This window comes from Malus sylvestris, chromosome 7 (genome assembly GCF_916048215.2).
Source record: "Malus sylvestris chromosome 7, drMalSylv7.2, whole genome shotgun sequence".
NCBI lineage: Eukaryota > Viridiplantae > Streptophyta > Magnoliopsida > Rosales > Rosaceae > Malus > Malus sylvestris.
Genome location: NC_062266.1, coordinates 23,413,839 through 23,485,288, shown reverse-complemented (window position 1 = coordinate 23,485,288; position 71,450 = coordinate 23,413,839). Strand labels below are relative to the sequence as shown.

The 71,450-nt window shown below is 37.3% G+C and overlaps 5 protein-coding genes and 1 long non-coding RNA gene across 7 annotated transcripts in view; 5 read left to right on the top strand and 1 right to left on the bottom strand.

Moving 5' to 3' along the window:
* LOC126629830 (serine/threonine-protein kinase ATG1a-like) overlaps window positions 1-657 on the top strand; it is a 5,136-nt gene extending 4,479 nt beyond the window's left edge. Inside the window, exon 13 of the mRNA XM_050299968.1 lies at window positions 1-657. This exon is cut by the window's left edge and continues 65 nt beyond it. Within this exon, the coding sequence (XP_050155925.1) occupies window positions 1-172 (172 nt within the window). The 3' untranslated portion in view covers window positions 173-657.
* A 13,016-nt stretch (window positions 658-13,673) lies between these two features.
* On the bottom strand, window positions 13,674-15,104 carry LOC126630194 (uncharacterized). The gene has a single exon (XM_050300310.1). It carries the CDS (start codon window positions 15,102-15,104, stop codon window positions 13,674-13,676), a length of 1,431 nt encoding a protein of 476 aa, XP_050156267.1.
* Window positions 15,105-28,297: 13,193 nt separating this feature from the next.
* On the top strand, window positions 28,298-30,635 carry LOC126629826 (caffeic acid 3-O-methyltransferase-like). The gene is made up of 4 exons (XM_050299965.1): window positions 28,298-28,769; window positions 29,480-29,790; window positions 29,879-29,943; window positions 30,110-30,635. The coding sequence occupies exons 1-4, from the start codon at window positions 28,330-28,332 to the stop codon at window positions 30,404-30,406; spliced, it is 1,113 nt and encodes a 370-aa protein (XP_050155922.1). The 5' UTR covers window positions 28,298-28,329; the 3' UTR covers window positions 30,407-30,635.
* Window positions 30,636-38,106: 7,471 nt separating this feature from the next.
* Window positions 38,107-38,920, top strand: LOC126629828 (uncharacterized). Of its 2 annotated transcripts, XR_007625871.1 has the most exons (4): window positions 38,107-38,189; window positions 38,259-38,351; window positions 38,474-38,575; window positions 38,664-38,918. It is a non-coding gene; the product is annotated as an uncharacterized LOC126629828 (long non-coding RNA). The 2 variants fall into 2 exon arrangements; XR_007625872.1 differs by lacking the exon at window positions 38,107-38,189 and having other exon boundaries at window positions 38,224-38,351; window positions 38,664-38,920.
* A 1,190-nt stretch (window positions 38,921-40,110) lies between these two features.
* Window positions 40,111-44,529, top strand: LOC126630193 (caffeic acid 3-O-methyltransferase 1-like). Its single transcript, XM_050300309.1, has 6 exons — window positions 40,111-40,131; window positions 40,236-40,600; window positions 43,011-43,068; window positions 43,315-43,567; window positions 43,697-43,761; window positions 43,977-44,529. The coding sequence occupies exons 1-6, from the start codon at window positions 40,111-40,113 to the stop codon at window positions 44,271-44,273; spliced, it is 1,059 nt and encodes a 352-aa protein (XP_050156266.1). The 3' UTR covers window positions 44,274-44,529.
* Window positions 44,530-58,580: 14,051 nt separating this feature from the next.
* Window positions 58,581-60,375, top strand: LOC126629827 (protein CURVATURE THYLAKOID 1B, chloroplastic-like). The gene is made up of 6 exons (XM_050299966.1): window positions 58,581-58,999; window positions 59,264-59,367; window positions 59,466-59,552; window positions 59,672-59,734; window positions 59,912-59,949; window positions 60,069-60,375. Exons 1-6 carry the CDS (start codon window positions 58,834-58,836, stop codon window positions 60,124-60,126), a joined length of 516 nt encoding a protein of 171 aa, XP_050155923.1. The 5' UTR covers window positions 58,581-58,833; the 3' UTR covers window positions 60,127-60,375.
* Window positions 60,376-71,450: the final 11,075 nt, after the last annotated feature.

The following is a 71,450-nucleotide window of genomic DNA, read 5'->3' as shown; positions in this document are numbered from 1 at the left end:
TTCTTTTATTACAGGAGAAGCCACGTCTCTGCCACTAAACCCTCCGTTTTCCCTAACTCCTGCCAACAAGAAGCGAATTCAACAATACATTCTGCACTTGGAGTCCCATCGGATCAATTTTCTCAAATCACAGCCTGCTCCTGTGCAAACCCCCGGTTCCTTGGCTAAGTAAATATGACTGCCTCTGTACAGCCATTACTGACAAACCGGCTTTTTCTGTGCATATTACTGGTATGCGGGTAAATCGTGGTCAAATCGGCGGGAAGTTTTGAACTCTGGGGGATGATAGTGAGACCTCTATCACATGACTGGATAGGGGACGGCATATAATAGCCTCTGCAGGGAAGGCAAATGTGGAAGGAACCAGATGGCCTTGATTGCTTGAGTATATATGGAAACAAAACAACTGTAAATATGAATGGTGGTAACTTCTCCCTTGTAAAGGGTGGCTATCACGGTAAATGCCAAATTTCACGATGTTTAGTTTTTACCACTATTTCTTCCTACTCTTTCCTCTTTACTAAAAATATAAGGATTAATTACGTTCTACACCTTTTAAGTTTGGAGAGACTTCGAAAATAGGGTACGAAGTTTTTTAACTTTTTCATATTACATGATAAGGTATTGAAATTATATCAATGCATGCTTTTGGTCTAATGTATTATTTGATCTTTATTAAATTGATGTTAAGGTGATGATTGAACTCTTAATTGGGCTGACATGTAAGTTACATTTGTACATTGACAAAAGAAACTCGTCGATCTAAAGAAAGATTGAACGTTCAAACAGACAAAATGTATAAATTAATACAATTTTAAAACCTTGTGCAATGTAAGAAAATTGGAACTGCATAACTCATTGTGAAAACCACGTCAAAATGTATTAAGCTTTAAAATAACAATAGTATAAAATATATTGTACTTTTACTTACAAAGGGATTGAACTTAACATGTAAACCCATAACCCATTTGATATAAACAGGCTCTATAAAATAAGCTGAAGAAACACATAAGGGGCAAAGCGATCTGAAGTTAGGGTTAGGGGATTAGCATAGAGACTTGAAAAGGTTATAGTTACTATTGGCTCCATAGTCCATCGAACAAAAGGAAAATATTTATGCTATGAAAACATGTTTATGTGCAAAAGCTTCTCATCGCATCACATTGTCTCCTGTAAAACTCGCAAAAACACAAGGGTTTCTGGGCAATTCTGCAGGCTGTATTGAATAGCTACGATGAGTAAAAATCGTCAAAACAAGCATATATAAACTCTTCGGGCCTTTCTCTTCCCAGCGGCTGCTGGCATTGGCCACTCGGTTCTCGTTGGCCTCTACAGAGCACCTCGTGTAAGGCTTGAATCCCGTTTGATGAGCCTTGAGTTTCCCTTGGCCAAGTCCTAGTGTCAGCAGCCCCTATGTGTTGCTGTCTCGTGCTGGTGATACATTTTTCTCCGTTTCTGGAGGACATCCATGTCTTTCTATTCAGGTCAAGCTGTGATGTTGATGCATCTCTCATCTTTCTCATCAGCATTTTGATTTGCTTCTTCTGTAGCACCTTGAGGCGTATGAAGGTGGTGAAAAACTCAGCGGCAATACCTCTCGCAAATAACGGTTGAAAGGCCATCCACCCCCAACAAAGGTAGTTAACATGATAAGAGACTAATTGATTCAAATGACAGATTGATCAAAATCAATCGATGCGCATATATGTTCAACTACCTCTTCAGAAACCTCTTTCCACGGATCATTGATGTTGCCGATACTTCTACTTCGATGATAACTAGAATCAGAAGCTAGGAGATTTAGATCAGGTTCTTTTGGTTCTTCTGATCGTTCTGTCCCTTTCTCATGCCTCTCTAATGCATCTGTCTCTACTTCGCCGCTTGAAGGTATGTTGGAACCACATGAAGAACAATCAACGTGACATTTACTTATTATTTAATAAGAAAGACATGTTTTATTGAAGGTAATGCTAGGAAGACTAAATTTGTAGACAAAATCTTGCAAATTAAATGACATGGAACACTATTAGAAATGATGATGCTCCAAAAACCCTGGCTACCAATCGTCTAACACCAGAGGAAATTCAATATTATGGGAAGAATGGCTTGTGCTTTCATTGTGCAGATAAATATATTCTTGGTCATTATTGTGAGAAAAAAACAACTTATGTTGATTGATGTGTATGATTCTATGAATCAAGTTGCTAATCATGGCAAAGACAATTCTGAACTTGAAGTTACAGCTTGTGCAGTTTATGGGACTCCTGCACTTCTGATTTTATCAGGGCTAGCAATAGTCCCTTCTCTTCTCTAGTCCTCCATATGAAGGAAAAAGAAGGCACTTGGAGATTATGCATCGAGCACAGAGAACTGAATCAGCTTACAATTAAAGATAAATATCCAATACATGTCATTGATGAATTGTTGGATGATTTATATTATGCTCAATGTTTTTTTTTAATTTGGATTTTAGGGTTGGTTATCACCAAATTAGTATACATGAAGATGATATTGAAAAAAAAATCTTTAGAACCCATGATGGCCTTTATGAATTTTAGTTATACTATTTGGTTTAATCAATGCTCAGGCCTCTTTCCATAGTCTCATAAATGAAAATTTTTGACTGTTTTTGGGAAAATTTATATTGGTCTTCTTTGATGATATATTGATCTATAATCCAACTTGTAACCTACATGTGGAGCATTTGAGGCATTACACCTAATTTCAAAGCTCTCAGAAAATTTCTGGGATTGATAGAAAAAATTTCCCCTACTTTGGCAAGATTTGACCCTTTAATTATTCTCACTAAGAAAGACTGCTTCAAATAGACTGAGGATGCTACAACTGCCTTATCCTTGCGTAAAAAGGCCACTCCGTCACCTAAGGTGCTCGCCTTATCTAATTTCTCCAGACCTTTTACCATCGAAACAGATGCTTCAAGGATCGGTATTGGTGCAGTTGTTCAACAAGATGGGAGACCAATTCCATTCACGAGTAAAGCTTTGGGGCCTAGAAACCAAGCCTTATCAGCTTATGAAAGGGAAATGATGGATGTTTTATGTGCTGTGAAGAAATGGCAATCATATTTGGCTAGAAACCATTTTATCATCAAGACAGATCATCACAGTTTGAAGTATTTCTTCCAAAATAGAGCTCATATGCCTTTTCAACAAAAGTGGGTGTCTAAGTTGCTGGGTTTTAATCATGAGATTGTTTACAGAAAGAGGTCGAAAATCAAATGGCAGATGCTTTTTCAAGAATCCCTTCTACTACCCCGCCTATTTCCTTGGATTATCAAGAACATTACTCAATGGAAGGTGCAATTTGTAGTATCTCTTATCCTTACTTTTCTTGGTTGGATGAATTGCACAGACACATTGAAGATGATGAATGGATTGTTGAGGAAACTAAGGGGTGGTTTGGGAGTGAGGTGCTTAAAAAAAAGCACCCATGAAAAAAGTTGTTAGAGTTTTAGGTGTTTGGTAAACTGAAAAAAAAATGGCTTATTTTGAAAGCTGCTGTGAGAATAAGCTGAAATCAAAGGAAAAAGCTGAAGCTGCTATTTGTAGCTTTGGAAAACTGGTTTTTTTTTCAAAGCACACAGAGCTACATTGCTCCTTTAATGAAAAGACCCACTATCAGACTGTTTTTTTTTTTTCCAAAAGCACTTTTACAAAAAAGTTTACCAAACACTCTGTTGATTTATTTCACAACCGCTTATTCTCACAGCAGTTTTTTTTCAAAGCACAGTAATACCAAACCAGCCCTAAATGTGTTATCAGAATTGCGCGAAAGCTCAAAACTTTCTGCTGTTGCAGGAAAGTAAATGGATGGAAAATGATGGGTTTTTGCGAAAATTGGGATTGGGAATGTTGTTCCATGAGCTTTTCTAATTTGCGGGAAAGGTGAAGTTAGAGAGAGAACCTCCATGGATGAAGATTTTGGATCCTCTTTTGAGTATTTCGTTCATCGGTGGATGATCGTTGATACTATACTGTACATACGTCATTTACCAAGAAGAACGACATGTGACAATATGTCGTATGAACTAGAAACTTCAAAAGCTTTATAGCATTTTTTTGGGTAAACAATATGATGTTGCTTTGCATTTTATACGCTCTAGTCTACACATTAATATGCCATAATTGGAGAGTAGAACTAATTACACGTCAGCGGAATACAATTGTAGCGATATTTTAAGTTGTCCACTTACAATTATGTATTTATATGATTGGTTTGAAATATTGCTATAATGGCATTGTGTTGCATGTTAAAAAAATTTGTGAAATTTATGCATGTAGCTCTCACAATGCAAAAACGTTACATTTTCCTGTTCGCATGGCCATCACAAAATAGTTTAATTATTTTTAAAATTGTCTTACCATTTAGAATCTTAAGAATACAAAGTAAATATTTTCCTTGTATGGTAATTACATAACAATTCAACCATATATGGACCAACACCAAAAAACAAATAAAAAAATACCAATTTCTGTCATGATCACCATGGCCTCAACTCCTTCATTTTACTAATTTCTGTCATGATCAAGGAAGAAAATATCGGTAATATCAGAAATATCGGTAGTCCGAAAACACGGAAATATCGATGGAAATATCGGAATAATATCGATATCGATAAAAATTACATGGAAACCATGGAAATTGTAAGAAAAACTTGGAAATTTTTATTGAAACTTTGCAGGATGTTTATTTAGTCAATAATCTATTAGTTTATCACAAAAAATTGGAAGGAAATGCATTGCATGATGGATTTAACATTATCAAGTTGATTATATAACGAGCTGACAAACATTGTGAGTGTAGAAAATCTGTAGTAATTAATGAAAGAAGTCTAAACACACCATAATAATTTATATATAATGAATTAGTACAATATTTTACACTTTATACATTGCATTTTTGGTTCTTCTCTGACAGAATTTGGTCTTCACGTGGAGAAGAAGATAAAGTAAGCAGATTTTTTTGTTCTTCTCTGACAGAATATTTGGTTCTTCTGAGCAAAGTCACTTCCAATTCTTTCACACAAAACCGTGTGCCACACACACACACCCTCAAAGTTTTTTTCTTTTTCTCTCGGATAACACACACACACACACACACACACACACACACACACACACACACACACACACACACAAAACCATGGTTTCATACAAAACCGTGTGCCAAAACCGTGTGTCACACACACACACACGCACACGCACACACAATCTCTCGATCCTTCTCCCTCATTCCACACACACACACGCACACACACCCTCCCTCTCCTTGTTTCTTCTCCAGTTCTCCCCCCATCTCTTTTCTGCATATCTCCTTCCCAGAGTAGACAGACACACACACACCCCACTTCCCCGTGTTTCCCTCTTCCCCAATCCTTCGAACCTTCTCCCTCATTCCTCCTTGTTTCTTCTCCCCTCATTTCTGCAACTTTCCTTCCCGGAGCACAGCCACACCACACCCACACGAAGCGGAGGATCCATCAAACCCGAGCGGGTTTTGGGATCCGGAGAGAAGCGGAGGCAGCGGACACCGGACGATGGACCGGAACTCATCGTAGTCGTCGGTGAGGAGGACGACGTTGTCCCAGCCGTCTTGGATTCGTGAGGAAGACGACGTTCCCAGGCTCCTACTTCTCTTCTTCTCGGCATGTAATTTCATTTTTGTACATAATTCGAATTTTCTGCATGTAATTTCATTTTTGTACTGAATTGGAATTTAGGGATTTAGGAATTAGGGATTCAGTTAATTTGCTTTGAATTCAAATTTGGGGATTTAGGGATTTAGTTAATTTGCTTTGAATTCGAATTTGGGGATTTAGGGATTCGGTTAATTTGCTCCGGCGTTCTTCTCCGATTAGCACAGTGCCAAAATATCCCGATAGTTTCGAAAATATCCTGATAGTTTCGAAAATATCGCGATATTATCGATAATATCGCGATATTTTGACGAAAACCATTTGGATAGTTAAAAAAATATCGGACCCTAAAAAAAACGATAATATCGGCGAAATATCGCCGATATTATCGATTTTTTCTTCCTTGGTCATGATCAATGACCAAAATATCGATAATATTGGGGAAATATCGTTGATATTATTGTTTTTTTTTTAGATGACGATATTTCATGACTTATCCCCTTAATTATCGTTAATATATCGCGATATTATCGATAATGTCGCGAGATGAAACCCAAAAATAATGAAAATTTCTAAAAAGTCTCAGACTTGCGCATAGAGAGACTTGAACCCCTCCCAAAACCAAAACCAAAACCATCCCGAAGTTTGGGAATCCCATCCCGAAAAATAACGAAATTTTCAATATGGGATTGGTTTCCAAATCCCATTTGTTTGGTAATCCCAAAATCCCGTAAAATACTGAAGTATTCGGTTTCCTATTGACTTTTGGGTTTTGGTTCTTGAAAGTCATTGTCATGGTTGCTGACTACTCTTCACAATACACTTACTCTACACGTAGAGATGATGAAGATAGTGAAAATTTTGAACCTCATAGGAACTCTATGTGGTACTAAGTCACTCATGTATCTTACTATGCAATGCATAAAGTGTAAAATATTGTACTAATTCATTATATATAAATGATTATGATGTGTTTAAACTTCTTTCATTAATTACTACATATTTTCTACACTCACAATGTTTGCTAGCTCGCTATATAATCAACTTAAATCAGTTAAATCCATCATGCAATGCATTTCATTCCAATGTTTTGTGATAAACTAATAGATAATTGACTACACAAACATCCTGCAAAGTTCCAATAAAAATTTCTAAGTTTTTCTTACAATTTCTGTGGTTTTTATTCCATTTTTATCGATATCGATAATATCTTGATATTTCCATCAAAATTTCCGTGTTTTTGGACTACCAATATTTTCGATATCATCGATATTTTAGACCATGGTCATGATCACCATTCCTCCATCGGCAACTTTTTCTACGAAGGCCATCTCCAACTGAAAGGGCCATGTTTAGCCCCCGTCCAGATTATAGCCCTGCAAGAAATTATTTTTTAATGGACAATGTCAAGCCATATTTATATACTATCTCCAGCTGAGCGGGCCAAAGAGCTATAGGCCAAAACATAGCCCGTTTAACAAAAAACCATCTCCAACCAAAGGGGGCTATTTTTTAGCCCCTCAATAATTTATTATTTTAATTGTAATATGGTTAATTGAATTAAACTAACATATTAAAAAAAGATTTTCAGACATATTTTGAGTGTCACTTGTTGCTAAATGAATAAGCTTCCTGATTTCTTATCTTTATACAATCTCAATAATATTTTAGATAAGATTTTGAGTGACACGTGTCGCTAAAGTAAGTAACTTTCCATATTTCTTATTTTTATGTAATCTTAATAAATTTTCGGATAGGATTTTGAGTGCCACATGTCGAGATGTGATTGGTTATGCAAATTTTAGATAGGATTCTTATCTACATGGCACTTCTTATCCTCAACCTCCAATGTTAATAAATTGGCTAGATATTGGGGTAGGATTCACACACCCTCATCATTGCCCTCTCCAATATCTCTTTCAATGCAAGTTTGCAATGAATTCCAACTTTGGATCCTCTTTGCATTCCAACTAGGGTCATCCAAATATGAATTGGAAGATAAATGGGCAAAGCAGAGATGAGAAGATGAGGAGTCCGATGAAGAAGATGAAGCATGGCGTAACACAATATTTATGGCAACAATGACTGAGGCCATGACGTGTGATGAAACTCAAGAATAACCTCAATTGGGTGGCTCTGTTGTTGGTCACTCTTACAAGCCACGAAAAAGATAGATCGTACATGAGACTCTGATGAACAACTACTTCAACTCCAACATGGTGTATCCAGAAGAGAATTTCAGACATTGCTTCCGGATGAGGCGTCATGTCTTCGAGCGTTTGCTTCATGATGTCCAACATGTCAATCCATACTCTCGGCAGAAGATTGATAGAGCAGACCGCCCTACTTTCTCACCTCACCAAAAGGTTACTATTGCACTCTGAATGCTGGCCTATGCCTTCCCAACTGATGCGATGGATGATACATATGGTATGTCTAAGTCTACATTCCTTGATAATCTTGCCCAATTTTGTCACACAATTATTTAGATTTACAAAGAGGAGTACCTCCGTGAACCAAATCAAGCAGATCATGCTTGGCTCATTCGCAATTGAAAAATATGGCTTCCGGCATGACAGGGTTATTAGATTGCTTACATTGGCAATGGACAAACTGTCCTACTGGATGGCAAGGAGGATTTAGCAGAAGATCGAGAAAGCCAACTATTGTTCGTTTAATACATAAATCTGGCATGCTTTTTTCAGAGTCTCGAGATCCCAAAATGACATTACAGTACTCTAGCGTTCACTCCACTTTAATAACCTGACATAGGGTAAATCACCTCAACTTGACTACTACATCAACGGGCATCAATATAATATGGGGTATTACCTAGCAGATGACATCTAACCAAAATGGGCGACACTTGTCCAAGCAATTGCAAACCCTATGGATGAGTCCGAAAGGTCGTTTACCTTACACCAAGAGGTGTACTCGAGTTGAGAGAGCTTTCGGTATTCTACAAGGATAGTAGAAAATCATTAAAGAACTAACAAGAGGGTGGAGTCAAGATAAATTGAACTCCAACATGATGTCGTGCATCATATTACACAATATGATTGTGGAGAATGAGCGAGATAACTATATTGATGGAGAGTTTGATGACGACCAAGATGATCCATATAAGTTAATGAGGGTTCGTGCGAGACTATATGATGGGCCTAATTTGCTTCTGGATCCAAGAACTGATAACATCTCTTTAAATGAGTACATGAGGCGTCATAGGATGATATGTTCATGTACCACAAACAAGTACCTACAACAGGATCTTGTTGCACATCTTTGGGCCAAAAGAACAATGGAGTAGGTGTAATGGACCAAATGTTATTTAAGTTTCAATAACTCAGCCAGGTACTACTAGGGTGGAGATTGAGTGTTATTTGTTAAATATTGTTTAAGTTTCATGTTATTAAATATTGTTTAAGTTCAATTTAAAGACCACACCAACTTAAATATTAAAGAGTACAACAACTTAAATATTAAAACTACAACAACTTAAATTTAAAGATTACAACCACTTAAATATTAAAGAGTACAACTTAAATTTAAAGACTACAACAACTTAAATTTAAAGACTACAACTTAAATATTAAAGAGTACAACAACTTAAATTTAAAGACTCAACAACTTAAATTTAAAGACTATAATCATCATCTTCATCCCCCATTGTAAGAGTATAGTCGGACGTAAACAACTCCTGTCGAGACAAAATTTCCCCCTTTTTCCTATCAAAATATGCCTTACTCATTGGAGTGTAATTCATAGTGTTCATTTCCATGTTCCTATCATCCATCTCTTCTTATATTTGTTTTGCTTGTTCTTTGTGTCTATGTTTCCTTTCTTCCGCGGCAATGACATTTTGCTCCGCCATTAATCGCAATGAGGAGAACATTTTGTTATGCGTTTAACAACCTAAATATTAAGCTACTAATCACACGTTTTAAACTCACAAGTGCACAAGATCAAACACATAGTATAGAAAGCAAGTACGAGATCATTCCCACTAAGATTGCACTAATATATCTCTAGAGCATGATTTCTAACAATTTAAATTAATTAATTCACAAAAACTAGCAAATATGCACATAAAGGTTTAACAAATAGTTTGAGATGTCTTAAGTTAAGTAGTAAAACACAATATAAAGTACGTAGGCAAATAAAAGTAATTGGCAATATGGGTTTTGAAAATAATGTTTGAACGGTTAGGACTTTGGTATCCATCTCTAACCTTTTTCGCCTAAGCAACTGATACACACGATGATACAAAACAGATTTTTGATGCTTTACATTTGTCAACCTAAAGGCATGGTATCTACTCCTTAAGCTATTGATTTCCCTAAACAACGAATTAGGCATGGGTGTCTACACTAACTCTTTTTATTCTCGAAGTATTTAGCATGGTATCTACTAAGTTGCACTCCGAGAAAAAACATAATACAATGGAAATCGACAAACACACGAATCCTAGAACATGGTATCTATTCCGGTTATCCGTGATAATGAATTCCAAGAACCGTAACTAGTTCTCTTGTTACTCAGCATAGGTACAAGACTCGATCATCCAAATTTACCCATGTAACAAACTCAATTACAAGGCTATTCTATGGTGATCAATCATAAAATAACTCAATAAGATTGGAATTAAAACTAGAATTAATCGCTAAAGCATCATCAAATTGTCTTGTAACAAAAGTGTATCGAAAATACTCAAGGAAACATGATTAGGACTTCAACAAAGTCCCAACTATGAAATTTAGTTACTCATAATGTAAATGGACAGCAAAGACAAACAAAACAGAAAGTAAAAGGAGAAGAAAAAACTCTTCAATGATGAATTGCAGAATGGTGTCCCGGTCCTTCCTCTTTCTCTCTTCTGTCTGTTAAGAAACGTTGATATTTTTGTCTAGCTGAATGAATTCGAAGAAGAATGAGTGAAGAGGTACAGAGTGAAAAAGATTGATAAATGGCAGCTTCTCACTCTCTGCAAGTCAGAGAGGAGCGATTAGCATTCTATATTTCTTCTTCTGATATGCACTTACACACACAAAACGTGTGTAAGGGAAAATTATAGTTAAAAAACAATTGGATCATTTCTCTCACAGTACTTAGATCACAACCGCTCATCTAACATGTAATAACACAAGAAAAGTAAGACCAAATAACCACATGGCACTCATGGCCTTTTTTTACACATAAGAACTTCACACTTGGCATTCTTAGCACAAGTGAATACACATTTAATCTCATCTTATTTCTAATACTCAATCAGCTAGAGACTTATAATTCAACACTCCCCTTTAAGTCTTGAGCTGATTTCACTCCAAGCATGCTCCTGAGATAATTGAACCGATCTTTAGGCAGAGGTTTTGTGAAAATATTAGCTAGTTGCTCCTTAGTTGGACAGTACACCAGATCAATGATGCCATCCTTCAGTGCATCCTTGATGAAATGGTATCTTCTGTTAATGTGTTTGGTCTTTTGATAGAACACAGAGTTCTTGGTGATTGCAATTGCTGAGGTGTTGTCACAGTGCACTGGAGTGGCTTGGGTTTGAAATTCACCAAAGTCTTCAAGAACAAATCTCAACCAAATGGCTTGAGTAGTTGCTTCTGAAGCACTGATGTACTCTGCTTCTGCGGTGGAAAGGGCTACACAATTTTGCTTCACGGATGTCCATGAGAATACTCCACTGCCAAAGGAGAAGGCATAACCAGAAGTACTTTTACTGTCCTCAATTGATCCACTCCAGTCACTATCACAGAACCTAATTAACATTGAGTTCTTACCCTTCACATATTCCAGACCATAATTTAGGGTGCCCTTAATGTATCTTAGCACTCTTTTAGCAGTTCCAACATGCTTACTGGTAGGGCAGTGCATAAATCTGGCTAACAGACTGGATGCATACATAATATCAGGCCTGGTTGCAGTGAGATATAGGAGACTTCCCACCATACTTCTGTATAACTCTTCACTTGCTGCACCACTTCCATCATCCGTGGTTAACTTCTCAGTTGCAACAAGTGGAGTAAGCACAAGTTTGCACTCTTTCAGACCAAATTTGTCTAATAAGTAGCTTGCATATTTCTTTTGGTGGATGAAAATGCTTGAAGTTGTTTGAATTATTCCCATTCCAAGGAAATGATGGAGAAGACCCAAATCAGTCATCTCATACTTTCGTTTTATGTCTTCCTTGAATTCTTCAAACATTTGCTTGTTACTCCCAGTATAGATTATGTCATCCACATAGATTGACACAATCAAAATGTCTTTCTCTTCTGCCTTGATGTACAGTGTTGGTTCACTTAAACTTCTTGTAAAACCACACTGTGAGAAATAAGTATCAATCTCTCCATACCAGGCCTGTGGTGCTTGTTTTAGACCATACAAAGCTTTGTGAAGTTTATATACTCTGTCTTCCTCCCCTTTAGCTACAAAACCATCAGGCTGCTCTACATAAACCTCCTCTTCTAGAACACCATTTAAAAAAGCAAATTTGACATCAAGTTGATAGAGTTTCCAACTCTTTTGTGCAGCCAATGCTATAAGGGTTCTGATTGTATCTAACCGAGCAACAGGAGCAAAGGTCTCATTGTAGTCTATTCCTGGTTTCTGGGCATATCCCTTTGCAACAAGCCTTGCCTTGTTCTTTTGCACAGTTCCATCTAGGTTGAGTTTGGTTTTAAACACCCATTTTACTCCAATTATAGGCTTGTTACGTACTTGGCCTGTCCACTAACTCCCAGGTTGCATTCTTTTCAATCATGGAGAGCTCATCCTTCATAGCATTCATCCAGGACTCATCCTTAGCCGCATCTTCATATTTCTTTGGTTCTATAATGCACATATTACATTGAGCAAGTACATCATCCAGCTTTCTCCATTTTAATGGAGTATGATGAAATGAATGAGTGTCACTCACACCTGCACTTGACTGTGAATTGATCTGTGTATCATCAATACCACTTGCAGCTTCTTCCAATATGCCAGATGATAAACCACTTGAAACTTGAGTGTCATTTTCTGTATTCTCACTTCTTGGTGTATCAACAGAGTCAAACTCATAAATAGGCAGTGACATATGTCTTTCTGTGCTTCTTTGCCAATCCCAAGCTGAGTTTTCATCAAACACAACATCTCTTGACAGGATCAGTCTTTTAGAGATTGGATCAAATACTCTGTACCCTTTCTCACATTTTGCATATCCAACAAAGACTCCTTTTATACTTTTGGGTTCTAGCTTGTGTCTTAGCTCGGATGGAGTATGAACATAACAAACCGAGCCAAAAACCTTCAAATGGGCAATACCTGGTTTCCTTTTGCTGTAAGCTTCAAAAGGTGTTATGCTATCAAGTGATTTGGTAGGACACCTGTTTAATATGTAGACTGCAGTGTGCACAGCTTCTGCCCACATATGGTAAGGCATTCCTTTGTCATGAAGCATAGACTTGGCCATTTCAATCACAGTTCTGTTTTTTCTTTCAACCACTCCATTTTGCTGTGGAGTGTAAGAGAGAGACAGTTGTCTTTGGATTCCTTCTGTGTCACAGTATTGATTGAATTCATTTGATAAGAACTCCCCTCCTCTATCACTCCTTACACATTTTACTCTCATACCATTTTGCAACTCAGTCATGGCCTTGAATTTCTTAAAACAAGTAAGAGCTTCAGATTTGAATCTAAGAAAATACACCCATATCATCCTGGTTGCATCATCTACAAGCAACATGAAATACTTGTTTCCTCCTGTAGACTCATTTCTCATCGGTCCACACAAATCAACATGAACCAATTCAAGTGGAGCACCTGCTCTTTGTGCTTGACCACTAAGAAAGCTTTCTCTGTGTTGCTTACCATATTGACAGCCTTCACAAACTCTGTCATACTCATCTAGATATGGTAGACCATGAACCATGTCTTTATCCTTCAATTGCTTGATTCCACCAAAGTTTAGGTGACCTAATCTTCTGTGCCAAGTCAGAGAACAATGAGCAAAACTAGTCTTCAACACAAGTTGTTACTCAGGCCTTAGAGATAGAGGATAACACCTGTTTTCTTTCATTTTTACACGGATAATTTGACATTTCAGAGAAGGACCATAAAAAACAGTACACATATGTCCACCAAACACAAGATAATATTCGTGCTCATCCATTTGTCCTACACTTAATAGATTCTCTTTCAAACCAGGTAAGTACATGACTTCTCTGATGTATTTTCTTCCTCTGTTAGTCTCAATTTCCAGTGATCCCATTCCTGCCACATTAACTAACACTCTTGTTGGCATTTGAACTTTCCTTGCAACATTTGTATTCACATCAACAAGAAGATCAACATTCCCTGTCATATGATTACTGCAGCCACTATCTATGTACCAATCTCCATTAACCTTAGTCTCAGCAACTGCACAATTTGCATAAAATATGTTTCCTGTCACTTCCATTTGACTTGCATAGTTTGCCTTTTGAACAGACTTTCCAACAGTACACTCTCTGGCCCAATGTCCAAATCTATCACAGTTATGGCACTTGGATTTCCCCTTATATCTACATTCACCATAATGAAACTTTGAACACACTTTACATTGAGGTTTTACACTCTCTTGACCCATAACCTGTGAGGAAGTACTATTCTGTGCAACATTTGTGAATGATTTTTGCTGAAACTTTGGTTTTGAATCCCACTTCTTACCCTTTTGATTCCAATTTCTCTGTGGTTTAAAAGTACTAGACTGAGCATAACTTCGATTCTGCCCTTTTGAATTAACAGTAAGAGAAGAAAATGCTCTCTCAGTTGCATTAGAGGAATGCAAATCAAACCTCTGCTCTTGACTCTTCAATATAGCTAGTACCTTTTGCAGTTCAACAGATTTTAAACATTTGGTGTTTTCTATCACTAAGCATATATGATCATATATCTTAGTGAGACTGATTAACACCTTCTGAACTAATCTCTCATTTGACAGAGTTTCACCAAACGTCTTCATTTGATTAATCAGATCATTTAAACGAGTAAGATACCCAGTCAAAGATTCATCATCACGCATTCTAGTGTATTCAAATTCTCGTCTAAGATTTTGGAGTTTCACAGATCTTACCTGATCCCCACCGTGATATTCGCCATATAACAGATCCCATGCCATTTTTGCTGAGTCTGCGTTTGCGATTCGAGGGAAGATCTGATCGGAGACTGTGCTTTGAATGATTCCGAGAGCTTTTGCATCTTTCATGAATATTGCAGCCATTTTCTCATCATCGTCAGCATCAACATCTGTATCTTCATCAGTCTTAGCTTTCTTCTTCTTCGAATCGGAAACCGAAATCCCTTTTTCCACCAGATTCCATAGTCCATATGACTTGAAAATGGTAACCATTTTGATTCTCCAGAACTCATAGTTCTCACCGGAGAAGATCGAGGTCCTCACTTCAGCACTCCCAGATCCAGCCATCATGAGCTTGTGTGAATCCGGAAACACGTAGTTCTTAGATCACAGACAGACTCCGGCAAACTTCACCGAGTCCAGAAACGGTGATGTTTGAGTTCACAGAACACGCCCAGATCTAATCGAAATCAGGCTCTGAGGCCATGTTAAGAAACGTTGATATTTTTGTCTAGCTGAATGAATTCGAAGAAGAAGGAGTGAAGAGGTACAGAGTGAAAAAGATTGATAAATGGCAGCTTCTCACTCTCTGCAAGTCACAGATGAGCGATTGGCATTCTATATTTCTTCTTCTGATATGCACTTACACACACAAAACGTGTGTAAGGGAAAATTACAGTTAAAAAACAATTGGATCCTTTCTCTCACAGTACTTAGATCACAACCGCTCATCTAACATGTAATAACACAAGAAAAGTAAGACCAAATAACCACATGGCACTCATGGCCTTTTTTACACATAAGAACTTCACACTTGGCATTCTTAGCACAAGTGAATACACATTTAATCTCATCTTATTTCTAATACTCAATCAGCTAGAGACTTATAATTCAACACTGTCGTGGCTGCCTCCTCTTTGGTGGCTGCTCTTTTTTTAATTTTCTTCTAATTGTTTTTTCTGCACTGACCTGCTGCTGTGCTGAAGAGGGATAAAAACCCCCATTTTCATTTGTAACAGCCCAAGGCTTGAATAACCTTCTTTTCTTAATTCTAATTCAATGGGCTTTAAAGTCCCATCTTATTAGTCTTCTTATTTATTTCCTTATAGACTTTTTAGCTTTTTCCAACTGGTTAAAACTCCTAATAAATAGGAATTTTAATCTTCATTTAATCTGCCACATTGATACACGTTTGTAGAAAATTTCGTATTTGTGCGTAGCTTGACCTTCATGTACTAAAACTGCCATAACTCCCTTTAGAAAAATGATATTCAGGAACCGTAAAATTCTTTGGAAAATAGACATCCGTTGCTTTCCAAAGATATATGGCACATCTCCTGGTTCTTCCCGAGTCAATATAGTTTAATCCATGAACTCTAATGCTTTGCATAGGTTGTGCTGATGACATAGGATTGTAAAAGCCTTTTTTAGCTCCTTTTACACTCTTTGCTTGTTACAACCTACAAAAACACAAATATAATGTACAATCTATATAGAAGAGTAAAACAAAGGTGTAAACAAGGAGAATTATTAAATATATAATAGTGAATTTACGAGCATAACACATTTCCTCTCAAAAGGCTAACTCTTCCTTTACCTTGCCTTTTTCCTTCAATTTTCTAGCCTTGTTTCATCTCGTAGCCCAAGGTATGGAAGATTGACCTAGAGACGGATTTTCTAGCCTTGTTTCTTGAATGATAGGAGATACTTGTTCATCCCCAATTGTATTTGAGGAAACATTTCTAAACATCAGCGTAGGACCAAATCTTTCTTGAGGTGGATCTTGAAATAACACTAACCCTTTACAAATTTCTCAACAACCTTGATTAGTAAAGGGGTTTTTTCATGTCATCCATAAACAATTGCTCCGCTTGGCGTTCCTAGAAAATATAATTACAATAATTAAAGGAAATTAATTTATGAAATTAAATGTAATATAATTAAATATTTAAAAGAACTTGTGAAAACATTTACTTCGTCGTATAGATTAGCTCTGTTTTCATGTCTCCTTACAACCCTTATCACAGCTTGATGCCATTTATTCAAACTTGGATGAAGATGTTTTTTCCATTGTGAAGAACAACTCTCGTAGTTTCTAGGGTTCGGTGGAGTGGTGTCTTTGTAGTACTCATAGTACTTTTTGGACGTACGAGTCCAAATGCCTTCACTTGTTTGGGAATTAGCCTTGACACTATCTTTTGAGACCCATCTATAAGCCTTGCAAAAAGTTTCATCTTCTTTTCAGGTTCAAGCCTTTCCTTTGGTTGAAGATGTGGCCATTTGAAAATTATTGAAAAAATTAAAGGAAAGATTATTGGAAGAGGTAAGAAAATAAAATGTGAAGAATTGAAATAAAATAAGGTAAGATAGTATGTAATGGTGAGAAGGATGCAAGAAATGGTGTAGAAATGGCTTTGGTGTTTATTCAAAATCCAATGGCTACATGACGTCACGTTACCGTTGGCAATGGACTGGGCCTACCTAAATCGAGTTGGTTGGCTGGCTGGCTTCCTTTGGCTAGCCTGCAAGCCTTGTGGCTGTTTTATGGCCCAATGGGGCCCACAAGCCTTTTGGCCCAGCCTCGATTAGAGACCTTTTTGTGTCAAAATGAGTTATATTTTGACCTATGACCTTTGACCGGGTTGGTGGGAGATGACCTAAGACACCAGTTCAAGGTTTAGAGGGACGTATCATTCACCACGACTCTCCTCAATCTCAGTTCCACAACCCCAAGGCCACATGACACGCTCTAACCTGGAATGTCAATTAGGACTCTGAATCGAGCCGTGCTAGCCGACACCTGGAAGGTGACGGAGCTATAAAGTGTAATGATGTGAAAAAAGTGGATAAATTTAAACCTAAAAGTGTCTAAATGCAAGAGTGCGCTGTGAGCGGAAATGAACTCATTTCACACGTGACGTCAAAGCATAAGTAAAGTATAGTAAAGTGAATTGAAATTCATACCATCGAAGGTAATCTTCAATACCAAAACTTGCCACGAATCCTCGTCAATACGAAAGTTTTGCTACTAGACCTGGAGGGATAAAGACAAGAGTGAGTGAGCCAGAAAAATAAGGCTTTAATAAAAACCTTCTAAACAATATAATACCTCATCGTAACACCTGTTTAGCTTCCAGAAAATCATACTACGAATAAATATGAAATCAAAAGTATACTAAAATTAAATCCAAAAGTATACCACTACACAACATCTTATTAGCAATATAAATAATCAAGTACTTAATAACCCATACTAGCACGTCAGTCGGAGTCACCTATGGTGACATGTACGACTACAACTATATCTCATCGATCAATGCTAGCTCATAAGTTGGAGTCACCTAAAATGACTTGTACAACTTATCCATATCTCATCACATCTCCCTGTAATATGTCAGTCGGATCCACCTCTTGTGGCCTATACGGCTGAACCTATAGCTCATCATATATCCCTGCACACGAGTCGAAACTACCTATAGTGGTTTGTACGACAGGACTAGGTGTAAATAAGTAAGCTCAAGTGCTACGATCACGTGAAGACTATGCGAATAAATGCGGGTCACCTAGGAGTCGGAACCACTTATAGTGGTATGTATGACAAGATTGTGCACCTACCTTGGATCTAAGGTGAGCGTAAGGTGCGCGAGGTGAATATCATGTGAAGGACTGTACCCTGGCCAAGGGCGGGAGCACTAACATCGGGGTGCAAGTTTGTGAGCTCTAACTGCATCTATTGTAACATATACGACTCATGGTCAACCTGTACGACAGTGTCGGAGTTGCCTAAAACATACATGCAGTCATGCCATAACTCCATCATCTCAACTAATACAATAAACTCACCTGAACTTACCTGGGTGTTCTGCGTTCACCTTTACACTTCAAAGCGTTCACAATAATTATGTGCAAGTAGTATACATATAGATAAACCATGATGAACTCTAATACTCAACCATGTTATAGTATTTTCAAGTGTATACATATGTATAATAAGGCATAAAATGCATAAGCTGTGACGTCCTACTCCCAAACTATTATTTTCGGGAATAATTATCGATGATAAGCCCAACTAGACACTAGTTTAATTAAATATCTTTACTTACAATTCTTTACTTCAATTTCTCAATTCCTCACACATTGCTCAATTCCCCAAACAAGGCTTTTGTCTTGATTATTTAATCTCATTTATTGTATGGATGCATCTAACGTCTTGTTAGACTGCCTACATACCCTAAATAGGGATCAAGCCAATCGTAGTTCACAGTAATTATTTGTAGGTAACATGCATAAATTAATTTGGCAGGGGTCCACGCTATGACTCTTTAGTACGAATATCGAGACATCACGAACCATTGTCGCCTATGGCCAAGTCCAATTTGGCTGGAAAAAGCTCCAATCTTCCTCAAACCTGCTGGAACCTAGAAAATGGTATGCTTCAATTCGACCTCCATACTCACCATGACACCTCAACCATTGCTTGGGCTTTATTCCTGAGGTTGAGGGGAGTCTATGGGTGGTGGTAATTGGTTGGGTTAGCTTCAATTTTTACGGATTGTCGCCATACACCCACACGGACCACCGTCGGTTTTTCCTCCAAAATACCACCAAATTCTTCTAATTTTGGGATGAAAATGGAAGGGAGAGGGTTAGGGTAGTATTTCCAGGTAGTGATTCAACACAATTCACCGGAAATTGGTCGAAAAATGCACGGATTTGGCCTTGATACTCAGCCGGGTCGCACGGGTCAAGGAGGAGACCCGATTTCTCCCTCCTTCTCACCTTCCCTCATTTCCCTCCTTTCCCTTCTCTCTGGTTCGTCAGTCTTCTCTCTTCCTCTCCTCCGATTGGGCAGCAGCCCTTCTTTCTGCTCTCTCTTGTTCCCCCCTTCTTCTTTCTCTTCTTCTTCCACTTTTAAAAATCACTAAATGATAAATAAAATATAGGGAGTTTTAACGAAAAGCCCACGGTACTATTCACTTTAACAAAAAACCACATTTTTACACTAAAAAGTCAAACATGCTACTATTCACTTTACCCTTTATTTTGTCCTTATCATTAAAACTCAAAGTTTTCAAATCATTTTCATTAGTTTTCCTTAAAATATAATAATCATAAAAATAATAAAAATATATAAATAGTGACTAAACAAAAGTACTTCTCAGGTTTACAATTCTGTCAAACTTTAACCGTAACCCCAAATCCTCTTCTGCTTGTACCTACGAGTCCGCAACGTCGAGTACTTCAAGAAAACACTAAAAGATTAATTCATACACCTCGCTATACGTTGGTCAATGGGAGTCAAGACCCTTGCCTCTAAGGGCATTGTCGTAAAATCACACTTTTAAAATTAATAAAAATGTAAAATTTGGGACGGGATGTCACACCACACCTACTAATCTCTTCGGGTCAACTTGACGTAGAATTAGTGCCGCTAGCCCAAGGCAACCTCCCAGACCCTAAAGTTAGGGGGCACCAAAATATGTTTATAAGCCCATATACATGTATAATAATAAATATAAAAAAGAATTTTGTACGAGTACCACATGAACTTCTAAGCATGTGTGTCAATACAATCTGAATTTTCAATTTTCAGTTTGTACCACCTAAACTCTTTTAACTGTTGGAATCTACTACCTACATTAATTTTTGTCCCTTTTACCGTTAAAACATGTCATGCGCCCCTCATGTGGAGAAATATTTTTGTCAATTCACTTTCTAGGACTCGCTAAAGTCAAATAGTACGAAGGCAAAAGACATTTGTTCTGTAGCGGCGTTGGAGTCAGGTCATAAAGAGAAAGGGAGACGTTGCCTTCAGGTTTGATTTTTGACAAGGGTTGTTGAGGAATTAAAATAAAAATTATGCAAAAATCTAGTCTTTCATTTACAATGAGTTTTAAAGATTTTTTTTATAGGCTAGCAAGTAGGTATGGTTCATCTTAATTTAGTAAAATATTAAATTTTCAAACTCTTATAGAGGGAATTGCCGAACTGGGACGGTAGAAGTACCTAATGTTGGCGCCATATTGACTCAAGCAGAATTGTTTTTGAGCCAATTTGATCCTATGAAATTAATTAACGAAAATATCCCTATAGTTGAAATGCTTTAGCAATAAAATTGATGGAATGTAACGTAGGTGGTAGACTCCAACCCTTAAGAAAGTTAATGTAGTGAAAAATAAAAAATGAAAAGTTCGGATAATACTATTGCAGATACTTACAAATTCAGATGATACTTGCGAAAAGAACCGATTAAAAAAAAGGTGGTTAAACTCGCACGCTGCATCGTTGCTTTCCAAGGAGGCGAGCGGGAACAGAGAAAAACGTTCCCTTCCCCCAGTCAACTTCTCCTACTCTTCTTCCAATTTTCAATTTTCTCCACACCACAAAAGAAATATGAAGTAACACTATGAAATCATCAGTCTCCTCTTTCTTCTCTTTGAAAAATCAAATTAAACGGCAAAATCATCACAAGTCTTGTGCCTGCAATGCCACTGATTAATATTGAATTCGGATTTAGTTTATGCACTTTTGTTTTGATGGAGAAGGCAGGAGGCTTTTGATTAAACCACAAAGCAAACCCAGGTTCCATTATTGACTTTACATGTTACTGTGACATCTGTAGAAAGAATTTTTTTTTTTCAAATTGAAATTGTTAAAATTTTACTTGAACCACCAACCTAGACTCAAGATAAGTTAAATAGATTAGCAATATTATAGATTGAAAAGGATAGGTTGGAAAAATACATTGACTATAAAAATCTAATTGAAAAGGATAGGCACTATAGATTATATTTTTTGTTGGAGTTTTATTGCTATTTTTATTTCGTGGGTGCATGCATGTGGTATAGTATTGCTTGAAGCATCTTAAGGTTGGAGATGAAGCATGTAACGTTTTGTCGTCGGCGTACTCTTTTTCTTTTTTTAATATAAGCTTGTACTTGTGGTCTTTTGGTGATATATATTATTAGTGGAATAAAAATTAATTTGGTGGTCAAATTTTTTATTTTTTAACAAACGATATTATTTACATTAATGTAAGTTGACTTAGCCTTATAATGAGCGACTAATTATGTGGTTCAAATTCGCTTTTGGTAAAAATCGAACCTATGACTTTTCACATAAAAACAAAAAAGAATAAAACAAAACTATAGTACTAAGTGACTAAAAAGGTCAATTCTCATGACCACATCATTTTGAAATTTTGCCCTTGGCCCTAAATATCAGGACCGGCACTGTCTTTGTTATCAAATATTTAGAGAAAAAAAGATCTGGCGGTCAATTTCTAATATGGTCTTGACTTATCATGTAAGAAAATCGAAACCTTTTGTACCGCTTGAGTTAATCCACAAGGGACAATCATGCTATTGGCTTGATGCAAAATGTCCTAGAATCGGAGTTGAAATGATATAAATTGTTTACCAATTCACCTGAAACGGAATGAAAATTAATATGATTACTAAAATACCCTTAATCTTAATAATAGAAAAATTCATAATTTTTAATACAATTTCACACACACACACACACACACACACATAGAGTTTTATTAAAATCTTAACAATTCTCATATATTTATTTTTAATAAAACTTGAACTTTTTTTTTATTTCTTAAAGAGTAAAAACCTAATTCAACAAGGAAAAGAAGTAAAAAGCTCAACAACCAAAAAAAAAAAAAAAAAAGGTTTGGGAACCTCTACGATTCCACCACAACTCTCTCTACTCTCCCTGTCTGCATCCACATATTGTTTTTGGGATCATCCCCAAGCGCCAACTCTTGCCTGTCCTGACCTTGTCGAGTTCTATAGGCTTGAAGATCTCCTTTTGGCGGTAAATCATGAACTCCTTGCCTGCGACCATTCTCGGATTTCTCAAGCATTTGCCAGCCGCTCAATGCTTTATGTTATGCTCTTTGCAAAAACGTCTGCAATCGAAATTCGATTCGCAGTGGGTAAGTCACAAGGTTTTTCTTTTATCTATACTCATTTGCATCTCTCTTTCCCCATTCGAATTTGGATTTGGGGTGTCCGAAGTTTGTTTGTAGAACTGTTGGGGTGGGTTGGTGCTAGGTCTTGGAAGTCTGGGAGGTGGTGCGGTGCTTTGTGTGTGGGGATGGGTGTGCTTTAGGTGGTTGAATTGTGGGAGGCAGATGGGAAGGGCATGGCAATTTCGGTTGAGAAGTTTGATTCCTAATGTTGGCTTTCTTCCTGAATTCAATTATCATCTTCAAGTCAGTATTTGAATTCCGGTGATATCAGGAATACGATTACTGGTTTTGGGTGGAGCCCACTAATTTTTTCATTCCCAAAATTTGGTAAATGCCGAAATCATTTGGAGAGGAATTCAATTCCCTTTCTTTTATCTCCATTCCGGTTTGGTAAACAAGCCCTAACAGTTATGGGCTTAATTGATTCGAGGCTGCAAGCAAATGACTGAAAAGTTGCATGGCTGTTGTATAAATGGGGTGTCTTATCCACACACATTTTTTATTTCTCACACACTCCTTATTAAATTCTATTATTTGATATTCTTCAATTCATCTGATTCGACGGTTGAAAATTAAAAAAAAACGCGTGAGAAGTAAAAAAAGGTGTGTAGATATCGCATCCCTATCTTATATTACAAAAGGATTGCCACGTGTTAGCTGGTCATGGAGCAAGTGAGGCAAAAGGTTTTGCTACTCAACATTGAGAAAGAGTTTATTTTCAAGATACTTAGTGAATGATTCACATAACTTTGTAATTATGATTGAAACATTTCATATTATAAATTGTTCTATAACGATCATCACTGTAAAAACTCAATTAAAATTAAAGTCTTTTAGTTAGTTAACTATATAGTAAAGAGATAGATGGTTCGTAAAATTTTTACTAGTACTAACCATTTGTTTTATATTATTCAATGATTAAATGATCTTATATTTTTTTCTTTTTATTTCTTGTAGAGATGATCCTTACTAATTGACCACCAGGTCTCTTAAGAATGAGTTCCTCCTTAATATTTGAGAGAGGCAAGTCTTTTCCACAAGTGAGGGAATTAGATTGGCTCCTTGTGATTGAGGAGGAGTTTCTCCTCAAAATACTTAGTTACAAAATTTCATACTCATGATTGAAACCGTTTATGTTATTAATCACTCTATAATGATCCTTATTAAACCGTTTATATTATAACTGCTCGAAATGGCTAACTCGAAAATGGTTAGCCACTTTCAAGCCGTTGTCCGACTAAACCACGGCGAGTTAGCCTTCGAAAAGGTACGATTCTCTTCGTCTCGTCAAGAAGTATGATTTTTGTTTTTGAATCACTCGATTTCGTTGAGTATTGAATAAATTATGAATGTTTAAAGTTTACCCAGTTTCCGACGAGTTTTCCAGTTTTCCCACGGACTAGTCACCTTTCAAGCTATTTTCTGGCCATCTCCGGCAACCATTGGGCTTCCAAAGGTATAATCTTATTATACACTTTTCTATCTTCATTTTGATATATTATGGGTCGAATTTGGTTAAGAAACGATTGAGTTACAAAGCTTTGAAAATTGCCCAAAGAGTTTTTAACGGAATGACCAAAATCATGGATGGTAGATAATCTCATGGACCATTTCTATTGATTTTCAAACTCAGGGACCATTTCTATTGATCATGCAAATCTCATGGACTATTTTGTATAATAACCCAACTATATAAAGGTAATAGACAAATCTGGTAAAAGAATTATGAATCTATTTGTTACGGTTGATTGAGTCATTGACTAAATGACTTTATTTTATTTTAATTTTTTTATGTGAAAATAATCTTTACATAGTAATTTATAATATGAACAATTCTGGTTATAAACATGAGGTTTCATATTTTATCACAAATTATTTGAAGAAGAACTCCCTCTCCATCTTAAAGAGCCAATTCATTTTCGCAAGTGAGGGGGCGGCTGTTCTAACAACTCATGCTAGCAGCCCTCTTTTCTTTATTTGGTTATATGGTTCTAAAATTGCTAAAGCAGAGGCCTTGAAAAAGCAACAAACAATGGATTCCATAACTCGGTAGGAAAAGATTGTTTAAAGATATAAAAATAATTATTGTAAATAAAATGTGTGAGATTCAAATTCCGTGAAAAACGAATTTAATAATAAGTTGTTGTGACTAATAATTCGTGTAACTTAATCCACATCAAGCATTTATTTTCACTAAGGTTCGCCCGTTCGTCGCTTTGGTACAGATTCAGTCAAATGAAATCAATTAGTCATCAGCAATTCATCAGCAACTTTAATTGACTTAGTAGTTGGAGAATGTTCAGGCTGCTCCTCAGGAAGAATTATACAGTCAAATGTATCAGTTATTCCACATCAACTTTAGCTGAACCATGGTATAAAATATCGACGATATCAGAAATATCGATAGTCCAAAAATATAGAAATTTCGATGGAAATATCGGGATATTATTGATATCGATAAAAATTGAATAAAAACCACGAAAATTGTAAGAAAAACTTAGAAATTTTTATTGAAACTTTGGAGAATGTTTATTTAGTCAATTATCTATTAATTTATAATAAAAAATTAGAAGGAAATGTATTAAATGATGAATTTAACTGATTTAAGTTGATTATACAACGAGCTAGCAAACACTGTGAGTGTAGAAAATATGTAGTAATTAATGAAAAAAGATTAAACACAACATAATTATTTATATATAATGATTTACTACAATATTTTACACTTTATACATTGCATGGTAAGATACATGAGTGATTTAGTACCACATAAAGTTCCTATGAGGTTCAAAATTTTCACTATCTTCATCATCTCTATGTGTAGAGTAAGTTTATTGTGAAGAGTATTCATCAAATGATAAATCCCCAAAATAGTTTTGTATGTAATTATTAACATGTCACTCATATAAATATAAATATTTTAGCATATTATCACTAGAACATAAGTGATATATGGTGGTTACGGTGTTGGAGGAGTAAAATGGGAGGGGTTCAAATCCCCTTTGTGTTTTTTTTTTCTCCATTTTTTCCTTTTTTTTCTTTTTTTTTTTTCCTTCCTTTACATCGATATTTTCGACATTTTAGCAATATTACATCGATATTTTGACAAAATATTGCTGAAGTGTGAGCGAAATTATCGACATCTATATTTTCCGATATTATCGTCGATATTTGTACGATATGTACATGGATATGTTCCGAAATATTCATGATTCGAAAAAACCGAAATATCCTCAATATTTCGTCGATATTATCAATATTTCAGACTATGAGCTGAACTAGTCGTTTGGAGAATTCTAGTCTGCTACTCAGAAAATTTATGTTTCAAGGTTGAAGCCTAGGGAGCATTTTTGCTCAACTTAAATTTTGATGTATACTCACCGTACACTTAATTATGCATTATGTATCATTTCATTTAATTTTGGTTAATTTTTTTTTCAAAAATTGAAAAGGGAACATTTAATGTGAAAGTTAACTAGAATTAGATAAAATGACACATGATAAATGATTAGATGTATAGTGAGCATACACCTTAATTATGATGGTGAGCAATAATAGTCCCTTACTCCCTTAAAACCTACTAATCTATATTACCTATTAATAGAATACTTTTTGTTTACCAAAAATTAAAGAAAATACGATTGTAATCTTTTATGCATAATTGAACCACAATATCAGAAAAAAAATTCGTACATATTAAAGTAATTTCGTACAATTTTTTTTATTATTGTTTTTTCTTTTATCATCCACATGTTTTCAAAGCATATTCCAACTTAAAATAAAAGGTAAAAGACTGTTTACTACTCTCATGTTTCGTGGTTTTCAAGTACATCAAGTTTTTTCGTCTCAGATTCATACCTAAAGTGTAAATTTTGGGACAGTCTCATACATCTGTTAGTCAAACTGTTAAGTCTCCCGTTAACTGTGACGTGGCGCATTGACTGGGCGCCACGTGTCATCCACTTTTTTTTTTCTTTTTTCTTTCTTTTCTTTTCTTCTTCCTTCTTCTTCTTCTTCCTCCGACAGCAACTTTTTTTTTTCTTCCTCCTTCTCCTTCTTCCTTCCTCCTTCCTTCCCTTTCTTCCCCTTCTTCCTTCTTCTTCCTTCTCATTCTCCTTCTTCTTCCTCCGAATCTGGGGAAGCTTTTTTTTTTTTCCTTCTTCTTCTTCCTTCTCTTTTCTCCTTCTTCCTTCTTGTTCTTCTTGTTCTTCTTCCTTCGAATCTACCCAGATTCAGTTTTTTCTTTTCTTTTTTATTTTTTTTATTTTTTATTTATTTTTCTTTTTTTTTTCTTCTTTCTTCTTCTTCTTCTTCCTTCGAATCTGCCCAGATTTAGTTTTTTTTTTTTTTTTTTTCTTCCTCCTTCTCCTTCTTCCTTCCCCTTCTTCTCCTTCTTCGTTCTTTTTCTTCTTCCTCCGAATCTGGGGGAAGATGAAAGTTTTTTTTTTTTTTTTTTTTTGAGGAAGAAGAAGAAGAAGGAGGAGGAAGAAGGGGAAGGAAGAAGGAGAAGGAGGAAGAAAAAAAAAATTGCAGTCGGAGGAAGAAGAAGAAGGAAGAAGAAGAAAGAAAAAAAAAAAAAAAACTTCCCCAGATTTTGGAGGAAGAAGAAGGAGAAGGAGAAGGAAGAAGAAGGAAGAAGGGGAAGGAAGAGAGAGGAAGGAAAAGGAGAAGGAGGAAGAAAAAAAAAGTTGCGGTGAGAGGAAGAAGAAGAAGGAAGAAGAAAAGAAAAGAAAAAAAAAACCGTGGATGACACGTGGCGTCCAGTCAGCGCGCCATGTCACAGTTAACGGGATACTTAACAGTTTAACTAACGGATGTATGAGACTGTCCCAAAATTTACACTTTAAGTATGAATCTGAGACGAAAAAAGCTTGATGTACTAAATGTTGAAAACCACAAAATATGAGAGTAGTAAACAGTTTTTTACCCTATAATAAAAAATAAAATAGAATATTATTAAACAAACAAGAATGCCAAAACGGCTACAAAACTCCAATAAACTACATTGTGAATGACTTACTCTTTAAACTAAAGTACAAACCATATTTATAGAGAACTAAACCTAAGAAACCCTAATTAGGATGGGCTAGACCTAAATACTAAACAAACAAGCAAAACCTAAATACTAAAATAAACCTAAACACTAATATTTTCCAACAGTTGGATCATATAATATAATGTAGCTCAATTAGTTATTAGTTATGAACATTTATCCTTATATCTAAAGTTATCTATTTGAAAATTTTCTCTCAGTAATTTAATATGGATATTTTATGGTTTGTCAGAGAAAAAAAATATAATAGTCTCCACGCTTAGTGTCATTCAAAATTACTTCCCATTATATAATTTGACTATTCAAATTTCTGGGATTCATGCCCGCCGGCGCAGATATTTTTGTTTAAATATTATTCACAACTTGTTAGCTTAATATATCAAATATATAAAAAATAATAATAAAATAAATTCCAGTTAAAAATAATACAAAAAAAAAAAGAAAAAAAAAAGAGAACAGATACCCTAATAAATCCAAGAATTTTTAGCATATAAATCAATGTAGACAGCTTAGCTAGATGCACAAGCACTAATCCAATGGCTTCTCTAGAGGAACCAAAAGGCCTTCCTAAAATTCCTCTTGATGATGAAGCAAGGAGAGAAGAAGAGAGCTACTGCCATGCACTGCAGCTGGTGGTTTCTTCTGTGCTGTCTTTCTCCATGCAGTCGGCAATTGAGCTTGGCGTTTTTGACATCATAGCGAAAGAGGGTCCAAATGCCAAGCTCTCTGCATCTGAGATTGCAACTCACATCGGCACCAAGACCCCTGACGGACCCATGATGCTAGATCGCCTTCTAGCTGTCCTGGCCAGTAACTCCGTCCTCGATTGCACGGTTGTTAACGGTAAAGTTGACAAGTATTTCCGGAGGCTATACAGCCTTACCCCTGTGGCCAAGCACTTTGTGACCGATGAAGATGGTGTTTCATTAGCCCCTGTTTTGACTATGGTTCAAGACGAGGTCTTCTTAAAAAGCTGGTATGTTTTAATGGTCAAGATTTGTTGGTTAAATTGGCAGTAAATTTAATAAGGGTCCATTCAATTTAAAAAAATTGGGCATTTTCATGTATGTACGAAGTTGATCAATGCCCAATTTGCGAAATGAAATTGTCCCAGATTTGTCGTACATACATGAATGTGTCCCACACCCAGACGTGTTGAAGGATCGGATCGGAAATAAGGTTTACAATTTTCATTCCAAAATTTTTGGATGAGATCGAAAATTTTAAATTCCAAAATATTGTATTATTCGGAATTTTTTTGGAATTGGAGTTATCTTTGAATTTTTAGAACATAATTTGAATTCATATATATTTGACAAGTTTTTTTATATCTCGAACTTTTTCATATATGCATATTGTTTATTCTTAATATTTGGTATATATTTGTATATACATCCAATCAATTTTGTAGCATATTAATAATATGTTCATCATTTTTAATATAGGATCTTTTTATTAAATATTGTTTGACTGTAGTTATGGACATGGTGAAATTTCTTATAACCTCTCTGTACTCGGAAGGGATGAATAACCGTAACTTGCCACTAGTTGTCTCTCTTTTTTTTCAAAAAAAAAAAAAACATAAAAACTATGAATAAAATGTATCCAAATTTCAAAATTAACAATGAACATAATAAAAAAAAATTAAAGATAGCTAGCTAACTTTAATTTTGTGAATATCGACAGGCCAAGAGTGAAAGATGCAGTAATTGAAGGAGGAATTGCATTTGACAAAGCCCATGGCATGCACCACTTTCAGTATCCAGGTGTCGACCTTAGGTTTAATAAAATGTTCAACAAGGCAATGTTCAACCATAGCACCATAGTTATGAAGAGAATTCTTCATCTCTACAAAGGTTTTGAGCACGTTAAGCAACTTGTTGATATTGGTGGTAATCTGGGAGGGGCAATTAGTCTAATCACTTCTAAATATCCACATATTAAGGGCATCAATTTTGACTTGCCTCATGTTATAAAACATGTCACCTCTTATCCTGGTACGACTTTACATTTATAGTGTTATGATCTACAATTTGGATTCTATGTTTTTCCGTTATAAAATATTGTAGTGAATTTATTTTGCAGGGGTTGAAAATGTTGGAGGAGACATGTTTGAAAGTATTCCAAATGGGGATGCCATTTTTTTGAAGGTGATTTTTAAACTCTTACCTGAGCAAAGAAATATGATAAGTTGGATTTTGTCCCTTTATTTTATCTTTTATACTATGAGAAACCTCCTTCCAATCAAAATATAAAATCAATTGACCATTAACTGAAGCTTTTCTATTTAATTAATAATTCTATTTTGTTTTGTAGTTCATACTTCATGATTGGTTGGATGAAGACTGTATAAAATTGTTGAAAAATTGTTACAATGCAATTCCAGACGATGGAAAAGTGATTGTGGTGGAGGCACTTCTCCCAATCAAGCCAGACAATAACATATCTGTGAGGACCAACGCCCAACTGGATCTGCATATGATGACTCAAACCCCGGGAGGGATGGAGAGGAGCCAAGAAGAATTCATGGCCCTAGCAACTGGTGCTGGTTTTAGTGGCATCAGATATGAATGTTTCACTGCTAATCTCTGGGTCATGGAATTCTACAAGTAGACAAGAGTGCTTTCAAAAATAAGTTTTGGGTTATGATCCTGATAATCCAACATGCAAATGCCTAATAATCCTATCTTTTTTTTTCCTGTTCTTCTGAAGTTTATTTTCTATCCTAAAAAATAAGTGTTTTTATGAATGTGTAACTTGACGTTTAAAGTGAAGCAATTTTGTGCATTGTTTTAAGTAGTTATGTATACATATATTTTATGTTGTGCATTGTTTTGACCTATCAATATGTGTGAATAAGCAAATAAAAAGAAAGAAAAAGAGAATAAAAACCCTAGAGCTCGAGTTGGGCCTGAAAACAGGAAAAAATTGTTTCAGACTAGGCCTGACCTTAAAACCCAGCACTCGAGCTTGCAGCTTGCGCTGAATCCATTGGAAACATAATGATCTCCGGTGACTCCTGCAACTTCCTCTGACGACCTACAAGTTGTCCTTCATTTTCGAGGAAACGTTTCCATTATGGAAACATAAGATTCCAGATGAATCTTGCAAGGATTCGAGTTTCAAAACTCAACCCGCAGTCGAGACACCGTCGTCGTAAAATTTTGGGTTTTCCACAGCCATCTACTATGTTTGCAGACCTCTGATGACTCGTTTGTCATTCAATTTGAGGCTACTATCATCAAATTTCATTGGGTTTAAACTTCTCCATCGCAATCCATGCTTAGTGAAGCTCGAGCATCTCGAGGTTGGCTCCACAGCCCTTTTTTTAATGATCCGACGTTAACATTATGTTTGGATGAAAGAAATTTAAGAATCTTAAGAAATTTCAAAATGACGAAAATTGAAATGACAAGATTTTACTTTCTAGAATTTGTAAATTTTCTTGCTTGGTTAACCTAAAAGAACAATGAAATTGAATACAAAATTTGTTATTTTTAAACTTTCAATCATTGAAATTAGGAAATGACACATATTTACATGGAATTTGAACTTAGGAATTGGAGGTCCCAAATTCCAAGTTTTTTTTCCACGCGGAAATTCTAAATTTCTGTTTATAAATTCAAACAAAGGAATTAGTGCATGTCAATTTATAAATTCTGATTTTTACTAAAATTCCAAGTTTATTTTCCTCATCCAAACATAGTGTAATATTTACTTTCCCTCTTGAAATCAAGAGTTCTAGTCAGCCCTTTTTTGAATGGGCTTGCAACTTAAACAGCCCATTCAATTTTTGAATTTGGGCTTCTATATCTGTTTTTTCTTCTTTGGACTTGGAAGCCAGCAGCCATTGCTGCTTGAACTTGGAAGCCCTTTTATGGGCCTGGGCTCTTAGCCCATTTTTGCTATGCTGGACAATAAACAAGCAAACGAAAAACAAAGATTTTTTCTTTTGGGCCCTCAGTAAAAACTGCCCTATTTTATGGGAGCTGTTTTTCACTTTTTCTTTCTTAGCCCAATATTTGGGCATGGGTTCTATCAAACTTGAAGTTTCTTAACACACTCCACTCATATTGAGATTAGGGCCAGTCCTCACTTTTTTGGTCACTACTACAAAAGGGCCTTATTGTGTGTCGCTTTTATAAAACATAGTGGCGTTTAAGACATTCCGACACCTACTTTACATGGTGTCCGAATTACTGTCGCTTATAACCGACATAAACTGTTAATGTCGCTTATAACTAACATAGATTTTAATATTTTTTAATAGTGGTGTTGCATTAAAAAAAATTGTTGCTTTTAACCGACATAATGTTAGCGTCGGTTAAAAGAAGACTGGTGTCGTTTTTTTCCAAGACTAATGATAGTTTTTAAATATTTTCAAAGCTAGTGTCAGTTGTAGTTGACATAAGTTTTAATTTTTATTATATATTTTGAAATTCAGTGTCGCTTGTAATCGACATAAATTTAGCGTCGGTTAAAAGAAGACTGGTGTCGCTTGAAACCCGGTATGGCTTGATTATATATATATATATACCGTTAAACTTAATGGGATAGGAATTCTACGAAACTAATTTCAACGATCCAACCATCAAACTTGTTTGTATATGCTTCGAGATCGCATCAGCAAAAAATCGCAAAAAATAAACATTCAGAAATCAAGTAATGATGCAAAACTTTTCTACGGTTATAAAACAAAAAATAACGATTTAACGGTTATTTTAACTCCGATTTTGATGATGTTTTACAACTACACTCCTTAACCCTATATGAATACAATGAATGAATTCGATCTTTAATTTAAAATATTTACACTAGTGGATACCACAAAATCTTATGTTATACTTAATGAAAGTATAAATAAACTTAGTGTTAATGAATTTATCGTTTTGATGGGATACGTATTTTACGAAACTAATTTCAACGATCCAACCGTCAAACTTGTTTGTATATACTTCGAGATTGCATATGCCAAAAATCGCAAAAAAACAAACATTCAGAGATCAAGTAATGGGACAAAACTTTTCGAAGGGTTATCCACGAAAAATCATGATTTAACGGTTATTTTAACTCCGATTTTGATGATTTTTTACAGATACACTCCTTAACTCCATATGAATACAATGAATGAACTCGATCCTCAATTTAACATATTTATACTAGTGGATACCACAAAATCTTATGTTATACTTAATGAAAGTATGAATAAACTCTTAAGTGTTAATCTATTATTTTAATGGGATACGCATTCTACGAAACTAGTTTCAACGATCCAACCGTCAAACATGTTTGTATATACTTCAAGATCGCATATGCCAAAAATTGCAAAAAAAAAACATTCAGAGATCAAGTACGGGACAAAATGTTTCGACAGTTATAAACAAAAAATCACGATTTAACGGTTATTTTAACTTCGATTTTGATGATTTTTTGCAGCTATACTCCTTGACATATGAATACAATGAATGAACTCGATCTTCAATTTAAAATATTTACACTAGTGGATACCACAAAATCTTATGTTATACTTAATGAAAGTATAAATAAACTCGTAAGTGTTAGTGAATTTATTGTTTTGATGGGATACGCATTCTACAAAACTAGTTTCAACGATACAACCGTCAAACATGTTTGCATATACTTCGAGATCGCATACGCCAAAAATTGCAAAAAACAAACATTCAGAGATTAAGTAATTGGACAAAACTTTTTTACGCTTATAAACGAAAAATCACGATTTAACGGTTATTTTAACTCCGATTTTGATGATTTTTTACAGCTACACTCTTTGATCCTATATGAATACAATGAACTCATTTGATCGTCAATTTAAAATATTTACACAGGTGGATACCACAAAATCTTATGTCATGATAATCGATGAAGTGACTCGTTAAGATAATGAGTGTGACACGACACGACCTGTTAAGATAACAGGTGTTACACTAAAATGACCCAACCTGTTGAAGCGATATGTTCGTAATAAGGGTCGTCCTAAAGGTTCTATTGCTAAAGCATATTTGGTGGATGAGTGCTTGTCCTTCTGTTTTATGTGTTTTAAGTATTAATTAGACTATATTTTTGTTTTTTATTACGTATTTTATTTAAGTTCAATTTTATTTAATAAAATCTTAAAATGTTATATGAGGTAACAAAAAAAAAAAAAAAAAAAAAAAAACTCATTATTTTTTTTTGTATGGGGACATTTAAAAAAAAAACTATTTTCTTCTCACTTTTATGTGATGGCATTGGTCAGATAATTTGAAATACTCTAGGCGGGAAGTTTCCCGCTTGTTTTTGCACGAGTTAGTGTTAGTTTTAAGCGACGCCAAGTACATTTAATTTGACGCGAGTTATATTAAATTCGATGTCAGACATGTAATGTCGATTGGAACTGACGCTACTGTCTCTTAATTCGACGTCAGCTTCATTTATTTCAATGTCATGCGGGTAGTGTCGGTTAAAAGCGACGTGAAGTTGACTTGGGAAGAGGAATTTCAATCAGCTCGGAAGTTGTCTGATATCGTGTTGTTTTAAACCAACGCCAAATACATTTAAACCGACACAGCGTGCACTTCATTAAAGCTTGTCAGACTATGGTGTCGGTTTGAATTGACACCAAGGCTAACTAAAGCGATGCCATGTGAATTTAAAAAAAACTATGTCAGAAAGTGGTTGTTTGATTTAATGTATCGGTAAAGTGTGTTAGTGGTGGTGTCGGTTTAAACTGACACCAAGTTTAACTAAACCAACGCCGCGTTTGATCCAATAAATGTTGTCAGAAAGTGGGTGGATTTAATTCGACGTAATGCATGTCAGAAGTTGGTGGCGGTTTCAACCGACACCAAGGCGCACTTATTGCGATGCTAGTGGGTTTTAATACGACGTTAGGGACTTAATGTCCGTTTCAACCGACGCCAACTCATCATCCATATTTAAACCCCTTTTCCCCCCATTTCATCTTTGCTTTCATTTTTTCCCAAATTTCAATCTCTCATTCTCCTTCCCAATTTCGTCTGTACTTCCATTTCATCTCCCGTTTCACTTTTTAGTTTTTGTACTTCTTCTTGCAAATTGTTTTGCTATGGATCATTTTGAAGATGAGCATGCTGACGAAATCCAATTTGAAGAGGAAGAAGTCGATGGTGGGCCATTTTTAATTATGGTCATTAGTTTTAGTATTTTGTTTTGTAGTCTAACTAGTATGATGCCCAAATTGAAAATTGGTGTTTGGTCCTTGGTTTTTAATTGCTTTTTTTTTCCCTGTATTTATAAGGAACAACTCATCGAGGATGGGGACCCTCAATTCCCAATTGGAAGGAACATCCTTTTTGTTTTGATTTGTCTGAAAAATGTATTAGTGAAAATTCTAGTACTTTTTCAAAACACGTAGCGGCGGAAGTTAAAGATTATAAAAATATTCCGTTGGTGAGAGATTGGCGTATGATCAAGGAAGATCGCAGGGAAGCTTAGAATAAAGGTATAAATATGTTTTGTTACTTGAAGAGAGTATAATAAGTCAATGTTTATAGAAATAATTAATTTGCTTGATTTTTTTGATGAGTTTAGGAAACTATTATTGTGACAGCCCGTCCCTAATTTTAAGAAATTTTAAAGTTTTAATAAAGGATTTTACAAAAATGCCCTTTGAGGCACGCGCATTATTCAAGGTTAATCGTTGTGTCGTGCCATCTAAGATTTGTTTTCTTGACATATCCTCATAGTACTCGTCGCTACGGACGTGTGGGAGCTGATGGTTCGTGATTTGGCGTTACGGTCAAAGTTTTACGGAACTCTAACCTGAGAAGCACTTTTACTTTGGTTAATATATTTATGTATATATTTATGTGTTATATTTTTATTAGTGGTTATTAGAATTTGGGAAAGAAGAAAGAGGACAGTCGGGAAGAGAAGAAAGGAAAAATGGGATTAGGCAAAATTGCCCAATCTGAAAGAAGGAGGGGACGAATCAGGAGAAGAGAGAAGGAGAATCTGACCAATCAGGAAGAGAAGAAAGAATGAGAAATGAGGGAAGGGAGGAACGGGGAATCACGACCCGCGGATTGGCAACCTGACCCGGTCGGTGTTCTTGTCATTTTCGACGAGTTTTGGCCCATTTTTCATACGAATTGCATCAAACCAGCCCTTGTAAAACCCTCCACGACCTTCCCTTTATCCATTCCATCTCAAATTTGGAGAGATTTGGCTTTGAAAATGGAGAAAACTGCAAGGAGGGGTGCGGCGGCTTTGGCTTTGAAACACCCAATCCCGAAGCAATTTCTTCCAATTGTCACCACCCATAGCTTCCTCTTGAGGCCTAGAACAAAGCCCAAGCATTAGTTGGAGCATCGGAGTTGATTTGAGGACGAATTGGAACTCACCTAATTCTAGGGTCCGCAGGGATTTGGTGAAATTGAAGTGTTTCCAGGCCAAATTGGCCTTGGCCTCAAGTATAAAGTTTACTCTACTCATTGAGATCTTCAATTCTGTATTTTTTTGAGAATTTTTTGAAATAGTTGGATTTTCCAGCGAGCCGGGGCGGCCGACCGCCACCCGTGGCGGCCCGTGCGGTGGCGCGTGGCCAATGGCCCACCAATGTCATTCTTAGCACGTGTTTAAGGTTCTAGGTTCAGTTTTGATAATTGATGGACGTAAATTAAGTAATTGAACCTAAGTTCGTTTCGATTCGTGGTTAGGTGAAAATGTGACTTTACGATCCAACTGTCGGATCGTCACCAAACTTTGATACGTTGTAATACGTAATATTTGAGGATTATAGGAACTTACGGATCGGAAATCCGATTTATGGATCTTTCGGAATTGGAGTTGTAAGTTCATCAAATAGAATGTTAACCGTCACTTGGTTTTGACAATTGACGGAGATCCGACCGTTGGATGGTAAGGAAATTTTAGGATGTTGTCCTAGAGGTATATTGTGGACCTCTGGAAGTTATGAATTTGAAATCTGAGTTGCAGATCTTCCGGATCGAACTACGTAGTAACGTATTTTATATAAGTTATATATTCTATTGATATGATTTCTGAGGTTTGATTTGATTATTGTTCTAGGCGCCGATCGTCATGACGCTTTGATGTGTTGTGGTAGGGAGTTGTTGGGCGAACTCCAGGTGAGTGGGCAGTTATTTTCTGTATTTACCTATATACTATTGATATTTTTCCCAGAAATTGAATTTAAATGAAAGTATGTTTTAAAATGCCATGCATGCATATTATGAATTATATGAATTAGTAATTGATGCCTATATATGTGAATTGGTGTTGTGGACGCACAGGTGAGTATCATGTGAATTTTATGTTAATCATGCGAATTGTTGATAATGTGAATTATGTTGAGAGCTCATAACCTGCATCCCTGGTGTTAGTGCTTATAGTATTCACCGCACCGCACGCTCACCTTGGATCCAAGTAGGTGCATGTCGTACAGACTGATAGAGGGTTTCGACATGCTAGTCGTACAGACCACTAGAGGTGGTTCCGACTAGTAGGTGATCTTAGATTATGTGCACAGATGATTGATGAGAGAAGCACTAGAGCGTATTATTTCACCATCTTAGTCGTACAGACTACTATAGGTAGTTCCGACTTATGTGCAGTGTAGTGCCGTATAGGTCACAGTTGGTGACTCCGGCAGGGCCGTACAGGTCACCGTTGGTGACTCCGACTGGATGGGATGTTGAGCTATAGAATCAGCCGTACAGGACCACTATAGGGTCTCTGGTTGATTTATTATTTCACCTAATTCATATTGATGCATTCATATTATATTTTGGCATATGGCATGGCATGGCATGTTTTTCTCGAAAAGTGTTAAAGACTTGTGATTTGAGTTTTGAGATTATATATGGTTATATATATTATTTTCTGGGAAAGTATACAGGTTTTACAGCGAGGGGTTAGAAATGTTTTAAATGAAATGTTTTCGAAAAACTTTGTTTTACTAACCCACTCAACTTGTTTTGCGCCCCTCCAGGTTCTAGATAGCAGAGCTTTGGTGGCCACGAGGAATCCAGTGGTGTTCTGACAGAATTCACAAAAGTATGACTCACCCTCGGGTGTTTCATCCTAGTAATTGTATTTTTTTAAAGCTTCCGAACTGTGTAAATGGTTACGTCACTCTCACGTGACGGCTAGCATGCCCCCCCTTCGGGACGGGGTGTGTCAATTATTTTTCAAGAAGAGGCTTTGACGAAAATGTCAATGATCTGTCACATGACACTTCATATTGCGGAGCATGCGCATAAGGAGTATAGAAATAAATTTAAAAAAAAAACATTATACTGATAAACCGGTCGAGGAGCACAAGAACACACCTCTTAATGTGGATCCTCAACAGTGGGCTGATTTGGTGTCCTATTGGAATAAAGAAAAAACGAAGGTAAACTTTTTATTATTTATTTTATTATAGCTTGAAATTTGTTTAATAAATTCTTTTTTTCTTCTTCAGGAGATTGCTGCAAAAAATAAGCATAATAGGCGGTTGAAAACAATGAACCACACAACTGGTGCAAAATCTTTTGCAAGAGTTAGGGTAGAACTTGTAAGGGTTGTACATTTTCAAGAATTGTAGATAATTTTAAATTTAATATATAATTGGTAGAAATTTATTTTTAATTTGATGGTTGCTGAAAATTGTTTTTTTTTATTGACTTGTAATTATAGCGGAAAAAGCATGGGAAGCAGGCGGATCCTATTTCGTTTTTTTGTCACTGTCATACTCGAAAAGATAGCACTTGGATTGATGAAACATCATAGCACACTGGGGTAATTGACTATTTCGTGGTAGTTTATCATTGTTATTAAATTTTACTATCTATTGTTGAATACTTATTTTTTAAATTTTTACTGCAAGGCAACTATGGAGGGGAATATTCAAACTATGATTGAGTTTGGGTAAAAAGATAGTGATGACCTTAGGACCCGAGTTTATGTGGAGATGATGGGTCCTGGGAGTTATAATAGAGTACGAGGGTATGGACATGGGGTGACTCCGGATATGGTGTCGTATGCATCTTCTTCAGCTTCTAGTTCTAATTTTTCCTGAAGATCATCCAGAAGTTCAGTAGCAGTGTTGATTACTGAGGAAGATTTTTTAAATTTTTTATTTTTAATATATCTAGTGTTGCTTATAAGCGACGTTGGCACCTATGTCATTTTTATTGAGATGTTATGTAATGTCGGTTACGACTGACAACAGCTTGACTATTTTATTTATTTAACTCAAGTGATGTCGGTTGGAAGCAACAGTAACTATGATATTTTAATTGTTTATTTGTTACTTAATGTCGGTTTGGAGAGACGCCTTTGTTGCTTTCTATGTCGCTTATAAGCGACGTCAGTTCCTATGTCAGTTTTAAGCAACGCCTTTGTTCCTTTTTATTTTATATTACTTTGCTTCATGGTGTCGGATTAAGGGGCCTAAGCAACGTCAATACCCTTTTTGTGACGGTAGCATTGGTGTCAGTTCCTCTATTTGACATTGCACAATTTAATGTTGGATTTTTACCAATAATTCGACAGTAAGTAGTGTTTCTTGTCGCTTTTACTCCGACAGTAATATCCCCTTTTGTAGTAGTGGGTGCCAGGGTCGAAGGCTAAAAAAAGTGTCTTTTTTTTTCAAAATACCAACATATATTAAAAAAAAAACAATATAAGAGGGCTAGAACCTAGCCAAAGCTGGGGGGGGGGGGGAAGGCCCTCATGTCCATATTGTATTAACTAAAAAAATACAACAGGGGGAACATAGTACCTAAACCCGGACGATTAAAAGAAAAATCATATACAACCAATCCAAGCAAAACTCTTTGAAATTTCAACCTCTATGAAATCGTCTTCTTACATTTTTTGAAGCAAAATCATCGATTATATCATCATACTCCAAGTCTTTAACCTCGTCATTTTCAATGCATAAGATTGTTAATCCATTTAACCTATCTTGAGTCATAGTGGTCCACAAGTAAGATGTCAATAATTTCAATTTTGAAAAATTTATTTTTGCAAATATCACAGTCATAGGTTCAGTCAACAATACACGACAAGCAATCAACACATTTGGACACATGTCAATTTCTCTTGCAAACTATGTTATTTCCATGGATGCCCAAAGCCTATTAGAATGAAATGATTCTTTAGGTAACATCATATACAATATCTGTAATTTAGAATATAAGGCAACTCCATCTACATCAATGGAATTTCCAATCTTTTAGCTCCTGATCGTCCAATGAAATTAACTTTGTTGCATTGAATAAGAAACCAATATTGTCCTGCAACAACAATATAGGGCACAAAAATTCACCATGTTTTCGGGTTTGATCTCTGTTTTACTTTTCACCAAAAAGCAAAACCAACTTTTAATGAATAATCATTCAGCTCGACCCATTAACTCGAACGTCGAGCCTGAAGGGCATGTGACCTATTCTAGCAGCCTTATGCACTGCAGCTGGTGGTTTCTTCTGTGCTGTCTTTCTCCATGCAGTCGGCAATTGAGCTTGGCGTTTTTGACATCATAGCGAAAGAGGGTCCAAATGCCAAGCTCTCTGCATCTGAGATTGCAACTCACATCGGCACCATGACCCCTGACGGACCCATGATGCTAGATCGTCTTCTAGCTGTCCTGGCCAGTAACTCCGTCCTCGATTGCACGGTTGTTAACGGTAAAGTTGAAAAGTGTTTCCGAAGGCTCTACAGCCTTACCCCTGTGTCCAAGCAATTTGTGACTACTGAAGATGGTGTTTCCTTAGGCCCTGTATTGGCGCTGTTTCAAGACAAGGTCTTCTTAGAAAGCTGGTATTTTTTTTAGTCAAGACTTGTTGCTCAATTAGATTTTGAAACTTGGGCATTTTCATGTATGGATGAAGCGGATCAAAATGTGTCCCAATTTGTTGATCATGAGCTTCGTACATACATGAATGTGTTCCATATTTGTTGAAGGATCGGATAAAAATAAAGTTAATAATTTCAATTCCAAAATTTTTGGATCGATTGGAGATTTTAAAATTTGAAACTTTCAAATTATTCAAAATTGCAGTTATCTCTTCTAAAAAAAAAAAAAAAAACGGAGTTATCTCTGAATTTTCAAAACATAATTTATAATTCATTTATATTTTATAAGTTTTGATATCTTGAACTTTTCAGTGTATGTAATATACCGTAAGACCTTTCTGAAGTAATACTTTTTAATAGAATAATCTCCTTAAAGTCATAAAAAATTTCGGCCCTAACTTGGGATTAATTATGTATTGGAATAAACTTCATATTCTAAGAAGTTATAATTTTTCGTCGTCTCATCTTAAGGAAACACCTCTCAACATAGTTATAATTGTCTACGAGTACAAAAATATGCAGAAAACAAAATATTTGGCGCCCAACTGAATCTTATTTAGGAAATACAACGTTAATTAAGGATAAATAAATCAATAAATAATATATTTTTTTAAGTAGAACTCTATCAAGTAATAAGCTCCCTTATAAAGTTATAAAATTAGTTTTGTAGAGAGGTTTTACTCTATTGTTCTTTCTTGATAAATATTTGGTACATACTTGTGTATACATTCCATTAATTTTGTAGTATACTTATATGTTTATCATTTTTAATATGTATGTGTGATTTTTTTATGAAAAATAAGTCTCGGATTAAACATAAAGAAACACTATGAAATTAAGGGACATTTTGATTACACCCAGTCAACTCACAATATTATGGAAATACCCCATTCATTTTCTTTGCTAATCAATGTTATAAATTTTATTTTATGCCCATCCTATCCCTTAATTAAATTATGAAAGTTAATTGAGATCCCTAATTTATGAATCAACTTTTTACCATTTTGAATTTCGAACTCAAACAGTGCACTGCAATACATCTAATCTAAACGTAAAGAATTGTTTTATTAACACCTACATATTGTTGAATACACTTAACATTTAATTTTTCAATTAAAAATTATCTTAACACACTCACATGCTTTCTCATAATACCCGCATGCCCCCACACTCTCAACATAACATTTTCTACATCTAAACAAAAATGTCAAGTACTAAAATTACAAATAAATAATGAAAATACCTTACAAACAGGTGCAAAATTCTTGATAAAAAAAAAAGAAAAAAATTATATAACCATAATATATATGTACGACTGAGAAAATAAAATGATGATACAATTATCTACCTATATAAAATATTATTCGCCTACTTAAAAGATTTGAATCACTTTACACCATTATCTATTTATAGAAAATATTTAGCGGCGTTATGTAATATGCACCTATAACAAAGATAGTTGGAAAAGATGAAAACCTTAAAAAACAGGTAAAAATTCTTCTTGTTAAAAAAGATGAGATAAAAAGAATTTAAACCTAATATAAACTAATTGTTAAGAGTGAAAAGTTAAAAAATATGATATGATTATCTACCTATAATGCAGGTAGAACTATATATTGCTTACCTATAAAAAAGCTTCGAGTGATTTGTACCATTATCTACTTATGAAACATATTTAGCAAGCTATAGCAAGATAATTTACAGGTTCCAAAACCATGTATCTTTCATATTGGTATTGTAGCCACGAGTAGAGAAGCAACTAGCAATCCAACAAAAAATAATTTTCCATCAAAATTAATGTATCCAAAACTAAGAATGAACATGATAAAAATAAAATATTTAATTTTTGATAAATTAAACTTTAAAGTTGATTACAAAATATATAAATTTAGTAAATATCTATAAAATAAAATAGACTATTTCAGAAATTGTTATCGGAATAAGTTAGGAACAATTTCAGAAAATCCTAATAATTTTCGAATTTTCAAATCTCAATATGCATTCCAATTTCCATTCACTTTTTACGTAAAAGTTTTATTCATTGGATTAGAAATTTAATAATAGAATCGAAAATTTCAATCCAACCTGCCCCCTAGTCCAACAACACACACACATGAAACTTTAATCATGAACTATAAATTGAGACATACAAAATAGACAATTCAAACCGATGTGGAGTGAGTCCCACAACTAATTCTTTTTTTTTTTAATGAAAATTCCTACTCTTAAAGGGCCTATAGATATATATATATATATATATATATATATATATATATATATATATATATATATATATATATATATGGATCTGACAGTACAACATTACTCATAAAAGTAGCTATATATCTAACTCTAATTTAGTGAACATCTATAGGCCTCATCTGAAAGATGCAATTATTGAAGGAGAAAATCCATTTGACAGAGCGTATGGCATGCACAGTTAGATATAGTGTGTAAGGTTGTTAAGTTAGTTAGCATATCATGAACTTAGATTGTGACAAGTGTCAACATCTTGTGAGCTTTATCTTAGCTTAGTAGTTAAGCTAAGATAGTTAGACATATATACATTTGTGTAAGTGTAATCTGATATATTGAAGAAAATACAATACAAACATATACTTTCTCTCTCTAAACAACCTTTCTTATTCTTTGAGATAGTTCTTCCCTTCTCTGTTTACATGCACGCCTTTAAGTACGCAGGTGTCGACCCTAGGTTTAATAAAATGTTCAACAAGGGAATGTTCAACTGGACCACCATACTTATGAAGAGGATTCTTGATCTCTACAAAGGGTTTGAGCACGTTAAGCAGATTGTTGATGTTGGTGGTAGTCTGGGAGTAGCAATTAGTCTAATCACTTCTAAATATCCACATATTAAAGGCATCAATTTTGATTTGCCTCATGTTAGAAAACATGCCCCCTCTTATCCTGGTATGATTTTATTAAATTTGTAGTGTAATGGTCTATGATTTGGATTCTATGTTTTCCATTTTTGTGGAATCTATATTTTGGAATTTATGTTTTTTCCGTCATGAACATTGTAGTTAATTTATTTTCCAGGTGTGGAACATGTAGGAGGAGACATGTTTGAAACTATTCCGAATGGGGATGCCATTTTTCTGGAGGTGATTTTTAAATTATTGACATGAACAAAGTAATAATATAGTTTGGGAAATTTTCTATTTATTTTATCTTATATACAAAAAAACTTTCTTCCAATGAAAATAAAAAAAGAGTTACTAAATCAAATGTTCATTAATTGAAACTTTTCTATATATAATTTGTTATAAAAGAATGCATATAGAAATTAATAATTCCATGTTTTGGGACTATTTTGTAGTTCATACTTCATGGCTGGTTGGATGAAGACTGCATAAAATTATTGAAAATTTGTTACAATGCAATTCCAGACGATGGAAAAGTGATTGTGGTGGAGGCCCTTCTCCCAATTAAGCCGGAGACTGACCTATCTGTGAGGGTAAACGCCCTATTTGATGTGCAAATGATGACTCAAACGCGGGGAGGGATGGAGAGGAGCCCAGAAGAATTCACGGCCCTGGCAACTGGTGCTGGATTTAGTGGCATCAGATTTGAATGTTTTGCCGCTAATTTTGGGGTGATGGAATTCTACAAGTAGAGAATTTTGGGTTATGACCTTGATAATCGTCTTTTTTTTTTTTTTTTTTTTTTTCTTCTGAAATTTATTTTCTATCCTAAAAAGTAAGAGTTGTTGCAGTCATATTTAGAATAGGAATGTGATTGTGTAAATCCTAATAGATATAAGAATGTATCTTATATTCCTATTAGGAGTTGATTACCTATTAAGAGTTGTAATCCTAAAGGGAAAATTTTTTGCCTATCCTACTACTATAAATAAAGGCACAATGGGGGGACTCAAACACATCTCATAATTAAATCACTCTCTCTTCTCTCTAATTGCCGCCGGCCCCCCCTCCCTCTAATCCCCTAGATTAGTTCGATCAAATAGGCCTACAACATGTTATCAGCACGCTCTTGTCAGAAGTTGAGGAATTGACGGATCTTAGGACGAGGCTATCTTCCACAAAATTCAAAGGCTTCTCTTTGTTTTCTGTCAATCAGGTACCCTTAAAATAAAGGAAGATATTTGAAACATCCATGAAGCATAAAAACATTCCCCATGATGCAAAACCCCTTTATGTTTATATTTTCCTTACGATATATATATATATATATTGTATATGTTCATATATTTGTTTCATGCATTATGCAATTAAATTGTTATGTGGAATTGTGAGTCAAATCATATAAAATAAATTAGAAGCAATTTAGGGTTTCCCCTAGGGAAATCGGAAAAAAAAAAAAACAATTGCTCTGGGCACTATGCGACACCACTGTCGCAGGACCCACCGTGGCACCATGGACCACTACTGGCCTGAAGCCCAATCGAGTGGATCACACGGCAACAGCCTTTGGGTTTGCTGCACTAACCCAAACAACCCCAGCCTTCGGCCTGCTTAGCTTTATAGGGCCCGAAGTCCCTTAAGCCCAACCAAGAAAGTTGTAGGCTTTCTTGGCCTGTTGTCTCATGGTTTAAAGCCTGCATGAAGCAGCTCGTAGCCCATTGGGCTGTGTTAGGCGCCCCGGCCCACTTCCCGCAACTTTGTCTGCTGGGTTGAGTCCTTCCTCGACCCGGACCTAACCTCGGATGAGCTCCCCATGCAAACCCAAAGCTGGAAATCTGTTGGGCTTGACTTATGCCCCCCATCGGCCCATATAAGCTAGCAGTCTCCTGCTGGGCTTCAAAACCTTTAGCCCGTGGCCTGCAGCCGTCCCGAGCCCAAACCTTTTTTTTTTGGGCTATGATTTTTCGACCCACTGCTATCAATTAGCATTTTAAATAATTTTAACCTGAGTGTTACTATTATTTTTGCTTCCACGATTGACCCTGGTCACTCCCAATCTATTAAGTTAATTAAAAGTGACCCATAGTCCATTAATCTAATAATGAATCCAAAATTATTGACCTGAAGATCATTTTTTAGACATTAATGATTCAATAATTTATTTTGATACTTTGAATCGTTGACATACTTTCATAGTAACGAAGCTCTCACACTTGAGTTCCTGAAGAAACTCAAACCCATTATACTTAAGCCAGCATATTACATTCTGTATTTCTTGCAGGAACCTCTCTTTATGAACTAATCGTTCATAAAAACTAAATTAAACATGTAATTTCATATTTAGTGCCTTTGAAACCTGAAGTTTTCATTCAAAACATACCACATGAAACCTGTAGTTTTCATACATAAATTAAACCAATATAGGTCTATAGAACCTGTATGTTCTACGATATATGTCTATGTAATATGTATTACTATATGGCTAATCACGTTTTTTTTTTCCTCTGTTTTAGGGACATGTCAAACTTGAACAAGCTCGATTTCACCATTCTAGAAGTCTTCGAAAGAAATTATTTGAAGTGGGTTCAAGACGTGAAGCTCCATCTAACTGCAAAGGGCATTAGAGCTACCATCGAGGCACATTCCGAGGACAAACCTATCGACGAAGCTTAAAAAGCTACTGCAATGATCTTCATTCGAAGACACATCCATGATGCTCTGCAGACCGAGTACCTCGTCGAGGAGGACCTACGCACCATCTGGCTTGGTCTGGCCAACCGTTTCGATCACCAGAAAGACATATACTTGCCTGAAGCAAGACACGACTGACAGTATCTTCCCTTCTAAGATTTTAAGTCCATGAATGAATACAACTTTGAAGTTTGTAGAATCCATTCACTACTGAAATTCTATAAAGTGGAACTAACCGAATCAAATCTCTTGGAAAAGACCTATTCAACCTTCCATGCCACCAATATTGTCCTGCAGCAACAATATAGGGCACATAAATTCACCAAGTTTTAAGATTTGATATTTGTTTTACTTCTTGCTGAAAAGCAGAACCAATTTTTTTATGAAGAATCATCAAGCTTGACCTATTAGCTCAAACGTTGCGCCTGAAGCGCATACGACCAATTCTAGCAACCATAAATGATGAAATAATCGTCGTGGCCGTGCCAATGGGCGGCAAGCCTAACCACGGGCCCAAGGTCAACAAAGTGCCGCACCTAAGGGAGGAAATGTGACCTAGCAACGTCCACCACTTGCCCCTAAGGCCCCAAACTTTAAGAACAAGGGTAAAGCTCCTGTTCAGTTAGCTTCCACTGAAATGGATATATGCTACCACTGTGGATCAAATGATCATTGGTCACACGTATTCTGAGCTTCCCTCAAGGCTATTGCCAAGTATCATTCTCGTCGTGAGTCTAACTTTTCACATGTGGATCATCCGGAAGATGCTATAACATCAATAGAGATATTAGATTTTCAGGAGGCGTCAACACCTATGGATAAATAAATTAGACATGTTTTTAGGGTGTTTACCTCTAGTGACCAAACCCACTAGGAGTGGCTGACCGCTTTCCCCTATTTTTCTAGGTTTATCGTTTAATTTTGAACAATTTTTCTAAGTATTTGGAATAATTTGTTTGGTTTTTGTTTGTTTTGAATAATGGATTATTATGTTATGGATATTATTTCTCGAATTGCTTAATTGAATGAATGGACTTATATTTTTACTAACTTGATACCCAAGAAAGCTCATTTGACAACTCTCTTATGCCCATCTAACCTAATTAAAGGATACGAAAAGGCCCGTATCATGTTGTCCAATGGTACAATCTTAACCATGAAGGAAGCACTCTATTCTCCATGTTTCGGAAGAACGTTGCTGATTTTTAGAGATATTCGAGATAATTAATATCATATTGAAACCATTGAAGATAATGGTTTTGAATTTCTTTGTATCACTCGGTACGAATATGGCCAGAAGCGTATTCACGAGAAGTTGGAATGTCTTCCAAGTAGGATGTACATCACAACCATTCGCGGCATAGAAGCCCACAATGTGGCCGACCCTATGCCTGAGTTCCAGGATACTTTGCTGCTTTGGCATGACTATTTGAGACATCCTGGATGTGACATGATACTCTATATCCTCAAATCATCACATGGGCATCAGTTACCTCTCTACGTTGGATTCCCACAATGCAAAGCGTGTTCTATAAGGAAGTTGAATACTCAACCTTCACATACAAAGATTATTCACAACCCTTTTAAGTTTCTTTAGATGATTCAAGGGGATATTTGTGGACCTATCCAACCAACATACGAACCATTTAGATATTTTATGGTGTTGGTTGATGCATCGACATGATGGTCACATGTTTACCTTTGTCCACAAGCAACACTGTGTTTGCTAAACTCCTAACTCAAATCATTAAGTTAATGGCTCACCATCCTGATTATCCAATTAAGTCCATTCGACTGGATAACGCTGGAGAGTTTACGTCACAGATTTTTTACGATTATTGCATGTCAGTAGGGATTGATGTGGAACATGCTATACCCCATGTTCACACCCAAAAAGGCTTGGCAGAAGCTTTCATAAAGCGCCTTTAATTGATAGCTCGAACTTTGGTTATGAGAACCAAACTATCGATATCTGCCTGGGGCTATGCAATATTGCACGCAGCTATATTGGTTCTCCTGAGGCCCACCGCTACTCATTCACTGTTACAGTTGGTCACTAGATACGAGTCTGATGTCTCGCATTTACAGGTGTTTAGGTGCACCATTATGTGCCAATAGCGCTGCTGCCGTCGTTAGGGGAGATAAACATGCTAACATTCCTAAAGAACGCCGCGAATTATAGTGGTATGCTCTCACTATGTCTCATTTAGATCCCCACACTGCCCAGTCTGAAATTGAGGTGCAACGAATTATAGATCTTCAGAGCATTGCTCAAAGCATGTCGAATGTTTTTAATGATCTAGCAAAGGTGACAAGCTCACATATACCTGATGTAAACGCACCTGCAAGGATAGATGTACCAAGCGTACGTCCACAACCCGCTTAGGAAGGCCGGACTGTCCTCAAAGATGGGGAAGCCGTACCTTCCATGCGGCAAGGTACATTGGTGGCTAGCCAATCGTCTGCTTCGACCCTGAAGCGTGGCAAACCCCTTGGTTCAAAGGATTCATAACCCCGAAAGAGGAAAATGGCACCAACTAGTGACCCTAGTTTGAATTCGACCATCGCTCACTCATCTATTCCAACGCATGAAGTTATTCTAGATTACGGTGATGCTTCAAATGAAACATGCCGACCTCTTGAGACTAATGAGATTTCAGTCCACTACATAGTATTAGATGAGGTTTGGAATCGGAATGAGATGATCGTCGACAATGCATTTACGTACACAATAGCTACTAACATCATGTTTAGCGATGACATTAAACCACGTTCCGTTGATGAATGCTAATGTAGAACCGATTGGTCAAACTAGAAACAAGCAATCCGGGTCGAACTCGATTTGCTCGCAAAACGTAAAGTGTTTGGACCTATTGTTCCTACACTACAACGCATGAAGCTCGTTGGCTACAAGTGGGTTTTCGTGAGGAAACGTAATGAGAAGAATGAAATAGCGCGATACAAAGCACGCCTCGTAGCGCAAGGCTTTTCTCAGTGCCTTGGGATTGATTACAAAGAGACGTATTCCCCCGTAATGGACGTTATAACGTTCCACTACCTTTTCAGTTTGGTAGTTTCTAAAAAAATGAATATGCAACTTATGGACGTGGTAACTACGTATCTCTATAGGGATATAGATAATAAAATTTATATGAAAGTTCCAGAAGAACTTCCATTGACTGGTTCAAATAGTTCTAGACCACAGAACACTCTTTCAATTAGGTTGAGGAAGTCATTCTATGGATTGTCTGAGTGAATATTTGACAAGTCAGGGTTAATAGAACAATGAATTATGCCCATGCGTGTTCATAAAGAAGTCACATTCCAGATTTTCAATCATTGCAGTTTATGTCGATGACATGAACCTCATTGGAATTCCCGTAGAGCTTGAGGAAATTGCTACGCACTTGACATTGAAATTTGAGATGAATGATCTTGGAATAACTCGATATTGTCTCGGCTGGGAGATTGAGCATTGTTTGGATGAAATCCTACTACATCAATCGAACTACACCCAAAGGGTGTTGCAACGTTTTAATGAGGATAAAGTGAAGCCTTTAGATACACCTATGGTCATTTGGACTCTAGACACTAAACCAGATCCCTTCCATCCTAAAGAGGATGAGGAAGAGATTTTAGAACCTGAAGTTCCTTACTTAAGTACAATTGAGGCTTTATTGTACTTGACTTAATGCACTAGACCTAATATCTCCTTCGTTGTTAATCTTTTGGCTAGATACAACAATGCACCCACATGCAGGCACTGGAATGGTGTTAAAGACATTTTCCGCTACCTCAAGGATACAACAGATTTAGGCTTGTTTTATACTCGTGAATCTTCGAGTGTTGCCGCCCCCTATGGTTCTCGAATTGATTCTCGCCTTATTGGTTATGCAGATGCTGGATATCCGTCTGACCCATATAGGGCACGTTTTCAAACGAGCTATGTCTTTACCGTTGGAGACACTGCTATATCTTGGAGGTTACCAAGCAAATGCTAGTTGCGACTTCTCCGAACCATGCTGAGATTCTCGCCCTGCATGAAGCATCGCGTGAGTGCTTTTGGCTGAGAGCAGTTATGGAACATATTCGAAGCACTAGTGGTCTTACTTCTGTTGTTGACTTTCCTATGACGATCTTTGAAGACAATGCAGCATGTATCGAGCAGTTAAAGAAGGGATACATCAACGGAGACAACACCAAGCACATAATGCCGAAGTTCGTTTACTCACACCAGCAGAAGCAGCATCAGAACATTGAAGTCAAGGAAATCCATTCCCAAGACAACCTGGCCGATCACTTCACCAAGTCATTACCCAAGTCTACTTTTTAGAAGCTCGTCCAAGGAATCGTTATGCGTAAATTATCTGACTTGAATTGGTTGTAGTTCTCTTATTTAGAAGTTATGTCTAACTTATGGGGAGTATCATGAAGCATACTCACTTAACCTTAATGTACTCTCTTTTCCTACGATTAGGATCATTTTTCCCGCTGGGTTTTTGCTACCTAACTAGGTTTTGATGAGGCACCCATCCTGGGATGATCATACTCCATTGAGTTCACTACCTGCGTCCTGTTTAACGTTTGTTTTAACATTATGTAGACTTCTCACTTTTCTCCTTAGTCTATGGGTTTTCCCCCATACCCTTGGGTTTTACCATGGCAAGGTTTTGTGAATTTTACTACAAATGCATACTTCCTTAAATCTGAGACTCACGTTCACCCGTTGTGCCAATAACTTCATCAACTATTCTACATTATATGCTAAAAATCTGATGCAATGGTTTGTTAAGTATTTACACACTCAGGGGGGAGAGTGTTGCAGTCATATTTAGAATAGGAATGTGATTGCCTATCCTACTACTATAAATAAAGGTACAATGGGATGACTCAAACACACCTCACAATTAAATCACTCTCTCTTCTCTCTAATTGCCACCGGCCCCCTCTCTCTCTAATCCCCTAGATTAGTTCGATCAAATAGGCTTACAACAAGAGTATATTTTTATGTACGTGTAACTTGACGTTTAAAGCCAAGCAAATTTATATATTGTTCTAAAGGATTTTTAGTAGTTAATTTCAGTAGTTATATATACATAAGTTTTGTGTTGTGAACTTTTTTTTTTTAGTAGTTGATATGTTGATGCCACTCAGACCAAAACTTTATTGATACATGCAATTGAACAATTTGTTTGAGGAAGTCTTGAGTTTAGATTTTACAAAATATAAATGGTGATGTAAAAACTTAGTTCTAACTTGAGTTTTTAAAGTCATTTCCAAACGAATGGGCTAAATATAATCTTGTCCAGAATTACAGGCCTGCATGAAATTATTTTTATTGAACAGTGTCAGGCCAACTAACATGATTCAGTACTTTCAAGTTTTTAAACCAGAAAATACAAGAGAACTCAAATATACAAACGTATGCAAAAGCAGGTTAGAGGGTAACCAACTTTGCAACCCATGGCAGCAACGGCAGTGACTTTTTCTCAATAACTGCCAAGAACCACTTTGTCTTTCGCTTGTGAAAGTGAAACTACAAATGCTAAGCTTTCTTCTTCACTCTTCGGAGCATTTTTCAGCCAACCGGTGTTGTTAAATTAGGATGTCATTGTACAAAGACCACAACCATTTGAATACAAATATAATTCAGGTTCTGTTAGAAAATTAGATGTTGGCCAAATGCAATAGCAATAGAATATGACTAATAAATCGCCGAATAAATTGACATCCCAAGTAACATAAATCGACAGCCCAAGTAACACCCAGTTCTTTATGTAGTCAAAATAGGTTCTCTTTTGTTTTTACATGTGTTCGCGTCAGGAATTTCCGTCGGGGATGTTTCCTGGCTGACGAGCACACAGCTCCCCTGGAGGTTGGCGCCGGTTAAGGGCTGCTGTCGGCCTTCTGCTTCACTGTCGGGCGTTGTCGGGCAAGTCTCGTCGGGCAAGTCTTGTCGGGCAAAACTCTTCGGGCAAGGCTCGTCGGTCAAGGCTGAAAGAGAAGGACGACATTAACTTTGAGAGGTGCCTTTGTGGGGCCTTAGGTGTAGGCCTTGAGGCTCACAATCAAGGTTAACATTTAGGTGCTCAAGCGTGCCACTGCCATCTTTAGCATGGCAGATGTCAAATGGATGTCGCGTTTTAGTTGTATATATGTATATATCCAAGAAACCGTGTTAGTTATAACAGGTGCCTTTGTGGGGCCTTAGGTGTAGGCCTTGAGGCTTCCCATAAATAACTAAACCAGTGCTCGAACACATCATATTTGTTCTCGTGATTGCGGGAGTTTTCTAACTATTATACTTCTGATTACCCGAGTCCAAGAAGTAGAATGAACCCAAATAGGTGCCTTTGTGGGGCCTTAGGTGTAGGCCTTGAGGCTTCCCATCAGAGTTCATTCTTATACTTAAACTCTTTAGATCGCAGAACGGAATGAATCCAAATGGATGCCTTTGTGGGGCCTTAGGTGTAGGCTTTGAGGCTTTCCATCAGAATCCATTCCATGCTCAAGCGTTCTATGGTAATCATAATATAATAGAAATAAAACTAGAGGGTAGGTCGATTACTTGCGCCCCAAGTAACTTCGGACTTCTCGTTTATCAAGGACTGTCATGGATGGGTTAAGTCCACATAAGGTTCTTTTTTATGCCTTGAGGCCAAGGACTTTTAACTGATCAGATTTACATGCCCGAGGGCTTAGGACTTGGATCTGGTTTGAACACTGACGATATATTCAAATCGGATTCAAGTACTGAGAAAGCCTTTTAATAGTCATATTGCTAGAAATAACTTGCATATAACTGGAAGTATACAACATATTGAAAAGATAAAAACAAGACAAATCGGGCAAGGTTAAACCTTATCAGGTAAGGTTGCTCGTCTTGTAGGTTTCTATCTTTGTAGTTTTGTCAAAGGTCTGAAAGCTTAGAGGGATAGAGAGAGAGATTACAAAAGATGAATCGATACTACAGCAAGGTTGAACAAGGTAACAGAGCTATTACAAAGGTTTGAAGGGAGGGTTATCCCGCGAGGGATGAAGGCTTGTCCCGATAGGGATGAAGGCTGACTACAGCTTTGTTTTGAAGGCAAATCTGGCTTTTGAGCAGAGTTTGTGCTTGCATTTGTTTGTTTGATTGGGTGTCCTTATTCCTGGTTTTTCTTTCTTCTTATCAGGCAAGGTTAAACCTTATCAGGTAAGGTTGCTCGTCTTGTAGGTTTCTATCTTTGTAGTTTTGTCAAAGGTCTGAAAGCTTAGAGGGATAGAGAGAGAGATTACAAAAGATGAATCGATACTACAGCAAGGTTGAACAAGGTAGCAGAGCTATTACAAAGGTTTGAAGGGAGGGTTATCCCGCGAGGGATGAAGGCTTGTCCCGAGAGGGATGAAGGCTGACTACAGCTTTGTTTTGAAGGCAAATCTGGCTTTTGAGCAGAGTTTGTGCTTGCATTTGTTTGTTTGATTGGGTGTCCTTATTCCTGGTTTTTCTTTCTTCTTATATAGACAACTCGGCTTGGTCTTCTGTAGCAGCAGCCTTGCCCGAATGTGGTGTGAGGGTGATGACTCATCAGCTATTTTACATGTAATGCCACCGTAAAGTGCTTTATGGGCTGTGTAGCTGATCAGTCCACACCACTTGGCCTTTGGGTAGGTAAGCAAGTGGCTTTCATGAGCTGCACCAAGTCAGAAAAGACCTTTTTCTGCCTTCTGGGCTTTGACTGGGTTCTGGCTATCTTTCCCTTTGGGCATCCTTTCGGGCCAGCTCCTTCCTTGAGCCCAAAGTTCAAGTTTTGTTCCAAACAACATGTTTGCGGGTTTGTTTGGTATTTGGTTTGGGAAGGGAGACAATATTTCTTCATTTTTTTTTTGTGAGTTCCATTTAACTATAGTAGTTCTACACTGTATTTTTAAGTTGGGTTCAGTGTGTATTTTTCTTTTGGGAAAATTAAAATGTTATTTCTCCACCCACTATTATTCCTAAATAACCCTATATATATAATTAGAGATAAATTTCTCTTAAGAAAATAATATAAACAAATAATATTACTCTTCTAATCATCATTCTCTTTGAACACAGCACACATCATCACCGTCGCAATCAGAAAAACGTATCCTTTGTATTTTAATCATGATTCTCTTTGCACACGGCACACATAATTTCATAGTTTGAATAATTTCATTCTCTATTTCCCTATCACTTTCTTATGTTGTGGGTCTCCTTAGTAAGAAGCAAAAAGTATCTGGATTGGGCAACCAAAATCCTAGGGATAAAAACATTTTAGTAATTATTCCAGGAAAAAAAAACACTAAATTGTAAACATGGATTTAAAAGAAGAGCACGAATTCTAAAGCAAAACAAGACAGAAAAAAAATCCCAATTCATATTCCTTGAGGAACAAACCAAGAGCAATTTAGTCAGACAAATACAGAAAAACATCAAAAGCAGGAGTTTACTGGAAAAAAAAAATATTATGAACATAATCTAGAATTTTCTGATGGATCAGCATGATGGCACTGCTTACCAGCTTCAATTTTCGTCAAGCTCCATGATTTCTCTAGTTATAATAGTAGGCCCTATAATAAATTTGAATTGTTGTATACGAGCAACGCACGGAGTAGCCCATTCTAAACACCATGGTTCACAGTATCTTTCCCAATTTGTCACTATAGGAGGAATTGGATTACCTGATTTCAAGAACACTTGCATAAAAGTACAACTTAATTAAACTAGACTACAAGAAATTTATAACTTAAACTTAAAGTAAATGCATTCAATCCTTATAAGATCACGTGCAAAAATTTCCAACAATAAAGCCTTTTATCCATACCTGCACAAAATGATGATTGGTGAATCCGATGTCGATCTCCTTTCGTGCTGCTAGTGACATAGGTTATGTTCTAAGAGGTAAAAATGTAAGACACTGTACATCTGATAGGTGGATAAGTACCACACCATAGCATGATGCAATAATATGTCCCATGTCAGGCATAGTCATCCACCGATCAATGTTTGCATGAGTTTCAAAATATCTCAATGCATGCTTCAACTCATGGACCCTATTTTCACATCCATATAGCTTGGAGTAGCAACTTGAGTAAGTCTCTAACTCTTGTAATAAATCTTTTCACACTTGTACCCATCCATCCTCACTATAACCCAATAATGATGCAATTGCTCTGAAACCGCAATGTCCATCAGCTGCCACATCTTTTACAAGAATAATGTATGGCCTCAATGCTACTGGAAATGCATTAATTAACTTAATTGGCTTAACTGAACGAGCGCGATGCACCTTCTCCTTTGGTTGCCTCTTTTGTTTTGAACTCATTTCAGGATAAAGATCACCAAGTGAATAACTTTCTTGCTCCGATTCCACAATCTCAAATAATGACGGATCACAACGAGTAGATTTATCCGTCCTTTTACTTGGCCTACCTTTAGTCTTGGTTGTCACTGATGGTTCAACAAGTGAAGTAATTTATGGTAATACTAACTCCATAAGTTTCCTTTTAAGGACCATTCTTGCAGTTGCAACAGATTCTATTTAACGCCCATGAAACAACTCCATCTCTATATCATAACCATACTCTGCTGCATTTCTTATAGGTGTACACTTCATGTCAAGTTTCCTCCAATGAGGATCAATGCTCTCAAGTGGAATAGGTCGACCATCTCTCATGTATCTAACAATCTCATGAACACATGGTAATCCATGAGTGTCACGTAAAACACAACCACATGCCTCGGAGTCAATACCGTTCATTTTGGACAACTTGTACTCTTTTAGGACCATATATAGTGCACTAATTGAGACAACTTGTACTATGTTTCTCAAAAGAAGCCTTGATTTTAGTGTGTTGCAACCCAAGCAGAGCATGTATACTTTCCTATGATGTCTCAAATGTTCCTTGGCTACTTCCACGATATCTTTTTAATTTGGCATGTGAGGACTCGGCCCTGTTAAAGTAACAAGGGTTTAGCAATCTCACTAGAAAATGAAAATGAAAATAAAGTAACAAGTGATAAATGCTTACCTATTTAAGGTTGTATTCCCAAAGTGCATAAATTTATTGATCCATGCTGCAACGAACGTTTCTTTGTATGGATTCAACCAAGTATCTATTACATATTGAAGCATATCTTGATACATACTAAACTCGTCTTGTCTGCCTTATGAAATCGACTTCAGTAGAAGATGCAACCATTGTATTCCATTTCTCCAAAAATCTATCGCAATCTTCCTTGGACTTATATAATTTTTTGAACTTGGCTATCACATTCTTATTGATGTGCCATCTACATAATAAATGCTTACTTGTATCAAATATAAGTTCAATGGCCCTCACCAAAATTGCACATTATGAATAAACATACAAGAGCATAAGTGAATCAATTGCATAGTCAAGCAAATATTACCTTAGTTGTGGTAAATTCACTAGTACAGTCCACCATACGTGTAGATGCTGAATTATTACCAAATTCGTCTACCAGCTACAAACGAATTCCACCATACGTCATAAAAGAACCAGATGAACTTCATAAACAAGTTGACATTGGAGAAATTTACATCATAAAAGAACCATATTTTTTTATTTCAATTACAGGTCAATGCCTTTTTGTATTGTCATAAACTCATTAAAAAACAAATTTACTGTCGACATCAATATGCAACAATTGAAGCTTAATTCGGCTTCAATTCTAACTTAAAGAGAGAGATTCCTTGGGGGATCATCATCGTCACATTCACCATCTTAATGGACACCAACCTTCGAAGATACCAGAGGAACCATGTTTGCATGCATATCCAGTTTTTTTCAAAAAAAAAAAAAAAAAAGAAAAAAAAAAAGAGAGATAGGTGGTGCTTGTGGTAAGTACGGGGCTAATGAAAAATCAACCACGCCTCCCGCTGTTTAGGTTTTCAATTCTAATCAACCATGCCTACAACAGTATGCAACAAATTTACCCTAACCTAATGAATGATGTCGACAAAGCTATGCTTCAATTCCATAAATTCTCATTAAAAAACAAATTGCACCATAATCTAATGCAAATTCAAATAAAAAGTCACAGAGTTATGCTTCAATTGTACGATGTCGACAAATCAAGATGACCCACATAAAATTATCTTTTACCTCTTCGACGGAAACATGATCATCTACTTCTTCCATAGAAACGTCATCTTCTAAGTTCATTCCTTTTGCTTTCTCTGGATGATTTTGTTTTCTCTGAATGAAAGAAGATGGGAAGGATGAGTTAGGGTTTAAGGGAGACAAATTTTCTAAACATATTCTCACGTTCAAACTTTTCTTTTTTCTTTTTTATAAAAAAAAAAGTAACGGAAAAGGGGGTAACTAAAGTCCTTATTAGTCATTTTACATATGGACAAATTTGTAATTAAAAAATTCATAAAAATGTGGGTGGGAAGATAAGACATTGGAGTGGGAATAATGGTTTAATGGTTTAATGCTATGGTTTAATGCTACGGTTTAATGGTATTCTTCTTCACTTGTATATGAAGGGTTTTAAGTTCGATTATTACCAAAGGCAAATTTGAACCACATTATTATATGGCTAACCCATTGTAAGGTTCAGCCCACTCTATTGTGACACGTGGCGTGACGAGATTGGTTAAAAATCCTACAGGAACTTAAAAAAAAAATCATCTTTTATTATTTTATAAAAAAATAAATTTTTAATACCAATAGTCTAGGAAATTTAGTTTAGAGGTGCATATGCATTTGAGCAATTACTGTTCACTAAGGTAGTAATTGTCTTAGCTCAATAGCCTAGGCAGTAATTGTTTGGGCAATTTGGGAGAGGTGGAGTTGCTGTGTTTTCTGAAATTTGACTTGTCATAGGCCACTCTTATTGTTTGGTCTCAAGGAATGGTGGAGGTAAATGTGAATAAATTTTCATTGTTAAGGGCTCAAAAGAGTTTAATTAGACACAGAAGAAACTTATCTCTTTGTAACGGAAGTTGAACTACCTTAAATATGTTAATTCATCCACGTAGCACGAAACCAACCGTAATGTGCACCAACATACATTGCAGGCGAAACAAATTAAAAGTGGATAGAGGGTGAATATGTATAAAAATCAAATGAAAATAGTTCTTATTTCAATAAAAATTTGGGTGGTGGTCGTCAACATCCTATCACATATTAAACATGATGGACATGTTTGAGACATTTTGCTAATATCTTCACTCCCTTCTCCTCTCGTAGGGAAAATTTTATTACAAGAACAGGTTTTCTGTATGTGTGAATAAAAGAGAAGGTAATCTGACATTTGGCCCTTTGGAGGAAGATAATACAATGAAGGCTTTCCTTTGTCACAACAGAGGTCCACCTAGAGCCTCCTCCCCAATCAAACACCACAAAATGCCTATCCTGCACACTATCCTAATGAAAGAGCAATGAGTGGTTGTCCATCTCCAAATCTTTGAGAGAGCAGCATCTCCACTGTCCATTGCAAAATAATCAAACTCCTCCACAATTACAAACCCAAGAACAAGGATAACTAGTTAGATAAACTAAAACTCATCAGACTGCATCAGGTTTCTCATCCTAGTGGCCTCAGAATCTCTAGGACTTAATTAACTTGTAGGGGATCCAGTAGCCATGGCTTCCACCTCCTCCACACTTTCCATCTCCTCCTCGTCCACTCTAGTTGACACCAAGGCTCCTCGCCATTCGGCTGCCTCATCACCACAATGTGTGACCCTCCCTTCCCTTCCTCCACCGCCAGTTCATTCTCAAAATCACGCAGGGAAGACCACTGCCTACTGTGAGCCATTCATATATGTCCCTAGTATTAGTTTGCATTATGATTAATACTACTAGGATCTATAAAGTACTAATATATATATATATATATATATGTATGTATGTATGTATGTATGTATCGGACCAATCCAGACGGTTGGTAATATGGTGAAATCTTATTTGAACGCATGTAGTTCATATTGACAGTTTGGTAACATAACATACTAGATCTCCGGAACAAGAACATTACCATGTTGCTATATACTTAATTTTTTTTTTTTTTCAGGTCGTAAGTTTGCGCGCAATGTCATGGCCATGGCGACAGGGGAAGCACCAGCAGAAGTTGCAGTAACTGAGCTGCCAGAGATTGTGAAGACAGTTCAAGAAGCTGTAAGCCAATCCATGTTTTTAGAATTTAATTACATCTTCCTTTGTATTAGTGAGTTCAGAAACTTAAGTGACAAGAATGAATTGCTTTTGGTGTCTAGTGGGAGAAAGTGGAAGATAAATATGCAGTTTCTTCACTTGCAGTAGCTGGTGCTGTTGCACTATGGGGCTCCACTGGACTGATTTCGGTGTGTTTCCCAATAATAACTACAAATTGTTGCTCTTAAATTTGTAGAATTCAGTAACTTCTTACCCTCAGTTATTCATCACTGACCGGTTTCTGCGTGATGGCTATCGATTGTAACAGGCAATTGATAGGCTTCCTTTAGTTCCTGGTGTTCTTGAGCTTGTAGGAATTGGCTACACTGGGGTAAGTTATTTTTTTTGCTCTTGAATTCTTTTGGAAAATTTTCAACTTAACAGTACGCTGGAAAAGAATCAGATTCACTACTTATTGCACATGAATAAGAACCGTTTGATCAATATAGTACAACTTGATAGGCTGCACCAATTTCTAAACACCTAGCTTTCTTTTCGATCTTTGCAGTGGTTTGCATACAAGAACCTTGTTTACAAACCAGACAGGTGAGTCTCAATTTTTCATTACCTTGACTGGAGAGTATAAATAAGTAGTTTCAATTGATTTACTTTGGTATAAAATCTATCCAAAAAGTTTGTATAACATGTTTTTGTTGGAATTGTAGAGAGGCTTTGACACTGAAGATTAAAGCTACATACAAAGATATAATCGGCAGCAGCTAGAACAACCCGAAAAGTAATGTTGTTTAAGATAAGAACTAGTGGCCGGTTTTTGAAGCATCTATCTGTATACGTAAATATCTCGCAGCATTGTTCATAAGGATGTGAACATTCTTCATGTTGTTTGCAACTTTGCATAAGCATATTCTAACCAAGGTTATTAATTAATGTCATGTACGTACTTAGTCTGCGAGATACTTGTAACTAGTACTACTATAATTTGTTTCCGTCTAATTAGCTCCTTGTAAGTTATATCATGATGCTTCTTATCTTTTGTTTTAGAAAGGAAAGATAAAAGTAAATTAATTACAATAATCTGGCATAACTGGAAGAATGTTGGAAAATATTAGCATTTTAAGTATTTTATTATTTGGGTCGTTTTGGTATTTTTATATTAGGTTTCGTAAGTTTTGGTTTATAAAAATAGGTTGTAGATTGCTTTGAGAGATTAAGACAGTCACAATATAGTCTCTAAGAGTAGCTGCTTTGGCAATCTCGTTTCTTTGTTTTTTCATTAATCAAATAGCATTTGTAGCTTGTAATCCATTTGGTAAACAAAAACTTAAACATGTGCTTATTTCATAGGCACGAAACACCATCATGGCAGTGTATCTGTGTCATGCAAATCATTCTCTTCGATCCTGTCCAACATATTTGTTGGCATATATACAGTTACAATAAACATTTGGTTTAACCCAACATTATGTGGTTTCATTTGAACCTAATTTTTGCATTCATTTCTTATTTGTATGATTATTTTCCCATGAGTAGTAACTATGGAATTAAATCGAAAATTCTAATTATACACAATTATTTACTTATGATAATAATATCTAAAACACCTTTTTCCTTAAAAACTTTTAACATCTTCATTTACCTATAAGAGAGATATGAAACAATTACACGTATGAAAATATCGCTATCTACTTCAATAAAGATACAAAAACAATTATAAACACAGATCCTTTGACCAAGGCATTGCCAGTTGACATATTTAAATTGAAAGTTTACTGGATGAGATTGCTAGGATCTCTTGATCAGTGGGAGTGATTTTGTTAGTTCGAGAATTTGGAGTTGTAGCTAGTGCAATAGTGAGGCTTTAGTCAGCGGGTTTGCTGCTGCTGCAATGAAGTTTAAAAGGTTAGTGTGGCGGTGCAAACATGATTAAGTTAAGTTTTATTTAGTTTTTCTTTCAGCTGGTATTTGCTGTTAGCTAGTTCAGTTTTAATTTTTATTTAAGAAGTTCAATCTTTTCAAACTTTTGTGATTGATTGTTCTTAAAGATAAAGTTAATTCAGTTTGATTCTTTGAGGATCAGTTTGTCATTTTACTCGGGCAATTGTTTGAATTAAAGTTGTGTTATTCATTATTTTGGAATGAACTCCAGATTTGATTGTTATGCTATATGTGTTGTACTTATTTTATTAAAGTTAGTGAATAGGGGGAGACAGTTTACGTTCTCCTTATACGGTTTGATCATATTGTTATAAACATATTCAATGTATGTGATCTTAGAATGACAATTAAATTGTGGATTGTAGTTATAAATTTCTTGGTTCTATATTTTGAAATGCATAGGTAGATTGTGTATGATGAATTTTCAAAGTAAAGACTAAGCGATCACTTTTATTGCAACTCGAATGAATATTGTATTTCAAATTTATACTTGCTCAAGTGGGAGAATGTAAGATTATGAGCATGAGTATTGTGGAGCCTAAAATAATCCCAAAAATTCTAGAGGCGACACGGGAATTTTTATTCAAGAAAGACAAGATTGCCCTCAATAAATGGGCAGGCTTCTTAGATACTCCCACGCGTAGCTCACACCCCTGAAGGTCTTAGCAGCTGAATGCGACTACCCACAGCTCACTTGCCCTTGGCACGGAATTAAAGATAAGAATTAATTATCCAAATCCTATTTTTAATACATTCCCAATTGAAGACTGATTCCAATCAAGTAAGTAATCCCAATTTAAATAAATTAGGGATAATTACACCATTATCTCAAGATATTATTTCCTATTTAATATCTTGAGAATATTTTGAGAATATTTCTCCATAAACACATAGGCCAATAGGATGCTGCCACGTGTAGGGTAAAACCCTAACATTGTGGCCGGCCCTATCCCTATCAATACCCCATATTCTACCATATTTTCAGGGCTTTAGCTACCCCTAAAATGCCCTAAACACTTTACTCTCTCTTAGATAAACTAACTTAAGCATCGGAGATCCATTGGCCTAATCCCCCCTCCACCTCGTGGGTGAGTGAGGCTTAGGTCTTTGAACAAAGGTGTTGATTGGTGCTTTCATTGAGAGCTAATTCAAATACTCGAAGAAACCTCTTGCGTTTGTTTCTTGAATTTTCTGTTATGTTGAATTTCTTACACGTTGTATCAATTAATTTTTCTTAGAAAAGTTTCTTGATCAATCCTTGGAGAAATGATACAATGGTAGGAAATTCAGAAACTACGACGACCGAAACCGCGTACATACAAGAATTTGGATCGGAGAATGGAGGCGAGGACATAGCCCTACAACAGCGATCCTCAAGGCTCAACGCAACGGCAAGAGGAGCCCCACCGCCATGGAGCCACACGACCACCATTGTTGTAACCAAGGTATAAAATATCGGAAATATCGGTAGTCCAAAAACACGGAAATATCGATGGAAATATCGGGATATTATCGATATCGATAAAAATTGAATAAAAACCACAAAAATTGTAAGAAACACTTGGAAATTTTTATTGAAACTGTGCAGGATGTTTATCTAGTCAATTATCTATTAGTTTATCACAAAAAATTGGAAGGAAATGCATTATATGATGGATTTAACTGATTTAAGTTGATTATATAGCGAGCTGGCAAACATTGTGAGTGTAGAAAATATGCAGTAATTAATGAAAGAAGTTTAAACACACTATAATCATTTATATATAATGCAAATTTTCAAAGTATAATTCGTAAATTAATGTCTAATTGACGATAAATAGAAAAGACTCTAATATGGAATTAACATTCACCTTGTCCATTTGTTCTAACGCTTAAAATAAACTATGGATATTAACTTAAAAACGAAAATTTTTAACTTGACACAAAAATTAAAAACCTAAAATTTCTTATTTCCCACCCTCAAACTTAAATCACACAGTGTCCTCAAGGTGTGGAAAATAAATAAAGAAAAAGAAAATAAAAAGAACCTAAACTCAAATAAATATACTAAACTAAATAAAAACAGGAAAAGAACACAAAAAAAAAAACTAAAAGGAACTGAACTAACAGAAAAAAAAAGAAAAAAAAACAAAACAAAATAAACAAAAAGAGTGACCATAGGGGTCAAACGCAGAAAAAGGACGAACAAAATGTTCTAAGCTTTTCACGTGTGGATTGCTGATGGGCCGTGAGAAAAGAAAAAGAAAGGGCAGGCCGACATACTGCAGCCTACTTGCTGCACAAGCATGCCACACACGTGCACAACCCTAGCTGTGGTTTGGATATGAATTCACATGGGATGCTCTACATCCCTCTGCCTCAAGCCCAGAGCCAAGCCAAAGGCTCTTTGCATCAACCCCGGAGCCCAAAATAGCTCTTGATGTCCTTTCCATTTTTTTATTGTTTTGTAGAAACCAAAACTATACAGCCTTTTAGAAAAATGAGAAAGGCCCTCTACCTCTCATCGAACCATCATTTCAAACCATACCGTGAAGAAGTCCCCATAACAAGTCCCCATGTCTATTGCTCATTCAAACCTTCAACCACTCTGTCTCTCTCTAAAATAATAGAGAGGTTCTCAGCCTTCTCTCTTTGTAATCTCTGAAAATGCTCTTATCTCTCCAACCTCAAGCCCAGTGCCCTTTATCACACCCCACCGTGACCTCCATTACAGTGGTGCACACTCTGGCAAGCACCATCACCACCTACGGACCGTTCCTCCTCCCTTTCTCACCTCCCGGCGAGCATCATCAAGCAAAAGGAGGCGCAGATCTTGATGGGTTTAAGCGTCTGAGCGTGGATCGCTCATTTTGATGGGTCTGAGCATCTAAACGTGGATTGCAGAGAGAGGTGCAGATCTTGGCAGTTGCGACACCGACGACGGAGCCTTGGCGATATTTTCGATATTATCGATAATATCGTGATATTATGACGATAATTAAGTGTATTAGTGTAAAAATATCCCCCTCTCAAAAAATGATATCATCGACGATATTTCGCCGATAATATCGATATTTCAGACCTTGGTCGTAACCCAGCAGCCGCGGCAAGGCCACTAAGCCACGACACCACTTCCACCACAGTTGCCCTTGCAGCACCGCACCTAACCAAACCTTGGGCAGGAGGCCCAGGTCCACTTCCAAGGACCAGGATCCTCTCCTGAGCTAAGCATGAGGATCCTCCTCATCAAGGGGTGTGGGCCGTTAGATGAAAATCCAACGGCTACAATTATTATAACTTGAAAAGGACCCCCCTGTTTGTAGCCGTTGGATTTTCATCCAACGGCCCACACCCCTTGATGAGGAAGATCCTCATCCTTAGCTCAGGAGAGGATCCTGGTCCCACTTCCAAGCCCCTAGGCAGGAGGCCCAAAACCTAGTAGTTGCCACAGCAGGCCCAGGGCAGGAGGCCCAGCCCACTGCAGCAGCAAGCCCATACCCGAGCCCAGAACATGGCAACAGCTACCAGCCAAGCAGCTCAACAGACCCAAGCTTAAGCCACCTAGCCAGCAGGCCATGATGTGGCAGCCAAACGGCAAAGAGGGCCCACGAGCATACATGCCCAAGGTGAGCAGGCGCCAGTCCAACGCGCCTCGTGACCCACTCCGGCAATTCGTCCCGGGCCCAATCTAATCTAAGGCCACCTCCAGTGATCCAGATTCCAACCACCGGTCCCGCGATTGATTTAGGGTTATTTTCACCCAATGTTTCTACAGGAATGCCCGCTTTGGGCTCAAGTTTTATACCTGCAGTCCACTATACTTCCACCACACATGGAGATGCCCATTTTTCGAAATCTTCCAATCCAAATAGTGAACACTACCTACCTCAGCAAGTTACCAATTTGACGAGCGCCTTTGCGCATCACACCACCTTGGTGAATCAGCTTCTCGAGCATATCGAGATGCATCGCGTCCCAGATGAAGTGTCCCGAAGCAAGACAAAAGCAGAAGAAAATGACTCAATTCAATGATGTCCCGACAAAGAGCTGCTTAGCCCACCACAAACCGTGCGTTCGAGTAATGTTCACTCTTGTTTGGGCCCTCAGAAAAACGTCTTCTTCCACCTAGACAAACAGAAAAACGTTCATTCCCAACTCGGCTCACGAGTCAGTATGTATTCAAGGTTGGGCCCACACTCCGACGAGCACTCAGGACATTCCAAGAGAAGCGTTCACATGAAGCTAAGCCAACAAAGAGATCCTCCAACGAGGTAACATAATAGGTAGCCGCATGATGCCCAAATGGGAGCACAAGAGCAGTCCAACTCAAGTTCCATTAACAGCCTCCGCCAAGAGCGACGATGAGCGGCATAAAGCTGACCACGTGCACCGCGATAGCGACACAAATGAGCAGGGCATGCCAAATAGCAACTTGGACCAGCAGGTGAGCACCGAGGTCAGCTGGAGGTTTCCCTGCCCTCACCAGGCACAAATCCAGGATGAAGTACAAAGGCTCGTAGTAGAGCAGCTGCGTGGATTCTAGCGCATTGATATCACTGATTATGCCCTCCATAGAGACGTGGCCAACCTGAGAGGTCACCGTTCATAGACAAGATTGAGCAGACAGAACCGCCGTAAAAGTTTAGCCCACCACACTTTACTTTGTTCAAAGGAGATAAAGATCCGAACAGGCACTTGATGCACCATCAAAGTGACATAACCCTCTACGGCAACGATGACGCTCTCATGTGCAAGATCTTTGCCACGACGCTCCAAGGTGAAACACAAGACTGGTTCCACACCCTGCCGCCACATTCAATCTGCAACTTCATTGAACTTTCCTTAGTTTACACTAAGGAATATTCATCCTACCACTCAATCAAAAAGAAGACCAACCACTTCTTCAACATGAAGAATAACCCAAATGAGATGTTCCGCACATACTTTAAGAGGTTCAAGGTCGAGAAGGCAAAGATCGTCGGATGTGATAACAGCATTGCAAGCTCGGCTTTCTGAAAATGGCTCCCAGCAGATCACCCACTTTTCGAAAAATTGATCATAGGCAAGGAGCCGACCCTAGCAGCTTTATACACTTTGGCATAGAAACACGCACTGTGGGATGAGGCCAAGCAATCTTGCCGGAATGAGCAAAAAAATAAGCGTATGGACCGTTCTCCAAATAGAGATGACATAATACCTAAGGCGTTCACCAAGTTCACAGTTCCGATTGGCCAGATTCTCTGTAAGCTCAAGAATGAACCATGGTTCGAACTGCCACCACCCATGAAGGGTGATCTTACCAAGCTGGATTAGACAAAGTATTGCGCATTCCACCAAGGGGTGGGTCACATTACTAACGGCGACCTAAAATGGAAGCAATACCTCAAGGAGCTGATGGAGGAAGGATGGTGTGACGAATACCTCGACGAACAAGCTGCACAGCTTATGCAAGCAGTGGAAATTGACACTGAACCCCTATTAAAGACGATGCAAATTAATGGTATCTTTGCCATGTCAGAGGACTCTCGGTCCACATTTAGCAATATGAAGGAATGCCTTGGGAAATCTCCCATCACCTCTTGAACTCTGTTTAGACCTATCCAAATAAGTTTGAAGTCTCAAGCAGTTCGGCGAACAAGACATCTTAGGCCGAGGATTATCCCAGTTGTTATGCAGTTTCTACCTTTCAGCATAGTTGATGTGTTTCTTTATTCTCAATGAAGATCTAAAAAGTTATTTACAAACTTGGCTCAACTGCTGCCTACAACAACTACTCAAAGCCCCATCTAGGTTAGCTTTCCAGCGCGAGAGGGTAAACTAATTCCCCGACACCCATATGGGTTAGCTCTCTGGTGCGAGAAGGTAAACTATTCCCAGAAACCCATCTAGGTTAGCTCTCCGGTGCGAGAGGGTAAACTAATTCCCCAACTCCCATATGGGTAAGCTCTTTAGCACGAAAGGGTAAACTAATTCCCCAACACCCATTTGGATAAGCTTTCCAGCGTGAGAGGGTAAACTAATTCCTCAACCACCCCTGTGACAAGCAGAAAGCGCCCTCTACCCTGCAAACATGGTGTGTGCTCTCCAATAAGAAGAGGGTAAACTAATCCAGAATATCCAGACGTGGATGGGAGGTACGACTACTCAGTTTCCTCTCAATACAGTGACTACCTGAGCCGGACGACTCCCAGAATTAGCCAAGATAGTCATTCCTGTAAAACAAACTTAGCCGACTGTAGAACAAACTTATTCGGGTCTCTAACCGGAATATATACTAAGTGCAGGACACCTGCCCATGAAAGAGTTCGCAAGACAAGATGGTTCATCCTCGACATGCAAACCTTCATGAACGTAGCTTGGTTTTAAAGTGTTGCAATACTAGTTAAACAACTTGCGGAATCAAGTTCCAACTCAAAATGATGTGGCCTCTGAGGCGCGATTTCGCCTACACCTCATGCCTAAAAATGCCTCTGAGAACCAGAGACGACGCCTGAAGTGGTCACACGGGTTGTCTTCTTCTATAAGTAAGACGTCCAGCTGACGACCCAATGACTTACAGCCTAAGGCAATCCTTAAGCTGAGACTTACACCTGCTATGACTACGCGAACCCGTCTACTTACTTAAAAGCAGCGCTTCTGGCCGACTGTCTACGGTTTAAGCTTTGTTGGGACAAAGTCGAGTGTCATGACTATAATAGCTACGTGGACCTCCTCTGCTTCTTACGAGAAGCATGAGTCCGGTCGACGGCTTTATAAATTAAAATCTCGAAACATGCCTCGGGAGGGCCAAGGCTCAAGAAGCCACTAAAGTCGAGTGTCACGACTATAGCTTCTACTTGGACCATCTCTGCTTCCTACGAGAAGCATAAGTTTGGTCGACGACTCTATAAGTTAAAAATCTCGCAACGTGCCCCGGGAGGACCAAGGCTCAAGAAGCCATTAAAGTCGAGTGTCATAACTATAGTAGATACGTGGACCTTTTCTACTTCCTATGAGAAACATGTGTCTGGCCGACGGCTCTATAAGTTAAAAATCTCTCAACATGCCCTGAGAGGGCCAAAGCTCAAGAACCCACTAAAGTTGAATGTCACAACTATAGTAGCTACGCGGACCTCTTCTTCTTTTTACGATAAGCATGAGTCCGTCACATGGCTCTATAAGTTAAAAATCTCGCATTTTTCCTCTTGCATGTAAAGCTCTAGAAGCCCCAAAGACAAAACTAAAACCTAAGTGGCGACGTGGGATCGGCTGCTTCCTTGAAGCAGCTGACCCAGCCGACCGTCCTAGAATCAAGTTTTACAAAAAACATGGCAAAACAGAAGGATGAAGCAAAACAAAGAAAGTTGTTTATTAAATTTCTAGCAAATTGGTAAACCAGCTTTAAGGCCAACAAAGTTCAAATAAAGTAGAACAAAAAGGAAAAGAAAAAATTTCCTAAGTCTAAGCAAAAAGACTACTCCTTGGTAACTTGCACATCCACTGATTCCTCGACTGCCATGCCTTCAATGTCCGATCAGCTCATCCTTAACTGCCCATGCCTGGACTGCCTGACCATCAACTACTCCACCAAAGGCAGCCTCAAATGAGAAATCAAGCAGATCAACTGGAGAAATAGATAGAGTCTCAAAGTCCTTCTTGGAAAACTCATAATCCAACGGCCTACCCTGCAGATGATTTACATAGCCAAGCTTGTAGAAATCGGCCTGATAAGAAGCAAGTTCAATTTCGTGACCAACCTTCTCGTTCTTTAGTTGCACATTCTCCTTAACAAGCCCAGTGTAAGTACCTTGTAGCTCATCTAGTTCCTTTCTCAGGTTCTCGTTAGCAGACAGCACACTTTGCAGATCCATTTCCTTGGACTCAAGCTTACTGGCAACCTCCTTAAGACGAGACATTTCAGCATGCATGAAGATAAGCTCATTGTCCTTGGCAAAACAAGCAGATCGTATCTCTAAATTGACACTCTCAAGTTCCTCGACCACTGGAAAAACATGACTAACTTCATTCTCTGCAGCTTCCAACATCGCTTGAGTCGCACTAAGCTTAGTCTTCAAGTCGACGACCTTTTGATAAGCGATCTCCAGCTACACAAAAATGGGGGCAAAGACATCAGACCTCTTCAAAATAGTGCGTTCACATTCGAGCTTTTCGATCTTTTCAGTAGCCAAGCAAAGCTGAGCCACCAACGCCACTTCGACCTCCTTAGCACACTTGACAACATCTTGATCAACACGTATAGACTCAGCTGCCAAGATCAAAGTCTTATGCATTGTGGCAATCAGGGAAAACCTTCCCGAGTAGGCAGGACGCTTCGCAAAGGAATCTGAACGGATGACAACTTTCCCAACACTGTCAACAAACTTAGCATATGCATCAATATCCTTAAGTAGGTCATCCTTCAGCAGCACACAAATCTCTGGAAACTTTCCAGCCTCAGACTTGGTGGATCTTTCATGACTACCCGTGCGAGCAGATTTCCCCTTCTCAGCAGATAAGTCAACCACGGCAAAAGGAGAAACAGGCCGAGGCACCACTTTAGTAGCAGAATCCACATTCCTGTTCTTCATAGTGATGAGCCTTTCAAAAGCCTAACTAGGCTTAGCTCTCGACGGATGCTTTGATACAAACCCAGACATTTGGGATGCCACCGAACCTTTTCGCTGGGCAAGTCTCTCAGTAATGAATGTGGTCACCTTCGAAGCAGCAGGTCTTACAGGCTTAGGCTCAATAGTCTTATTCACTCCTTTAAAGTTAGATCAATGACTAGTTTCTTGGCAACAGACGAGCTCTCATGAGCAGCAGAATAAGTCATTGGCTTCTTCTTGTCTGAATGCTTACAAGCAGGTGAGGAATATCTCTTCTTTCCACCCTTATTGGCAGCAGGCTCTACAGTAACGATTGGACGAGCTAACCCCTCGTCCTTTATCCACTTTATCTCTTCCCTCGAAGGTAGGCTACCTTTCTCCTAACGAAGAGGGCTAAGAAGCCAGCGTCACTTACGGTACTCAGCAGGAATGCCCAAGGCGATGTGAACTTTCTTCATATCTGCAAAAGTCCTTGGAATTTAGCTAAACTCCGAATCTACGCAAAGTAAGAAAGACGATCAATAAACTAAAGTCATGAAGCAGCTCAACAAAAATTCAAGCAGGACAAGAATGAAGCAATTCACTTACCACTGATAAAGGTAGTCGAGACACGCAGCTCAGGAAAAGAGTCAGACTCCCACTCCCCGCTCACCTCCAAGGTGTTTCTTGCCCACTTATGATAACCTTTGCAAGAAGCATTGAGCAGCCTATGGCGAAACCTCAGCTACCCCACACCTTCCTTGTGGCCAATCTTGAAGAAGTACCAGAACTAATTTATGGTCAAGCCAAGATCAAAGAACCTGCTTAAGTTCGTAAATCCCACCATCGCACAAACTGCATTTGGGGAGCACTGAGCAAACGCACATTTTATATAGCAGATCATCTCTTGGAAAATGCAGCATGGGAAAAGTAAATCCCAACATAAAGTAATACAGATGGAATTTGATGGCCCTTTTCCTAGCAGTTGCACCCTCGCCACATGGTTCATGGCCTTTGTCATCTTTCACTCGCTTCACGTGAACCCCTGATAGAATCGCATTTTTGTAAGCCTCAAGCAAATCCCAAAACAGCTCGTCAAAATTGATCTTGACATTCACAGCCTTGAAATAGCCCACCTTGCTGGAAAAACCACCTTGATGGTACAATGGTGGAAGATATTCGTCACTCTTGCGATCGAAAGAAGACATCTCAAAATCTCTACAAAAAGTACAAGGAAAAATATTTAGAAGGCAGCTCGTAAGAAGAGAATAAAAAAATAAAAAACATAAAAGGACCGCAAGCCCAGGGCCGCTACACTAAGCCTCACGACCTTTACCACTTCTCTCGGCCCAAGCCCCAGCCACAGAAGCTCAGCCGCAAGCCAGACCCCACGGCCCAAGACCTGGTCTCTCGCTTTTTCTCTCCCTCTCTCTCTTGCAAGTAGCTTGGCCCAGTCCGAAGGGAGGCCTACGCATGCTCTCCCCTTCTCCTTCATGCCCAGCACGCATCTCAGAGGACCTAATACCTTTTGACCAAACGTACTAGCCAGAGAGATCCAACCCGTGCCAGACTCTCTCTCCCTCGCCATCCACCTGCACAGTTGATGCG

What these genes read in the sequence shown, in the direction of transcription:
- LOC126630194 (XM_050300310.1), bottom strand. Translation starts at nt 15,104, where the DNA reads ATGGCTGGATCTGGGAGTGCTGAAGTGAGGACCTCGATCTTCTCCGGT.
- LOC126629826 (XM_050299965.1), top strand. Translation starts at nt 28,330, where the DNA reads ATGGCTTCTCTAGAGGAACCAAAAGGCCTTCCTAAAATTCCTCTTGAT. An exon ending in GAGGTCTTCTTAAAAAGCTG is followed by an intron (nt 28,770 to 29,479) that starts GTATGTTTTAAT and finishes GAATATCGACAG; the next exon opens with GCCAAGAGTGAAAGATGCAG. An exon ending in GGGATGCCATTTTTTTGAAG is followed by an intron (nt 29,944 to 30,109) that starts GTGATTTTTAAA and finishes TTTGTTTTGTAG; the next exon opens with TTCATACTTCATGATTGGTT.
- LOC126630193 (XM_050300309.1), top strand. Translation starts at nt 40,111, where the DNA reads ATGTTTTCGGGTTTGATCTCT. An exon ending in TGTTTTCGGGTTTGATCTCT is followed by an intron (nt 40,132 to 40,235) that starts GTTTTACTTTTC and finishes GACCTATTCTAG; the next exon opens with CAGCCTTATGCACTGCAGCT. An exon ending in GGGATGCCATTTTTCTGGAG is followed by an intron (nt 43,762 to 43,976) that starts GTGATTTTTAAA and finishes ACTATTTTGTAG; the next exon opens with TTCATACTTCATGGCTGGTT.
- LOC126629827 (XM_050299966.1), top strand. Translation starts at nt 58,834, where the DNA reads ATGGCTTCCACCTCCTCCACACTTTCCATCTCCTCCTCGTCCACTCTA. An exon ending in TGAAGACAGTTCAAGAAGCT is followed by an intron (nt 59,368 to 59,465) that starts GTAAGCCAATCC and finishes TTTGGTGTCTAG; the next exon opens with TGGGAGAAAGTGGAAGATAA. An exon ending in GCTCCACTGGACTGATTTCG is followed by an intron (nt 59,553 to 59,671) that starts GTGTGTTTCCCA and finishes CGATTGTAACAG; the next exon opens with GCAATTGATAGGCTTCCTTT.